The 72,089-nt window shown below is 39.6% G+C and overlaps 1 protein-coding gene across 3 annotated transcripts; it reads right to left on the bottom strand.

Annotated features, from left to right (window-relative positions):
• Positions 1-13,943: 13,943 nt before the first annotated feature.
• Positions 13,944-46,416, bottom strand: PCDH10 (protocadherin 10). Of its 3 annotated transcripts, XM_065633631.1 has the most exons (7): positions 43,799-46,416; positions 42,103-42,161; positions 41,431-41,537; positions 32,248-32,553; positions 18,971-19,066; positions 16,923-16,997; positions 14,517-14,537 (listed from the first exon to the last, which is right to left on the bottom strand). In XM_065633631.1, the coding sequence occupies exons 1-6, from the start codon at positions 46,397-46,399 to the stop codon at positions 16,963-16,965; spliced, it is 3,204 nt and encodes a 1,067-aa protein (XP_065489703.1). In that variant the 5' UTR covers positions 46,400-46,416; the 3' UTR covers positions 14,517-14,537; positions 16,923-16,962. The 3 variants fall into 3 exon arrangements, with proteins under 3 accessions (XP_065489706.1, XP_065489703.1, XP_065489704.1); XM_065633632.1 differs by lacking the exon at positions 18,971-19,066; XM_065633634.1 differs by lacking the exons at positions 16,923-16,997; positions 18,971-19,066 and having other exon boundaries at positions 13,944-14,537.
• Positions 46,417-72,089: the final 25,673 nt, after the last annotated feature.

The raw sequence follows: 72,089 nt of genomic DNA, 5'->3' as shown, positions 1-72,089 counted from the left end.
CATTTTTTACAATGTCAGACGGCAACAGTTCAGAGCTTCAAAAATACTGGAACAACTTAGGAAAATCAGTAACCAAAAAAATCCCAGGAAATGTACAGCTAACATTTCTGTATTTATAGCCTCTTATTCATAAAATGCACGTCTGTTAATGTTTACCAGCTTCTTTGAAAAAGATATTGCATTGATTTCCAAATTGTAAGAAAGATCTTTCAATATGGGTTCAGCTCTGATTAAATTTTCTAGGCCAAACTATAGTAGTGAAATTAACAACAATGATTATTTACTTTTAAACGAACTTTAAAACATCCCTTTGATTATAGGCAGTTCCAGTGAGAGACTGTATTGGTAAACATGTATTACAAAAAATAAAATGCTGGCAAAAAGATTGCAAGTAGAAATAGAGGATTTCTCAGAAGCTCACGAGAGGCAGCATTCAGTCTTGATTAAAAGTGTTTTCTTGCTTGTTATTTGGAAAGGACGCAATTTGCCTTTATTTTAAAATTCTGTGTATTTTAGAAAATGGATAACTTCGGGCTTTTAGCATAGAGGCATTGAAGCATATGGTAATCCCAGTCCCAAACACTAAAATGTGCCTGTCTGTGCCAACTCTTAATTACCAGCTCATTAACACTCAGGTGTCAATTGCTGGTGGCAAAGGCAATACTCAGTTGGCCTGGTTTCTGTCATGCACAGTGTAATTAAATTGACCTCTGCAAAAGGAGCCCAGTAGTTGCCTGATACCACTTGGACACCGATTGCTGCACTAATCACAATCGTGTAATTTAGTGAATCACACAGTGTAATGAGGGAAAGACTCTGGAGAGTACCAAATTGTACTTGCATATGTAATAATGACTTTAAGGACAATTAGGGGAAATAATCGCTGCTCTGTTTTCTTCCAAGCTAATAATGAACTGCAGTAACTATTTGAGTTTCTATTGTTGATTTAAAACTTTAGCTGCTATCTACTATTTTAAAAATAATGCTTATCAGCAATTAAAATGTTAAAAAAATAATAATAATACTAGTAAGAAAGCTCCATCTTCATTGTTAATAGCTCGACAACAGATTATCATTCCAAGTACTACTGGCTGCCTAGTTAGTATTAGAGAGACCTATATCAGATGGTGTGTCACAGGAGAAAAAGGTGATTAGATGTACTTCATTGATCCCTAAGACGGGCCAAAGTGCAGTGACCCTCACCTCACCTGCCCCAGGCACATGACAGTGACGTGAAGGAAACCAGCCAGGGCTGGGGATGGGGGGAGACCGTGGGCACGCCACTTCCCAGGTAAGGAATCTAACTTTGGCACCAACATCTGAACAATCTGTACAGACACAATTGCTCAGTTTAGCCAAGATTTTTAAAATGCAGCTTTACCTGATCAATGTAGAGCTTCTGAAAAGAACTCCTTGCCTTGGGACTTAAGAAATGAGGCTCCTAAGACTGAGTTTATTGTATGGAAGTTTTGGCACATAAATGAAGTGTAAAAATTTGGAGCATAGTTAATCTTTAGCTCCCTCTTGGCCCAGTAAGCAGCACCAGCAGTCATTTCAGTGCTGTTTCAATTTCCACTTCCCTTGACGGCCTTTTCTCTTTCCCTGTATTATTCAGCACCTTACTGCTACATCCTAATGAGGTCACCTAATGTCGATTTCTAAACTTGGATGGGATGCATCTGGGCTATGACATGCAACCACAACTCAGACTTGTGAGCTTCCAAAAGGTCGGCCACACCTAAACTTCAGCATTTTGCCTTCATTAGTTCTGAAGGCTCTGAGTCTTCAGACATATCTCTGGTGTTACACAAGTACCAAAAATCTGGGCTTAATATTTCTGTGGAGAAAAGCTCTCATCTTCAGCTTCTTTCATGTCTGCTCATCATCTGCCATGCATCTTTCCTGTGCATCTTCTATGCAGTACCACTGAATTTCAGTGCTTTATAGATTAGGTTCCCACTTCTCATTGTTGGGTATTTTCCCTTGCGGTCGTCTGTTTGTTTGCCTAAATCCTCCTGTTGACTTTAATAATTAAACTGTAAGATCAGTATGGTGAGGGCATCTTTTATTGGCATGTTTGTACATTCACTAGTAGAAGCACCTCTGCCTATGAGTGGGTCTCCTATATGCTATTGTTTTACCAATACTGATAAATAAAAATCTGATGTCTACGCCCAAGTATGAGTGAAAAAAGGTCTTTGTCTTTGTATTGATACACTGCATGCATTTCATTAATCAGCGAATGTCATGCTTACAATATGAAGCAGAATTTTTATGATACGTGCAAAAAACTTTTCAATGTATAATACAGAATGTCAAGCATATTTGCATGGGGACATTGGATGGTGTCAATTTGTAACATATGTGAAAACTAAAACTTAAAAATTCAAGACTCTGCTGTAGGTATTTTACATATAATAAAACTCCAGATCTTAGATTTTTCTTTTACACTGATACCAGTGGGATATCTGAGCCCAGGGCTTGTGTACAATCAATTCAATTGTCATGGTGAGCAGTAAAAAAAACTGCCAAAGAGTGCAAGCCATCTGATGAATAGTGACTGAGCTGGGAGAAGAACAAAGATTTTTTCAAAAGTGAAAACTTTAGTTCCCTGAAAGTGCAGTAAACAGATTTGCTGACAAGTTTATGCAAAACACGTAGAAGGAGCACAATAATTTCTAGAGATGTTACAAAATCTAAAGAATAGATGAAAGCATTTTGTCGATGATGTGTTTATTAAAGATTGTGAATTCTGGAGAAGTGATCCATCTAACAAAGAAAAAGCAATGCTGTGCAGAGATTAGGAACAAAAGGGAAGGATCTTTCTTGAAGAGTGACAGGCCATCAAGGAAAGACACTTTCCAGTGAAGTGCTAACAGATGTAGCAGCTGAGATTCGATCAGTTGAAAGGTACCCAATCTACAAACAAGAGGAATTCAACACTGTTTCATGCATAAGTTCCTACCTGAAAAACAGTGCTCAGCATGGATTGCATAAATATGCAGCTCAGGAAGGAAATAAAATTCACAGTACCTTCCCAGCAGACATTTGTAAATCTATCCTCTGTTTGTTGAATAAAGAAAGTTTAACATAGAAATAAAGATGATGGAGATATTGCATCCATAATTGTGGGAGAAAGAGAGTCAGACTCTTTTTTAATGTACTAACTTATTTTTGAAAAACATTGAATATACTTGGCACCCTTCAACTTAAACAGGAGATCTGGCTGTTCAGAAATTTTTAAAATCAGTCTTTGGAGACATGAAGTATTTTCAGATTAAAAATACATTCAACACCTAACTTCTTTTCAGTTATAAGTTGTGAAAGAACCACTCTTCAGCCTGAGTAAGGACCAAGTAACGATTCCATAGGAATGTCCTGCTCCCCAGTTCATTCAAAGAAAGGTAACCAAAAAGTGGCTCCACTGTGAAGTCCAAGTGAGCTCACCACGCTAAGAAGCAGATGATGTAATCCCTCAGATAGGAGAGTTAGGTGCAACCTTCTGAAACTCTGAACTTTTGCTTATTGTAGTAACTATCATACAACATAAGCACACATAAACCATCCTAATAAAAACGCCTGACATCTAAAAACATTTTCCATTCACTTTTTGAGAGGCAATACACACTACAAATTCAGATAGGAGTACTGACATATGTAAATGATGCTTACAAAGCACTTACCCCGCATTCCTTTTACAACATTGTGACTTATTCATTCACCATCTGTATTGTCTATACCACTCCATTTCTATTTAGTTTTGCTTTCTTCCCCTACGGAGTCAAGCCTTCATTTTTGTGTGTGTATGTTTATCCCCTCTAATACTGACTACCACTCTTTCTGATTGTGACATCTGCTAGTGATTTAATGTACAAAAGGCAGCTGGAAATCATCAGGCCATGGAGTGTCATTTGTTATGCCATTTTGTCTTTGACTCTGCACACTCTAAGGGCAATAAAGAGAAGGACAGTACTGATATAATTCAAGGTGATGAACAGATTCTTCTAACTTGAATGGGCTTCTTGTGATCTTCCATATTATTTAAGGATTCAAAGCCTTCTGAGATTTTGATCTTTTAAGCAAGCCATTTTCTCCCAATTTAGTTTCTGTATGTCGAGTAGAAGTGCAGGGGAATACAACAGGGTTTTAAAATAGAAGATAATCCAGAAAGGTATCTAACCAGCAGCAAGACAGAACAGTCTCTGTTGCCCTCTTCTTTCTTCTTTGAAAGCCCTAGGGGAACACAAATCCTGGGAATAGGATGGGGACAGGAAGAGATCTTGACTTTTAGCAATATAGTCCGGAAGCAATATAGTCTGGATAGCTGCTGAAAAAATGACAAACTTCTGGTATAATCAGCTTATATCAGGAGTACAGAGTGGTGAATTCAGATACCCTTTTATATTGTCTCATTTCTTCTCATCTAAGTTGTGAGTCCTGTGCTGTGATTTTGAGAGGGACAACCCCATATCTCACTTTTTTGATTCAGTTTGCATTCATTGATTATTTATGTATATTCACTCAAATATAAAATTGTAGTTCTATATAGATGCTCGGTATTTTGATTAATGGGTCAGTTTACCTTCTTTACAATGGACCTGGCAGGGCAAGGTGTTCACCTATACTAGAATAGAATTACACATATAGACACTAGGCTAAGACCCTATCTTTATTCTGCTTGGCTTATATAGACTACACTGGAATTGAAATAGAATTTTACCTGCACATCAACAAGTGTACAAAATTCTTCTAATTAACTTGTTTTCATGTCTCCTACAGCTTCTCTCATAATGTTACTTGTTCAAGATACTGCCAGGCCAATTTAAGTGTCTTGGAGTGAGAGAAGATTGGGGAAAGAGGGAGAGACAAAACTGTTATAGGTGCAAGGTTTTTGTTTGTAAGAGCAAACCAATACCAAGAAGAAAAAACAAGGACCTTGTCACATTAGTGATAACATATGCACAGGAAATGTTCTTGTTTGATTTATTTGAAACAGCTATTATTCTGCGATCTAGATACTCTAGTATTTTACAGTAACATAACAGCAAGGAAATAAAAATATCTAAACAAAACTCCATCTGAAAATGAAATATTATTTTTTCCATCCTCTTTGGAATCTCTCTTTTACAACAGAGGCATGTTGTGCCTGGCATTAGTACAGCCTGTAAGAACAGGTTAGATAAACATGTATTGGTAATGGCATTCAAAGTGCTGATCCAGCAGCAAGGCAGAAGAATTGGGAATGATGACCTCCCAGTGTCAGGGCTTGCAGGGCCTTGGGGCTCCCGTGGGACTGGGCACTCCCAGCCAGGAGCAAGGTAGCCAGAGAGCAGCCATAGATGGCCCCAGCCCTGGGCATGGATCACCAGGGAAACAGCAAAGCAGTATTGTTTCCCACCTTAGCTGGTGCAGTAATTCTGTTGTTGTCAATAGGATGACTTCAGAAAGACTTACCTACTGGAAATGTATCCAATTGTCCAGAATCTCTGAACTTTTCAACATCTTCCAGGTACATACTGGGTAAATCCTTCCCTGTAATGCATTATATTAGTGTATATCTGAGTATTTTCTAATAATACATTCATTTATATGACTAACATGTCAGGTGTGGTTTGCTCTCTTGATCTCTCCCTTTGGCAAGAGACCAGGCTCTCTAATGGTTCTGTAATATGCCCGGTGTCACTCCATGTGCCATTAAAAGAAAAAAAAAACTCACTGAGCAAAATATTTTATACAATAGTACTCACTGGAGAGCAAGCAAATGAATCTGTAATCAGTGATTAGCCATAGAAGGTGGCACAAGTACCTAGTTCCTGCACCAAGAGATGTTTAAGTGCTGTTGTAGATTGGAACACCAAAATAGGAGATAATCCTCCAACTTGCTATTTAGAAACTCCTCTAAGCTGGATATGGATGCAGAGACTATCTGAATACACATTTCTCATATCCTGAAAAAATACTCCAGAAGTCATACCATCTGCTCTGGAAATCTTAGATACATACTCTTTAACATCTTAACAAAATAGTATCCTATTTTCAGGTGTTTTGAGAAGACAAGTATTGAAAAGAAAACTACCAGAAAAAGAAGTGCTGACAGAAGCGCTTATTCATACCATACTGATCATAGTACTTGTCCATGATGTTGGCCCCTGAGGACAAATGCTTCTTTTGTATCATGGGATCTAGACCCAGTTTTATTTTCCCAACCCTCCCTAATCATCAAATCCAAAAGGATTTAGGCTCTGAGTGGAAAGATGAAGAGCTCTTGATTCTTCTCTTTGAAGCTGCCCCATTTTGCAAAGAATAATTATATATTCTTTCGACAGAGAGACCAAGGGCACCAAATTACATATTGTTCTCTAGACTACTAGTTAGCTCATTAACCTGCATGTGGGAAGTTCTCAGTATTGTAGCACCCATGTGGTTTTACATTATTTTATGTTATAATCACTGTTGTGGTTGCATTTTTCTTATTATTTTGATTTAGGAACTAGGCTCTATTCCCACCTCTGCAATAAACTGTATTATGAAATTTCTCAGTTATGCCTCAGTAAGATAAGGACAGTGATACAGGCATCTGTTGTAACACTGGAATGTATTTTGCTTACTAATAAAGGATATAAAGCACACAGAACAGCAGTCAATAGAAACCTAACTTTGAAATATACAGTTTTTCAATTTCCAGCTATGCATAGATCTTCCAGTGCTCAAGGTTATTTTTTGGATGAGAACAGTAAGACAGATTTTTGGTTTGGTTTTTCCTGAAGCTTTAAATTTGTGAATAACAACAATGTGTTCAGTGAAGCTGTGGATTTTACTCTGCAAATGAAGAATTAAACACCTAAGAAGGTTGCATGCAAATGGTGGTTTCCAGTTTACTCCAGACAGAATGGAAACAGGAAAGAAATTTCCCCCGTCCAGTAAAACACCATGCAGACTTAATATTTTCTGTTACTGCATTTCATGTCCTTATCCCTGAACGGTGGAGGTCTGGAAATGATTTCTATAAAAAAGAAAAACAGTAAACTACCTACTTTTGCCTGGAATTTTTTTCTGGATGAGTGGTACTTCTTGGATCAGATTTACTAAAGAAAATGAAATTTTATTTCTTTAATAATAAAAAGAAATTAATTCCTGTGATGTCACAAAGGAAATGACAACAGGAATTAAAGTAGCAAAATGGAACCCAGAAACCTTAATATAAGTTTCTATATGATAAGGGCTAATTTAATTCCGCCTGTATTTATAAAGGTATAATTTAAAAGTTAGGCTGATAGGTCTATTGCTCAATTATACATAAAGCTGAGAACCCCAAAAAAACTTTTGACAAATCATGAAAAGCACAATGAAGTAACATCTGTTAAAATGCAGTGTTTAAAGCAGAATATAATAATATATTTAAGAAGGAAGTTTGTAAATTGCTAAGTTTCACAATAAGGCCAGAAACCCTCCTGGGGGGTTGATTTTGGGGGCTCAGGGCTGGCTCAGCACCAGTGCACCCAAGGGTGGTCCCATCCTACTGGGGGCTGTGGGGAGAGGCTCCCTGCCATGCTGGTGGGTGGCCATGACCCAGGGCAGTGCCTGGTTCCCTGCACTGGGCCTGATCCTGACCCCCACCCGTGGGACCACAGCCCATCTCAGCCCCAGGCAACCCCTGTCCCCAGGGAGGTGCTGGATGTCGGGGCTGTCCCTTGCTATCCTGTGGAAATAGGTGTAAGAAAGAATACGATGTTTCACACACGCTACTATTTTTCAACTCAGCTGTGACTGGTCTGATTCAAATGTGTACTTGGAGAGTCAAGGAGCAGATTTATTTCTTATTTTGTGGGTTTTGTTTGTTTGCTTAATTTTTAACAGATCTTTTCCAGAAGCTCAGTGGGGTTTAATGATACCATTACAAGGTATATTGCCTTTTCTCCCTAGATTATATTAATTAACTCTCTTTTACTTCCAGCACTCTGTCTCTCTGTTGACAGTCAGAATATAAATCAAACCAAGCCTCTTACAAAAATGGAACGGCCGTGAGCTCCAATGGCATCATTTAGCCTCATCTTCAGGGGCTGGAGCAGGAGAAGGTTTGCTTGCCTTCATCATTTTTTCTGCAGCTAGCAGAAGCCACAACAAATATATTGCTCTCATGGTGAAATCTTTCTCTTTCATGATATTTATGTCCCTGAACAAAGCACTATTTAAGTACCAATTAATGTCATCTGTGAGACTAGGAAAAGCAGAGAACGTTTTATCTCTTTCTCTCTTTTTCTTCTTCACAGTGGAACAGTGCCACACCACTGCTCTTCTGTCAGCATCCCATAAAGTTTCTGCCCTAAATTATTCTGATAACTTGTCTACAAAAGCTGTAGTGATGGGGATAGAATTACTAGGCAATTTTGACATCAGACTTTTTTCAGGTCTTTTTTTCTGTTTTATCCTCATCAAATAGGAGTACACCCCCACACACACTGAGGTGAACAGGCAAACCCTTCAGAGGACTGCTTTTGTACACCAAGTAAAAGTTAGATCAGAAAAGATAATAGGAAACATCTTTCAGTTTAGCTCTGAAAGGAGATAATGTGTTTAGGATCTGATTGTTACCTTCCAAAGCAAAACTTGCTGAAACATTCATTGCTGAGGTTAGTACTTTCTTTCTTTGCTTTGCTCACATTTTCAACCATCAGCTATGGCAGGGTAAGAATACTCCACTCCAATGAATTTTTGATTCTCTGCCCTTCTGCATAGTGAAAACATGAACGTATATTTTCAGGACTGTATTTCTGTCTTTTTCTTCTTAGGAAATCTGAACAGTGATATCATTTAAGGTGTTGTGTTATTTTGCTTTGAGATAAAATTATTAGAAACACATCTATTTTAAACTGACACATAGCCATGTCTGAATTTCCAAACTTGATTGCACAGCTTGTTAAAACAGAAGTTTCCCTTTAGTTGGTGTCAAAAAATGTATTGCAGGATGCTCTTGCTCAAAAATGCATGCGCATAAAGAAAGAAGTGAAAACTTCCTTTTGCTCTCCTTCAAACCACTTTGGCTTGTGCCATTGCCTTTAATGGAATCAGGCTCTGATACGTATAAAATATAGATCAGTTTGAAACCTGAATGTTTGAATCCAAGACTTCTAAAACTTAAGGTTGGCTTGGTTACATTCCCTTTATCATGTTGTCATAAGGCTTTGTTATACAATACATTACTCTTCACTGTTAGTGCAGCTCGAAGAGGAGTTATCCAAAATACGCTTTTAAGTTGAGCATCAGATGAACTTTAATCTTTGAAGTGCATGTTTTTGGAAGCAGAGTTTCCTTGTTTGGCTTAAGTTAATTTTCCTTATTGTATAATATACATAAATGCTTTAGGATGTATACATCTGTCTATCTTCAGCTCTCTTCAGTAAGAATGGTAAAGGCTATCTGAATCCTCTTTGCCATTTTTGACAACTTCTGATTGACTGAAGCAGTTACCATCCAGAGGACACTTTAATCAGTGCTGACATGGTGAGCAGGGAAGTTTTACCACAGTATGTTTCACCTTGACTCAGCAAGATTCCCAGCACTCATCTGACAGGATGCTTCCAAAATGAAGCATTTGCCTTCTGGAGAACTACACCCACATAGATTTCATTTTTTCCTGATGTCTGTCAATATCACGAACTTTATTAACAAATTCAAATTCGAAACCAATTTCAATTCAAGAAAGCTGTCCAAATTAGTTCTTGCTTATTTCGTACATATGAGGATATCTACAAAAACACAGATGCTCAACAATGGATTTTAATGAATGTGTGTATTTGTTTATATATATGTATCCATTTCATATTGAGACAAATTAGCAGATTAGAGACAAAATAAAATGATGAGGTTCTTTAAGAAGAGTTTGAGTTCTGACTGTACGGATCAGTGCAATGGATTTAACTCACAGTTTCAGAATTTCTCATAGCATAATATAATAAAGTCTTACTGGCTGTCTTTTACATTACTTCAAATAGAATAAACAACTTTCTGTTCTTAAAGGGATCTGATGCCAATGTTTTGCAATTAAACTGCAATAACTAAATGTATATTGAAGGTGCTTATTTTGGCCCCTACACCTTTGTATAAATTTTAATTCAAAACTCCCAATGCCATAAAACTCGAGACATGAACATGGAACAATGGCAGGATATGATCAGCTTTCTCCGTATAAGACATACAAATAATTTAGCAGCCTTTCAAAACTGCAATGGCAATTTAACAGCCTAGGAAGACTATCTATTTATCCACCCTTTACCCTGAGGAATGATAGTAGTTAAAAAAAAGAAAAAAAGTGTCCTACTATGAGCTGATAAAATTTTGAAACTCAAATACTGAAAGGTGTGTTTGGTTGTGGGTATAACACATCAAGAAGGGGCTGAATTCAAATCTTGAATGCAAAACTCCATTTTACTCTAAGGAACAAGTCTAACTTCATAGTATCATAAATATGTTTCTACCCTGCTGTTTGCATTTACTGGTAGGAGCGTACTCCTGTATGAAAAAATCCAGTGGCAACTTACCAGATTTTGAACTATAATTATATACACAGACACATACCTCCCCACACATGTACATAGTGACTATAATGCAGGAAGCATAATCTTTACAAATTGTACTTATCTGTGCATTGTCATTCCACTTAATTTTGCAACAGTACTGATGAAAAATTACTACACCTTGTTCAAACCAGCTGAGAATATATCGACAGGAATATATATATTTTTTTTTTCTCTCAGTAGACAGCTTAGTAAAAACTTGCATTAAATCATTGAAATCTTATTTCAAGTAATGAAATGGTTTAGTATTTCTAAGTTTTGGAAGAATCCATCTGGAAGAAACTAAAGTCTAGTTTTGAATAAATTGAATAGGTAAGCTGCTTAAAAATCCATTGCTACATATCTAAACAAGGAATTTAGAAAAAAAAATTACAGATCTGGTTCCATTTTGTTATCCTTTATAAGACCCTGTCTTCTGTGCTGGAACTCTAATTTACTCCAAAGACAGTTCTTAACACAGACAGCTTGTTCTATTACGCTCATAAATTGTAAATTTAAACATTGAATATTGCTTCTGCTACCTAATTGAAGGATAGAACATTCTTATCTTTACAGCTGTGTACAGATCACATACTTCAAAGCTTAATGTGCTCTACTAGGAACATCATAGAACAACAGGACTGAGAGGCTAGTCCATGCTTTTTCACTGAGGCAAGTTTAAGTACACTTATGTTATCCCTGACAGGTATTTTTTTAAATATTTTTTAAAACCTTTAATGAAGGAGATTTCAGAACCTTCCTTATCCCAGCTTATGGGTATAGAGATTTCCCCTTAATATCCAATCTAAACATTTTCTGACTACTTCAGCTTACTTTTGTGTTCAATATGCAAATCAGAGTCCTTAGACATTTGCATCACACATGCTTAAAGGAAGAGGCAAATAGAAGAGCTCATGTTTAAAGGCATTTACATACCTATCAGTGCAGATAGGCACCTAGGAGCATGATGACCTATATGGTAGATGCTGAACAACTCAATTGCAATGGGAGCTGGCTGGATGCAATAGGATTCTTCCCCACTACAACAAAGAAATGGGAGAAATTTAACCTCTGTATTGCCAAATACTCTTCTCAGCACTTCTCTTGGGACACAGCAGCCATGTACTCATTTTTAGTATGTCCTAAATGTCATCAAATGTTATCATACTGAAATGCACAGTGAGCTAGGGAAACCAGGAAAAGCTAAGTCTTTAAATATCTTGGGAGCCCAGGCTGCAGTACTTAAATCTTCCTTTTCCCCAGCAGCTCTGTGTCCTATCATGATTCTGTCTGGGACTCTCCCAATGAACTCAGAAAGGTTTCTGTGCATACCTGGACCAGTGGCTACATTATTTAACATTAAAAAAAAAAAAAAAAAGGTGTGTATATCACATACACAGTTCGTGGAAAGAGTTCAGTTATGGAAATAAATGACACAGTATGATATGGTCAAGTTTTCCAGGAAAAATGGTATGCAAAATGTGAAAGCAGTTCCATTAAATAAAAACACTTCAATTGTCCATGAAATGGAAAGGAAAAATATTTCCTTTTCCTCTCAAAGACTGAAAACAACCTAAATTTACAATATATGTCTAATATGAAAGACACACTTGGAAAGAAAGAAAAAACATTTCTAAGAAGTGCAAGGACTTTCTTGCCTTAAAAGCAGAAACAAAAATTTAACAAACTCCTTTAAATGAAATCTTTGTCAAAAACTTCATTTTTTTCCATAAAATAAGCAAAGCATGTAGGTGACTAAAAGTCCTGTTACCTACAGGTAGAGAAATATTTCACTGTTGTGTTTATTCAAATCAATATCTACTGTTGGTGCTTTTTTTCTGATTGTTTTGTATACTATATACATTTTTAAAAGGATCCCACAAAATATTTTGTACTTATACAAATGTGCTAGAAGTACACATTAAAAGTGTTTAATAAGGGTAAATTTTTGTCTGGAGTAACAAAATTAACAACTTCAGGGCTCTGTCCGGTAGCTGTTTGTACAAAGTGTTCTCACAAATTGGTCGGGAGTCTTGTTTGGATCCATAGCAGGATGGTTTCCATATATATACTTCCATCTAATAGAAACTCTCATTATAAACAAAAAAAATAAGAAGAAAAGGAAGAAAAACAATTTCTGTTACAACATAGCAGTGGCTACATTCAGCTTCTCACACATTCCTCCTGTGGCAGCACTGATGGGGATATCAGAATTCCTATATAACTGGAATCAATGAGAGGTTTTCTCTTGTCTTAATATTGAATCATTACTAGGAATTTGTTCAAATTTGGCTAGACATTGCATGATAACAAAGTGTTCTCATTTGTTGTTAATATTTGACATTAAGATACAGTGGGGAAAAAAACACAATACAAAAAGAAAAAAAAGAAAAAACCAGTTTACTAGATTTTTACATTTAGTAAATGGTACTTAAACTCCATGGACATGAAAGTAATTTTAAACTTTACCTTTGAAAGTTTACCTTTTTCGATATTTAATAGAAAAGAAATGCTCTAAGATACCATTTCAGACCACAGAATTGTTACAGAACATAAAGACTATACGCAAGGGCTTAACCCTTTTCCCAACGAAGATGGAAGCGAACCCCTTTACAACTCCAGTGGGAGAAGGGTCAGCTGAGAATCTGCCATGTTCCTAATTTCAAATTTCCTTTGTGATAAAAGAGTCAATAGTTTGGCATAAACTTTGCCTTCATAATTTGAATTCTAGCAACAACTATTCCTTGCCACAAGAGAAATATTTTAGGCAATATATTTGTATAGTTTCACAAAACTATGTCAGAGAGATGTGTGTGTTTGTGTGTGTGTGCGTATGTATGTATGTACGTATGCATACTAATGAGCTTGGGATGATTTTCTTAAAATACTCAACTTCACTTACATTATATCTTACATTGCAAAATGTACAGACACCCAGTGTTCTTTTTAACAACATATACAGGTGAGTTTATAGAGCCTTATAAAAGATCTTGTGATTCCAAATTAAAAACCATAGAAATATAATCAAAATAATGGAGAGTGATTTATACCTCTGATAGTACATAGCGCTCATTCTTGTAATATTGACAGCTGCATCTTTGGCATTGAAAATTCATTACAACTTTTAGACAAAATGTTGTTGCTTACAGCTTTTTTTTGTTTAAACAAGAAAACAGGATTGACCAAAATACAAATATTGGGGAAGTACTATTAAAGGTTTCTTTTACTTTCATTTTTAGCAAGGATAGCTTAGGAACCCTGAATTACCTTCTCACTTTAGTGTATGGTGTAGACTGTATGAATCCATTTAAAAATCAACTAAGTTGTACCACGTTTTTCGGAAAATTATATATAATATAATATATATATATTTTATATTTATTTAGAAGCTTTGAAATAGTACAGTAAACACTTTGCAACACGGTGTATAAACTACAGAATGTCTTTGATAATTTTTGTGGGTCTTCAGATTAACAACCTTTTTATGACCCACAGGTGAAAAGAACATGATCACAATCTCTCTTGTAAAGTTGGAATAATTTGGGGAACACTTGATCACACAAAAATAATATAAAACAGTCAAGTTTAAAACAGTGATATTGCATTTATAATGCACATTTCTTGTATCTGTACGATTGGCTTCTTGTGGTGAATATAAACATCTAAAGGGCTCAGTGACATTTTGGAGAGAGAAAGATATATAGTGCTGTAAACAGGCACACACTGATCAGAGAGGCAAGATCAGTTGCCTCTGAAGTTTCTACAGTTTTACACATTTCAACTCATTTCTCAGGCCTGCTGAGAGCAATTAGGTCCTATTGTTGGCCATGATGTCTCCAACAGCACACAAATCCTTCAGTTATACAGAACTGGATGGCCAAGATAATGAAGTTGAAAGTTGATGCTTTTTGTTGGTCGGCTTTTGTGCAAATCATGCTGCTTCAGGTAAGTCCTGTAGAAGTGACTAGCATATCCTTTTCCGTGCTGCAGGAAAGAAATAAAGACACTTCTGAGAACAGAAAAAACAAAACAAAACAAAACCAAACCACAACCAAAACAAAAACCAAACCCAAAACCCACCAAACAGTCTCCAACATTTCTTAGGTTTAGTATTTCTTAAGCGTGTAGAGAAACAACCAAAACTCATCACAAACTTTGCTTAAAATTCCCATTGCAGCAAACAGTCTAATGTTGCTTCACTTTTCAGAGGAAAATCTGTTTGAGACTTGATAGTCTGAAAACCCAACTTCATGTGCTGTTTTATTATTCTGTCTAACATGTCATGGCAAGTATTCCAATGTGTTCATACAGAATCAGTATAAGAACAAAACAAATAGTCAGACTTGCAGGTTCAATATTACTTGAATTTCCAAGCCTATTCTAAGCAAGATCTAGAATCCCCTAAAGATTCAGAAGCTGGTTTTCCTTCTCTTTCGAAGAGAACCATTATCCTCATCACCAAATGACCCTTTAGTCTGGTTTGACAGAGATGAAAAAGTGGTGCATTAGTGCTACAATTCAAATTTCAGCATTTACTGTCAGGCTGGAAATTAACTCATGTTACACAGATAAGAAGGTCAATGCATTAGCAAACCCATATCCTAATCCATCAGCTGTGGTAGCTATATAACCTCAAGACACTAGCTATTCTGGCTGTAATCAAGAGCAAAGCTAATACAAATTATTTGTATTAGCGTTCAGAAAGACCCTGGGTTAGATTCCGATCTCAGACACACATGAAGTTGAGACAAGGAACTAACTCGCTGTATTATTATTATCATCATCATCATTTAGTAAAAATTGTAATGATAAAATCAGATTTTACCTTAGCTCCAAATCAACTAAATCCTTACCTGAAATTCAGTATATTTCTGTGCATGGAGTATTACAACTAAACCATGGAATCTTAATTTTAGAATGAATCTTTGAATCAAGCCATCCATATATATATGCTGATGCTTGCATGCTGACACAAACACATCCAGTCTCCGTTCCATTTAACACAAATATATACATTAGCCATACCTATTCACTATTTATATTCACTAGTAAACATATTAGATGTATCTACTGTATCATAGGGAAGTTAGATTACTTACAGGAAAATGTTAACATGGGTGCTGTATGTTCATCTAATCTAGCCTGCCTATGCCATAGGATGCACACAGAAAAATGTGACAAACATTTATTCATAAGCTATCTGTTGAACATACAGACAATTGCCAGATGTATTATTAATATTACAATTAAAGCATCTAATATGTTTTGGATGTCTCAATTCTGTAGCAAATTAGTAAGCAGAATTAGAAACAAATTTTAAAAGCTTCTGCGGTATATTTTTTTAACATTGTAGTAAAGATTAATGCGATCAGAATTTTTGTGAAGTTTAGATGCAGTATGTGATCAGACCAATCAAGTTCTCTACATCTTTAAAAATATATTTTAAAATATAACAAAAAAAAGCATTGCAATAATAGTAATAAAAATAACAAGGCCTATATTGGGTCTTCAAATTTTTTTCCAAAAGTTCACTAATAATTTCAGTTCTCTTATAAATATGTAAACAGAGTAGTCTACATTGCTGTCTGCCATTGAAGATCTTATGCTGCAGTACAGACACAGCAGGAATTTCATGGGATAAAACTATACAGATCTGCAGCTGGGGCAATTGCTGTTTCCATGCAGCACCAGTTTCCTTCTGCTCCTGTCTGAAACAGTGCATTGGTGTTGATGTGGCACTTGAGGTACACAGCAAAATCTGTTTAGGATACGTTTTCAGGTAGTACAGAGATTGAGTTACTGGCTGTGTCTAGTTCATTGCAATGTAAATTAATTAAACTTAATTTTTAAACTTCCATTATTATGTTTATATTACAAAACAATCGGGCCATTTTTTAGCAATAACTAAGTATTACATATCAGGGTACAGAACACCTGCAACTCTCACCTACAAAAATCCTTGTCCTAAGTCCTAAAATATCCTCTGCCAACACAAAACATGCATTGGATTTCAAAGGCAACTTTTGTCCTCCATGTTTGGTATGTGGGTTTTTTTCATTTGGTTGGTTGGTTTTTTGTTTGTTTGTTTGTTTTGTGGTTTTTTTCATATTTGCACAGAAATTTATGTGCAAGCAAATCTCTCCATGTCTATACCAGTTCCCGTCTTTTTACAGATGGGGAATATAAATCAGAGAGGTTAAATGGAAAGGAGGATGGATTTAGCTTAAAACAGAGGGCAATGAAAGTTCTGACATCTGTTCCTAGCTCTGTGTGTGTGCATGCGTGTTCATAAATAAACTTTAATAAGAAACACCAAGCCTCTCTGTATCACAATTTCTCCATCTGTAAAATGGGAATAATATTGCTTACCTATCTCCTAGAGGTGCAGGAAGGTTTAAATCACTATTCTTTATAATCCACTTTGAGATCCAGAGATGGCAAGTGCTACAGAAATGGAAGTATCAGAGTCAGTGTAAGAGCTGGCACAAGAACACCATAATTTCTGGTGCCTATTATCTCCTCAGAGATCACAGCTCTCTCTTTCATCCCTATTTCATCTCCTGTTCTGAACTCTCGAACTAGTGCATAAGGAACCTTGAAGTCTGTGTGAGTATGGGTATTAGTTAGAAAAAGGGTTTTAATAATGAACGGTTAACAATTCTGTTAATGTAATTATACTATTTGTACACATATTCTAATAGTGTTTGAGGTGAACAAGGTGATTAAATAATCACAAGTATTCCAATTAAAATTCTTAGGGTACACAATTTGTACTGTACTGACTATTGCACTTTCCCCAGAGACCTTAACAAAGGTTTTGAGTGTTATAGTAAGAGCACTTAACGCATAAAATTTATATGGAATTGCAATAAAAACTGGAAATAAACCCCAGCAAAAATACATTTAGATTCATTTGTTCCTCGGTACACATTAGTAAGCCTCCCATTCACAGTGAGCCAGTTCTGCGTAGACTGACAAGACATGTAAAGACATCAGTGGCGGGTGAACAGAAAAAGAAATGAAAAGCAGTAACATAAGAAACAGAAAAAAGAAAATAAAGTATGCAGTGATTATTGCTACCTTATGAATCAGAAATGAACAGAAAATACTGTCAAGCCCTCATCTCTTTCATAAATCTTCCTTTCACCCTGTTGTGAATCTTCCTACTGCATCCAAACTTGATGTCAGACTAGTACTTTACAGCCATGAATAGAGTCATATGCATTTCCTCTTTTGGCAAACCCTAGAAGGGATTGTCTGTACTTGAGAGACCTTCAAATTCTCTGAATAAAATTTTTCTCCTGTATAGTATTGCTGGCTAATCTGACAAGGACAGAGAGAAGGCCCACTGCTTCCCTCCACAGCTGGCAACCAAAGCAGCAGCAGAAGACACATCCTCTACCTTTTATAATAGTCTCTATTCAGTCTATACTATATTTGAGAGCTCCATAAACTCCCACAGCATTATAACTGCTATAACTGAATGACTGCAGAGTTCCCCCAAGTGACAGCAGTCTAATGATCCAAATGAACCCCTAGATACTAAAATTTCCAAAGAATACCAAATACCAAGCATGCTGCTGCTGTTACAGAAATATTGCTGTTCTTCACATAGGAGAAAGAATGCACTTGAACTTAAAAACTCTCTTTTATATCAAAGCCAGCTATGCAACAGGAGAACGGGGGAAAGCCAGTATATAAACTGTCATCTTGCTGTTTCAGATCCAAATTCTCTAAGTTAGCACAACATCCAAGTATCATTTGTCTTCACATGGGCTTTTGTGCAAGCTTTTATTTTTTATGGGCTTCTATGCAAGCACTCAATGCATTACATTTTTTTCCTTTGGGTCCCCTGTAAAAAAAAAGTGCCTCACAATGCCATGTTTGCACAGACCAGGTGGTCCCCATGCGGTTCTGCAATTGATACAGAGATTATGAGAAACTGTCATCTCCTGCATTCCACTCAGCTCGTTAGGTTTTACAGTGAATGCCTTTCACTTGTAGGGAACAATTATTTAAAAAAGAGTTGATTACCTCATATACATTATGGCAATGTTGGTTTTCAATTTGCATTATTGATTTTTAACTCTCTTTATATTTTTATTGTTTGCTTTACAGTCTATATGTTAACTGTAGCAGATGAAATATTGCCCTTCAGTAAGTCCCGTCAGCTTTGACAGAACGAGGAATGGATAATTCTAGTGACAACCAACAGACTGCAAATTCAGCATTCTTGTTTTGACTCAGCCCAATTGAAGAGAGACCAGGATTTAAGTAGTGGTAGAAGGTATTCTCTACGAAATAACCTGGCTATTTCAGTTACCCTGGAGCTCTAGTTCAGTTATCAGCAACTATATTTTTGGAAAAAGGTCAACAAGTGCATGGGAATGCAGAGTAAACTACCATAGCTCCCTCACCCTTTGTAGTGGTGTATCCAGGTAAAGGGTGAGACACACGGCTGGGGCTGGGGCTGGGGGATGTAGGATGGGGATTACTCTGCTGCCACCCATGTTCTGTGGATAAAAAAGTATTCCAGTCATTGCAGGTGTCAATTCAGTATCTTTTGCAATCCATAAAGTCTTTTTTTCTTTTTAAATGAACAATTACTTAAACAAGTTTTTTAAAGCATTGCTAATAATATTTTATGAAAACTCCATTATTGGTGTTATAAAAAGAGATTGCGTTTATCCAGTCCAATAAACTTCGGTACACAAATATGAAAATAATATTTTTCTCATATATCTTTTCCTAATGAATTAGTTTAAGGGGAACTTTTTTTTTCCTTTTCATTCAAGGATTTAGTTAAGAGATTTTGTGCTTCAAACCTATGTATGCTGTAGAGCACATTTGGACAAAATAGCTTGTGTTCCAGGTGCCAATGCTACGTTTTACACAATTAATGTGGTTTTGTTAATTCTGTATTATATCAAGTAATTGAAAAAAGGAAGATGGAACATACTTACATTTGTACTTGGCTGTTTTTTGGTTGGTTGGTTGTGGGTTTTTGTTGTTTTGGTGGGGTTTTTTTTTGTTTTGTTTTTTGTTTTTTGTTTTTTGTTGTTGTTTTTTCAAAAAAAAAGCCCCAAAACAGCCAACTCTCCCCTAATGTCAGTGAGCCATTCTTTATGTGCTTTTGCATATGTTTGAAGACTCTTGAAAGCCACTCAGGGAGTTAGGTAAGAATGAGACCACACTCTGTCTGGCTATTTCTGGCATCTGACAAGAGAGGGAAGGCAGGAGAAGCTCCCACATGTAAACATACAAGTTGCACCAAGGCAAAATTTGTCCCTAATAAAGACATGGAATTCAGTATGACTGAAATGTTCTTTCTGGGATTTGCAAAACCAAAAATATAAATACTGTTTCTAAAATAAATTGACAGCATTTGGACTGATGGGTGCAATTACCCAGATTTCATGTAAAACAACCAAAAAAATTGTGAGCATTAGATCTTCAGGCTGTGAATAAATAAAGTAGGCTGAAATGCGAAAGTTTGTAATTGTTGCACTGACTCTTTTCTGGAAACAGACTTGCTTTTAGCTAAATAAACAAACCTCATAGACCATTAAAATTTTTCCTTCCTTTGAGAATACATCTTCTGGAACAAGATGATTATGCCAAAAAGCTGTATTTTGTATAAAATAGATAATGTAACCACATATATTATCCTTTCATTTTGTCTTAATCATTAAGAGCATATGTTTCCATGTATATATTTATTTAAATCAGTTCAAGAAACACTGATTCCCAGGCAAGCCAAAATTTGGCAGTGGTGGACAGTACACTGCCCATAATGCAGTGAACATGACAAATAGTGTTATTCACTCTATGAAAATGGGGCAAGAGCTTTGTCCTTTGCACTTAAGTAGAGAAGTGCCGCTTTTCAAATGCGAACATAGTGTTGAATTCTATATCAACAACTTAAGCTGATTATCATGCTTTTTTGAAAAATATATATTGACCAAATTTCTGATACGTATTGCCACTTTTATTACCTTTGTTTCAAAATCAGAAAAATACATACTTAATAGATATTTTTGATGTTTGGAACATGTCTTGGTAAATATTTTCATGTGGCAAATGGGCTACCTGATACAAATGTTGACACATCATGACAGTCACTTAAATAATATTTGTCTGGTGCTATTGAGTGCTCTGAGACTTATAATCTACCTGGACGTAGCTGATCCTCTGGGGAAAAAAAAAAAAAAAAAGCAGTTCTGTTCTTAAGTATCTAAGTCTCACTTCATATAAGGACCAGATAAAATTTCTCTCTGTTTAGGACTATCCTCAAGCATAGGCTTAAGTTTAAGCACTGACCTTAATCAACATGTGCTGTACATTAAACATGCAATTAAGAAGGATTTTCTTTTGAATTACGTCCTGGATTTTGTCGTCAATGTTCTGTGGCACATAAGATACTTTTATGTGTATTTGATTCTGCTGTAAATGGTGACAATTTTTTTTCACTGCCAGCAATAGCCCAGTGGCACAGTACATGTCAGATTTGATTTATCTCTGGTTGCCATCATTTACCACAGAAACAATGCTTTTTAGTTACTACAATTCAGCACAGAAAGTGCTAATCTATATCCTATAATGTGCCAGAAGAATACCAAAGACAGTTTTCCCACAGGATATAGTAAGCAGAAGAAAGTATTTTTGTCTTTCTATATTACTACCACCTCATTATCTACCTGAAAACACTAAAGATAATACATGACATTGTCATTATATTCAGAGAATCATGGAATATTTAATTTTGCAAGAGTTCATATAATTATGTATTATATTAAGACCAATTAAATAACTCCTAAATTATTCCTGATTTTTGTCAAACTTAGCACAGAGCATATTCCCTAAGAATATTTCCTGATTCTCCATCAACAACTTATTCTAGTTGCATTCACGATCTATTAGAAAATTCACATTCTTCCCAATTCACTGTAAGCTAATAATTTTGGTACTATCCTTAGTAGTAAAAGTATTTGATTCCTTTTAAAAAAAAAAAAAAAAATGGCTGAGGTATTTGTATTTAACAATATTTTTTTTTCTCAGTCCTCTTTGCTTCTTCCTCTGTTTGGTTTTGGGTTTTGTTTGTTTTGGTTTGTTTGTTTTTCAAAATTCACCATTTTATTACACTCTGCTGAAATCTACAATATACATCTCTTTATGCTTACAAGCCTGAAAATGAACATGTCAGTTTGAGAGTTAACCAATGCAGAATACACTAAAGGCGGGCCACAGTATGACTTCAAATTTTCAGTGCCCTAGGAAGAATAGGAGGGATATGAAACTAAATTGCTCCTAAGTGCCTAACTTCTACGTAGATACAAGGGAGAAGCAGATATCTTTAAGTCACCATTTTGTGGCTTTCAGAGGTGCCTGAATTAATCATGCTGGATTTGCCCTGAAATAATTAAATTTACTTGTTCTTACACAAGGTAACATGTATTACAGTATTACATCAGCATCACACTGTATATTCCTATTCAATTTATCTTTGCTATGATGTTTTTTCCACCAGCCCTCTCTCCTAGCAGGGATTAGGTGGCATGATGATCAGGCAGGTATGTCCCCTCCCTTTTTGTGAATGTTTTATTTTCCATTTCTAAAGCACAGTACTTAACATTGTTTTTCATGAGCAGCAAACACTCAGATTTCAGAGAGTCCTTCCCGGTTTACCAAGATAACATACTTAAGTGTATGTTAAGTGTAACTAAATTTCTCACAATCCTTTATTAACTTCTTTTACTCAAAAAGTCTAACTGGCTCAGTTTCTATCCATGAATGAGATGTGCCCATGACCATTCTGTGTCACTTAAGACTACCAGAATGGAATTACTTATGCCTACATTATTAAAATTTCTTAGCGACATCGAGCAATATATGGGGACCATGTACTGTGATGATATTCAATCTGCTGACAGGAATGGTCCCTGGCCCATGTTCTGACACCCACACCATGCGCAGGACTTGTTAGGGAAGAAAGTTAGTTGACACAGGCTAAAGGTGTGCCGGAGAGTAGGAGTACAGACCATAACATTCCAGTGCTGGGAAGAATCCTATTTAGTTAATTAGAAGCAGTGTATCCATATCAAACATAAAGAGTATTGCAAGTACAAAGTACTTCTCTCAAGTAGAGCAGGAAAAAGTTATATATATACAACAGCTGTGTGCAGCTACAGTCAATTGTCATCTAAATTGCAATTTTAGAATAGATGGGTATCAAATTAAAACACAAAGAGGTGGCTAAAAAAGTCACAAAAGGACAGAATTTTACTCTGACATAAGACGAATCCACAATATCAGCATCTTTAAAAATTCCTTATGGATAGAGAAAAGTTGCATTCGAGCAGTCTCATAATGAATCCTTTTCCAGTGCTGAATGTGGTCATGATGCTGGAGATGAAAAGATAAAGTCAGAGGACTCAGATCACTTGCTAAAACAGAAGTCTGTCTTCCTCGTAAGTTCTTTTGTGAATCTACTCTGCATCCATTTATTTTTTTTTCTAATCCACGTTATTCCTGATAACCTGTGAAAACGTCATGTAAAACAACATCATTTACACATATAAACTAGATCGCATGTATGCAAGAAATGCAGATTTACTCTTGCAACTCTTACATGCACATAATTTTCAGGCAGAATTTAGGAAGCAAGTTCTGAACATTTGCTTCACCATGTCCACAATATTTTCTTCAATCGAGAAGACCATTAGCCTATCGAAGAAACAAATTAAATTACCTTAGGAAAGTCTGGATTTTCAGTGAATCCGCATTGATTACTACAATAATGTTTAGTTCTTCAAACAATTTATTAGGTATTGAAGTTAAAAATTGTAATTGTCTGTATCTCCTACTTCCTGTCTTACAAGAAGGTACCAAATACATTATTTTTCACTCTTCTGACTTCACCATACTATGTTTCTAAAACAAATGAAATATATTGACAGCTACCTCCCAGCAGCAGTCATCCTACTGCTAGCATGAAACTGTGCATTCTCAGTGGCCAGTGTGCAAATAGAGCTGTTTACAGGCTTGCCAGATAAATAGCAACATTGATCCCTATAGTGTACTTGTCCAAACACAGCAAATAGATGCAGTTCCTTCTTTTACTGGCTCTCTGTTGCATTCTTTAAAAGGTTTTCCCTATTTACCCTCCTTTGGTCAAGGAAAAAAAAAAAAAGAGAAAGGGAAGCTCTCAAAAATTAAAGCACTGGAAATGACAGTAGAAAATCAGAGTTATTGTGTGCAGCAAAAGAGCCAGAAGCAAGAATAATTTCCTCTGCTGTGCAGGCCAAGGAGTTCCTAAGATAGAGGCAAGCAGAGAGGAAAAGACTTTGCTGTGCGTAGACCCAAGTTTAGACACACATTCAATTCTCCAGTTCCTGACTGTCACAGTAAGAAGTTTTGTATATTTAAGAATAACATTTATTCATAATGAATAGGATTTGCCTATCAAAAATAAATAACTTTAGTGCCTTTGAAAATTTTAACTGCAAACATCTCGTTGCTTTCCAAAGATACTCGTGTCTATAAGTGGCCAAATTACTTTTGTCAGAGGATTAAAATTTATAGCAAAAGAGGCATTTTGGAATTTTGAACGAGCATAACACAGTAATCTCAAAAATTACTCCTAAATTTTCAAGCAATCTTTCTGCTGGTTTCTTTCATGTTCCACTGGTATGAATCCAGAAAATGGCATTTCATTATTTAAAAAAAAAAAAAAAGAAATCTCACAGATGGTATAGTCATGGCAGACATAAGCACTCTCAAAATTGACATAATTGAATAAATATAGCACCAGTCTGAGATAGCTAGATATACAAGACTTCTCGGTGTTCCAGTCAGAACTGGCAAACACAGACTTTTACAGCTATTAGAGGAACATAAATAGTTGAAATGATATATTTTTAAGACAAACTAAAAATATAAATTTTTTTTAACCTTTTCAATTATTTTCCTTCACTGTACTTGGTAAGAGCTCTAGAGTTGTCCAAGATAAAAGATGCTATGTAATCTTAATAACAGATATATTTTTATCAGTATTTTGTACAATACAAGGTACTGTTAAATCTGTCCAAGATCAGTTACATAAAGAGATTCAAACAAATAGTATTTAAATATAACAGCTAACATCTGTGCTTTAAAATTAAAAGAACACTTTTTTCTTTATTTTCATGAAAATAATGTCATCTCTAGGTTTTATTGGGCTATAGTCAAGTTATCTTTGCATATTTATATATTTCTTTTTAATTTTTCTTTCTGAATTATCCGTTTCCTTTCTATTATTTCAGTAGTGCTCTGTAAGTGTTCTGCCCTTTGAGCAATAGCTGCAAGAGGAAATATTCAGATGAAGAAGGCAAAGCGGTCATGGATGTGAGATAAAAATACCTGTCAGAAGTTATGCAATAATCATTGAACAGGGAATCATCATAAGTGGCTTATTCAACTTCACAAAGTACCTAAAATAATAAGTAAAAATCCATCATAGTCTTGCTCTCTCCTTGTTATATTTTAATTAGTGTTACCTGTTTATTTCAGGTTTAGGGGGTTTTTTTGTAAGCTTTACTTACCTAATAGAGATAACGAATCTGAACTGGCAAACTAGAAGTATATGTGGATAAAACTGAGCAGTTCAGATACAGTTGTTTGCAAAAATGGGAATGCTCTATGAGATTGTTTAGAAATGGACAGGTGTTCAGTTAGGTTTCTTAGCATTATTGGATATCGGCTTTTCAACTCAGCCTCCATTTTTGCTGAGGGATTTTGCATGTACAAAGTCATTCTCATTTGTGCAGAAATGAGAGCTGTATCCTGTCACGGAGATAAATTCCTTACTATAAGTTAAGAATTCCACTGTCTGTGACAGGATATGCAGTATACTCGGCTATGCAGATCAGATTCAAAGTTGAAAGATACAATTTTAACATTCTTTTTCAGCACAAAACTGTACTATTCACAAAGGAACCACTCTTTTACTATGCACATATAATTTGTTTATTCATACCAATAAAATTGCATTTCAATGCCATTTTTTTTCAGTTGAGCATTAGAATGTTTCCTTTCTTCCTACCCCAAGAACTGTCAGACATGCATGCAACTTATTGTTGCTAATTTGTGTGCTTTTACTTCTGTGCATTTTTACTTCACATATGTGTGAAAATCATAAATTGAGTTAAAAATGATTAATGAAGGGACCAGACAGCTCACAATTTTACCCGATTTGTATTAGAAATCAAGTAGGTTAATTTTAAAAGCAAAAAGGCCTCATTTTAAAAAGTCAATCAAGTGTCCCGTTCAAAATAGCTGTTATTTATGCTTATGCAAATATAATGCTATAATGTCTATCACAGCTGTGATAAAACTACACAAATAGTTTCCAGAAACAAGAAGTAACTAAGTAACTAAAAAAAACCAAAATTCTTCTTTCATCTTATTAAATATACAAAATTGTAATTTCCTTTTTTTTTTTGGGGGGGGGGGGGGGACATTTTTCCAAAACAGTAAAGACTTCTTGCTTAAAACATCTTTTCCTGTATTTCTGTTAAACATCAGCAGAAAATGCTGTGTTGCATACCCTACCATACAGAAATAGGCCTTTATGAACATAATTAGATCAAAATACCCCAAAAATATTTACGTGCACTTTTTTTAATCCTTTGAAAAATAATCAAAGGATTGTGAGGCACTTCTTGTCCTGGTATAAAGACATGAACATTTTTCTCTTCCAGGTCATTTGTTCTAATCTGTTTTGGGGAGATGGATAATGTTTGTAAGTTAAACCATTCTTTGTGCTAGCTCTGTGGTAGATTATTTGAAATAAATTGATGGTTCGATTCCTAAACATTCAACTGTGTAAAGACTTCTAAAAGCTTTTTAATTTTATTTGTAAACCAACCTGACATGGATAGGTCAAGTTGAGCAGTTGCCAAATACATCATGGAATGAGAAACTCAGACTACATCTATAGTCTCACATGAACACAGGGACTTGTGCTCAGACCCGAGCCTGATCCCTGTGGTCGCATACAGCCCTTCGTTGTACCTCTGGCTGCAGAATCAGTCGATGGCTATCCAGGCTACGAAACAGAGGTACAGAATGAGGACAAGCTTACTTTTAAATTTTTTGGATGATACAAACAAGACTCATGCAAATCGTTTGATTCTGCAAGCCTAGACCTATGTCAGGCAGTGTTGGGATTTCATATCCGTGCCATATAAATCAAAACAGCCAAGAAAAGGGATTTTTTTCCTTCCAATTCACCTTGCTCAGCCCACCAGCTCCTTAGGGTAGAGACCAACTTTTTTATTCTCTTTCTATGTGTATGTCATACCTAACATGATAAAATCCTAATTCATACATAAAATATGTTGGTGGTGGTGGCAATAATTACTATGATAATGATATATTTTCATCAGTGAAGATGAAAATGCTTCTGTGTGTGTAGAAGATATTGCAGAGTTAATTAGGGCGCTACTTTAGAACACAATTATTATTCCAGAATGTCTCTGTGCATAAACACTGTTATTCTGTGTAGTAAATCATGACTTTCTGTAGTTTGTTTTAAACCTGCTTCCAAAGTAGTTTAAGCTATGCTGAAGTAATTTTTAAAAGCAAACTAAGTATTTCTACATAGAAAGTTAAGGTATTATGACAATATTTGGCTGTTTTCATATTTAAAAAATCCTAACCTCTTACTAGGAAGAAAAGAATATTCTATCACTGATGTCAGTATGTAATTTTAGGAGAACTCTGAAGTATTATAAAAGAAATGTACATCTAGAATGATCCACAATTACAGAAAAAAAAAATAAAACAAATGAAAGCTACTTCTTATGATCAATTATCGACCAAAGCACTACTGAGCTGAATGTTATAGTGCTATTCCCACTGTTACCATGTCAAAACCTGGCCAAAAATATTAGAAATAGATCAGAATCAGACTGATCAGGTATTCATTGTGAAGATGGTCTCTGTTAGATATCCTACAGAATGTGATACAAGAGAGTTTGAATCTTGGATTAGTGGTTTTGGTCACTACAGTAAAAACACTTATAAAAAAAATGGCTAATATAATGACCCCAGAGTGAAAAATTAGATAGAAATAGTTAGAATCTATTTTAAAAATAAAGGCATTTCAAAAGCTACATTTTACTTTTTTCACCAGTGTTATTTCACTTATTCAAGTTCAGGATCTCTTTCACATTTTATGAACATTCAAGTCATTATGAGAATTTCTTAACTGTTTACAGAAAGGCGGTGTTCAAATCACATGGGTGAATAAGAGGAAATAAGCGTAAATTATGCAGTAAGAGAAATATGCAAGTTAGAAGAAGCCTGGAGTCACTCTATGAAAAAACTGTTTTCAAAAACCCTACAATGTATTGATCCCATCACAATTTTATAACTTGTATTCATTCTAAATACTTAAAACTTATGTAAAAAATTTATTATTCAAAATATAGTATTTGAGTAAAGATCTACTTTTGGCGTATTCTGCTCAGAATAATAAACAGAATATGTATGTGGAAATTGTCGTCTGAATATGTCCAATGGCTTAGATCAGCAAGGTGAAAATTTGACAATGGGACATAAAGAAACCCTTTCAAATATGAGGATTTGTATTTTTTTGTACATTAAAATTTGTAATATAGCTGCTGCTGTGTTCATTTATCCATGCAATGACCTAAACCTCAAACAACAAAGAAGAAAACCTCTAAGTCCCCACTATGAAGCCCTTGGTTTCAATCACACACCATAATCATAAGTTCAACAGATTACTGTATTATTTGTGTCAAATGTATATCATTTTATCGAATGTGTATGATCTTATCAGTTCATGACCTGGTTGCCCTTCAATTGTTTTGTCTCCTTGCTGTTCTCTTGTTATTGAAAATGGCAAATGGAAGTGCCCAGCTTACCTTCTCCGTTTTCATGCACTCTCCTGTTTACTCCATGTCCCTATCACATCTTGTCTACATTAACTAGTACTAAGCTTTTCATATGACTTTGAATATAAATATTTTCAGTATTTTTGCTGTTATGCTATTTATTTCTATGGAATGAAGAGACTGGCTAGAGCAACATAGTGATACGTTTTGTGTAAGGGTTGTATAACACTTTTCAGTGTATTTTCAATTCAATACCTTTTTACAGCCTGGCATTTTATTTCGTTCTTGCTGGCTTTGAACATTGGGAGACACTTTTCAGGGAATTATTCCCTGGTCTTTTTTTCCCAAGAAGAGTTCAGATTTCTCATGATACAATGCCTTCTACATTTACCTTTTCTAAGGTTCTGCATGGAATGTACCCATTGGAACACCATGCAGGGATCATCAGGCAGACACAACTTGAGCAGAGACACTCATATGGCACAGTTGAAAGCTCCACATAGAGCTACCAGTTTACATTCATTGCTATTGCACTAATGGCACAGCTTAAGCAAGTAAGTTCTCTCTGCTGTTCCACCATGCTGATATTGCTCTGCAGCCTTCAATTCCAGAGTGAGCTAGGTCAGAAATAGACTGAATTTTCTGGACCATGCTTCACTGCACAATGTAGGCATACATAGTCTATCAGAGACTTGATTGACCTAAACCATTTTATATCATCTGCAAATACCGCCCCCTTTTTCTCATTTCCATTTCTAGATAATCAATTTTTTAAACTCCATGGATCTCTGTATAGACACATGGGGAACTCTGCTTCTACTAAAATGTTCCGTTTATCCTTATGACTTTTTTTCTCTCAGGCACAGAGACTCTGATAATGCTTTACTAGCTTACTCCACTACACAGAAGCTATGCTAAAGGCTTTTTTGTCAGTTCAAATGCGCTAGATTGATTAATTCTTGCCCACTCTATCAAAATTCTAATAGATTGACAATCTTTCTGTTTAATTTTCCTGGACAGATGTCAGCAACCTTCTTCCTAAAACCCCATAGTCACAATTTCATGTACTATGCCACAGTTTCTCACTGGTGTCTGATTTAGAAGGTTCTCTAAGCATCTTTTTTTAAATGATAAACACAACTTCAAACATTCTTTGGCTAGTAGCTTTTGTTAGAAAACGAAAGAAACATAATCTACTGGCTTCTTCCTATTTCTTTTAGTCACACTTGCAACAACATCCTCTTTCATGACTCAGTCTTGCACACTCCTTTGAAATGGTTACCTGAGATAGGTAGCTGCCTCAATATGCCTGTCTTTCATTCTCCGTCCCTCCTCTGGTGAAGACAAATGCAAAGAAACAGTTTAGAATCTTTGCAATGTCCTTGTCCCGGCCAACTGCAGCTCAAGAGGCACATTAATTCTCTTCTAGCTTGCTACATTTGACATGTGAAAAATTGGCTATATTTATTTGAATGCCTTAGGCTATTTGCTCTAAGAAGTTCCACTTATCTCCACTAATTTCCATCCTGAAGTTTACCTGCTAGAACTTATGCTTTCTTCTATTCATTTTACTTAAGAATCTCTTTTTTACAGACATCTTTATTTCAAATAGTTTTTGTATTCTGCAATATACTTTTTCTTCTTTGCTAATGTTTTTTTAATACAGCTGTTTCCATACGTGCTGCAGCTTCTTATACAGTATTTTTGCCGAATATGAGGATTCTGTTTCATACATTTTAATAACTTCTTTTAAAAAAATCATTCTACTGACAAACTGGTTTTTATATTATGTTCTTTAAGAAGCTGAATTTAATTTTATTATGGTTGCAATTACACTGTAGCTCAACTAAAGTTCCTTCTTGAATCAACTTCCTCCTATATATTCCTCTCGCCTTATTCATTGAACACATTATTAATAATGAATTATTTACCCATTGCTACAAACGTTGTGCTAATTTTCTTTTCTTTGCTCCTGTTCTTTACTATACAATTATAACCTAGAATTTAACTAAAGAACATATTAAATAAAGTAAAATAAAACAGAAAAATATTACCCTTGGTTTTGCAGCAGTTTTAGCTTTGAGATTCAGAGAAAAAAAAAGTATAACTAAATCTGGATTCTCAAGTGTATTATGTAATACTACTCATTTATGTTGTTTACTTTCAACATTTTACCTCTAATTTTTTAGACCCTCATACCAGAAAAGTGTAAAATGTAGACCAATGTCTATCTGTAAACAAATTGCTCAACAATATTATGTTAGTTGAACAAAATTCAACCCTAAGCTATCAATAAAATAAATACTTCATTGTTATTTGAAACAAAAGTTCCAGGCCTAGAGCAAAACAGAACAGTGTGGTGCCACCAGATATAATCATCATTGTAATGCACACACTGCATCAGAACTCTGTTGTGATTAGACAATCAGTGCTACAAAACTCAAGTTTTTAAATGGTAATGAAAGAGATGAAATTTGTACTGATAGATTACAGTTTAGTACTAAAGAATGTTTCTTAGAGGTAAATGATGGAAGACTAGTTAGGAAAAGAAAGAGTCATAAGTTGTTAGGTCATAGCTAAGTGAAATTTCACATTGGTCTTTAAAGTATGAACAGATGATTGACACCTGACATTTTAGCCTACACAAAATAAGCTGATTGTCTCAGGACAGGTTTTTTTAGGAATGGCTGTCACATCTCAGAACTGGTATCCAAATTTAGAAGCTTTCAGTAAAGCAAATCTAAAGACTGAGGTGGTAAAAAGACCTCTCTGAAGGACTGATAAATAACGAGGGAAAACTGAGCTGTCTGTGCTGAGAATGATCTGTAGCAAAGATCTTCACAGGCTAGGACTGCCAGTACAGCACCTTTCAGAACAACTAAGTGCTTTATAAAAATAAATAAATTAATACCATTCAGGAAGATTTGCTTTCCCCTGATTTGCTGTCCTAAAAGACTTGTTGCTTTATAAAAGGGTTGATATCGCAATGTTAATGTATTGGGCTTATTTGGACGAGATAAACATCATAAACTCTTGAAGTTAAGGAGATTACAGTCCCTAATAAAATACAGAAAGGTGCTAAATAGAATAAAAAGACACATTAGATGAAAGTCTTACTCAAGGGTTCTACAACTGGCTCAGCCTCCAAAAGGAATTCTGAAGGTATTTTTGAAATCTATCACACTCTTTCCTGACACCCAACCATAGTCAAAAGGCAACCAAAGAAAGAGGTAAGGTTTTGGAACAAGACAGAAGGCATGGAGGAGCACTGACAAAAGTCAATACTATGTAGGCTAGAAGATGATCAGATGGAAGGCAAAAAGTTTTGTCTTCTTCTTCCCAAACCGTTAAACTATGTAAATAGTTACTTCAAAATAGTACATATACTGTTTATTCACAAGATACTGCTCAATCATAAAAAGAAGATCCTAGGACAGTTCTCTTGACTTAATTTTATTCTTAAAAATGTTAGCCTGGCAATGGCAATGTTTAAACCATCTAGCCAAGAACACCTGGAAAATAATCCATCATCAGAAAATAAAATTCAGCAACTGCCTCAGTAGTATCAGATGATACTTTTGTTGTTGATGATCATGTCGTCCTAAAAACAAAGTTTTGGGTTTTTTTAAAAGCATTGAACAATGCCTTCTTCAGTGGTGCCTGAATCCAAGAGCAGCCATTTTTACCCACTGCTCCTAAAATTGTGTCTATATTATTCCTACTATGAATAGCAAAAAGAGCTAATTTTTATTCCCGCAAAGGGAACACTTTCATACAGCTTTTTGAATAGTACTTACTCAAATATGGTGGTTTGTAAGGCGCTCGTGTATTAGACAGCAGTCCATCCAACTCCTTCCTCTCCAGAGTGTTGTGAAGGGCCTTCTCTTTGCCGAAGGTGGAGAAGGACCTTTCTGCCCCCGGCTGGGCTTCTGGTGTTTCAAACACTTCAGTGTCTGGAACGGAGTCCATGCCAGGTACATGCAGATTGCTGCGGTAATCTGCAGCTTGGCGTCCATCAGACGGAACAAAGGAAGGCATCCAGCACCGATCTGAGTGGCCCAGTGCTTTACATTCCTCTGTGCAATTGGAGAAGAGATCCATGCCTGCAAGCATGAGAGAAAAAGAAACTACAGATATAAGCTTCAGCATCATGAACAGCTGCTGACAGATAAGAAAGATTATGCTGAGCAAAGAGAGGAGTGGAAAAAAAATGTCGTAGAACTTCTTCCACTACCTTCATCGCCTCAACAAAAAAATAAAGGAAGAAAATCTGACTGTCCAGTCTTCAGAAGTCAAAGACACCATTTAGCAAGCATAAATAAATGCCAAAATGTCACACACACACACAAATATCACAAGAAGAAGGGTACTGATGGTTCTATCTCACAAATAGCTTTCAGATCTCACTGTTAGAACCCATTCAAATAAGGCTCAAGTCCACTTGTAGGTTGATGTCTGCAGTTCGTCAGTTGAAAATACTTGTTAAGAACATGAAGGAATTGTTTCTACATAAAATATATCTCTGACCAAAGAAACGAAATGTCCTGATTGAGGAACCACAGATTTCATTTACAAAAATGAAATACTAATGAGTCCTATAAAGGAACTATCTGTGCACACATCTGTATACACATAGAGCCTATTGATATTAAAAGCAGATCTTACAAAGTAGGAATCCAGCTTTCAAGTGATCAGGATGGCTTATTTAATCAATTTTTACATCATTCTTTCAGAGATATTTTTCACTGCTGTCGCAGCAATCCTTACTATCATCAAGTCATCCAAGTAATGGGACAGAATCCTATAATAAATTACTGTAATTAGTGGTACAAAAGTAGCTGTAGTCCGATGTGACATGGCTGTGGATACTATTGACAAAATTGTTAATGCTTCCCCTATATAAGCAAACACTTGTCCCTGCCAAAGTGTAACTCTTTTCTTACAAATCCTTTAATGGTATTAAGATTTCAAATGACAAGCCATGCTTCTATTGACTACCTTCAGATCGGCCTTCCAAAATAATATTTTGAGACTGTGAGTTAATAAATTGTTGGATTATACTTGTTTTGAGAGAAATGGCATATGAAGTCATAGGCATAGAGGAAAATAAATACTAGCGTCTCCAAGTTGATAGTCAATATTTTACGGAAAAGCAGAACAATAAAGAAATATCTTATTCTTGTATTTATAAAAAGAACTGAGTGTCTTAGCATAGGTGTATGTCAAAACTGAACTAAATCTGTTGTAAACATTGCATTTACAAGCATTGCATTAGAATTATAAAAAATGACACTACTTGCAAAAGAAATAGGAAAAAATTTTGAACAGCTGTAATAAGATTCATGTAATGTAGCTTATTCACCAGCCAAGATTGTAAAGAACCGGATTAGCTTGATCTCTAATGTGAGGATTAGTATTAAGAATTCTACCACTGTTTTGCACCATAATTTGATTTATATTAGTAATAGTTGTGCGATATCTCACACTACAAAAAACAATCTCTTCAGCAAGCAAGAATCTTTCTGAATGATCGAGTGCTTGAGTACTAAAGGCAGTCACTTAGGCAGAGAGGAAAATAATGAAGGAAAAATAAGCTTTGTATCTCAGATTATTCTCGCTTTATAATGACTTTTTAATTTTAAATTGAGTAACATACAATACTAGGTCCACTTTCGATTAGAACCTTGCATTGATAATTGGCATGCAGAAGTCTGAAAATAAACTACTGATCAGTGAACTGTTGAAGAATGCAGACGTGAACTGCAGATATGATTAAGGAGTCAGATGAATATCATCAGGCAAGGCGTAAAAATTGTATAGTTCTAAATTCTGTAGCGGTAGTAGCTATCAAAGACTGAAAAGAAAGATTTAGATGCAGGCTTTCTAGAAAGAAATTGATATATAGCAATGTCTATAAAACTGTGTGTGTATCTCATATATTGAAATATCTGCACAAAAATACGTCAGGCAAGAAAATATGTATTTTATGAATCTAACTTTTTGCCATTCAGAAGACTTACGTGACAATTAAGACAAACGGTTATTGCATTTTTCAGGTTACATGCAAACAACAAATAACCCTAGTTTTAATAGAAAAATGATGACAGTTAATTTTGCTAACAGTGTATCAATGAACATAATCAACGTTTCCTGAAAAACAGCAGGAGAAAAGGTTATGAATGAATATTAAATGATATTCTTTTGTATATGGGGAGGGAGATGCTATAATACTATTTTTTAATATATACAGTCACAGACAGACCCTTTTTTGCCCTTCATAGATTTTAATTTCTCCTGGAAAATTATCCTCCATTTTACTATTTTGTTTTCACATCAGCTGCTAAACTGCAAAATGTCTCTGTTGAAATATTGGGTTTTAGTTCCCTTTTGAATACTGCTTGTCTACTGCAATACACTGAATAGTATTATACAACCGTTTATTATAAAAGATATTTTATAGCCACTATAAATCAGGATTTTGAATAAACAAAGTAATGAATGTAGGGGATATAGTATAGTAGGCTTGTCTGACAAACTGTTCCCCCCTTGAAGATATGAATTTTTAAAATTCAAAAAAAGAACATAAACATTGGAATTTTAATATACACTACTGGAACATACAGCTATAACGTAAATGCTTGTTTAGGATGGAAACAAAATGTTCAGAGGGGCCTGGTGTGTGTACTGTTCCTACTTGAATCAGTCACGACATTCCCTGAGAGTTTAATGGACACAGAACCAAGTCTTTGGCTTTAGTATTTTGACAGAAAATAAATTCAACCTAGCACTCTGATTTTGAAATCCCTGGGCACCTGTGTATATTTATGCTGACTACGATATAAATGCTGGCTATTCTTCCTCCACCTTTTTCCTGTGGGTCATGGTATAGAATTCTGCATTTCTAATAGAAAAACATTAAAAACAGAGGAGGCAAAGGCTATTTGCTGTTTTCCAAGAAGGAAGGATATATCATAGCAAACAAAGTAAGACATTCAGCACAGAACACCTTCATATACCAAGAAGAATGTTCTTGATTTATAACAGAAAGAAATGTTCAGCAGTAGAACACTTTCGTCTCATCTCCCTCATGAATCTGGTTATGTCTATAATCCTTCAGAACTGAACTATCCATCATAATTGCAAATCCAAATTAAAGTAAAATGCTTTATATTTTTCATTTAGTTATCATATTAGACCTTGCATGCAGATAAGCTGAGTTTTTAAAGGTGACTCTGAATTCTGAATTTCAAATATCTTTCGCAGATGCAAACAGATAGTTTAATGCACTGAAATGCTGAGAAATGATAAGCATTGCACTGTTTCGAATACAGACTTCATATAAAAGCTCATGGCAAGGGCCATTAGTTCATTCCTGTTTGCTCAAGTCTTATTACTAGATATGCCAGTGGGCAATTTGAGCTTTCACAGAACCTTAACTTTGCAGATTTTGAAGCAAAACAAGCCCATATCCCTCCCTTGAAAGGAAAACAAAAACTAGTAGAGGAGTTCAATATTAAGTTTGATATCTGCATCTGAATTTCCTGCACTCAGGTGCTTTGAATCAGATACTTGGTAGTGTTGCATTTCTGAAGCATATTCCAAATTTGCTTCCTTTTTTATATTCCAAAAGGAGAAAAATCAAAATTTCTATGTGGATGAATTCTAATTGGTTTGAAAGGCAGTTTAGATCAAAGCAAAATTTAGGCCTAAAACCATTTTTAAATAATGTATTCTTTCTTAATTTAATTAAGGGAGAAGATCCACACACCAAGCAAATGAGTGAACAAATTCACATGTATCACTGAGTAAATGTTGTAAAAAAGTGCAAAAATAAAATTAAATGTTGACTAAGTAATTTAATAGCATTGTTATTGAGAGAGGTTCTTTTTCTCAACACGTGCCATTTTTTCATAACTTTGGATTTTATTTGGAATTCAATGGCATTTTTCATTTCTTCTGTGGCAGCTTTTCTTAAAAAAGCCAGTTAGATAGGAGATAGGCATGATGTAGGGAACCAGGACTCCTTTCAGAGCTCCATTACCAGAACCATCATCCTTTTGGTTAGATTATCCTTGAGCAAGTTACTCATTTCCCTATGATTCATGTTTTGTGTCAGTAAATATGGATAATGATGTTAACCTCTTTGTAGAAGACTATCTACTGAAGAACTGGACTTTATGAAAAAGAATTATCATCATTCTTTCTTGCTAAGTAATTGGTATGCTGCCTGGGATAAAACTGACTTCATCTGCATGAGAACATGAATAAAGACTCAAACATCTTCGATATTCAACTCTTCCAGATCTCAACTTCAGAACTTCAAAGCCCTATCTGGACCATTGAGATGTGAACACTATTAAGCACACAGTCCAAGAAAAAAAAAAAAAAAAGGCAAAAAAAAAAAAGCCAAAACCAAGAAAGGAAAAAGAAACCACCCTCAGCTTGAGTCAAAGCACTTTTCTAAGCCATTTTCATGTTCACTCTCACTTTATCCGAGATAGACTCTTAGCCCAAGTTATCTTAGCTGTCACTTTGCATTGCCTCAGAAGGAATACTGGTTTTGTCTGTCCCTTTATCACTGAAATTCTTCCCTTGACTTCTCAAATTGTACTCCTTCTGAACACTGAAATATCATAGCTCTTCTGCAATAATGCATACTAACCCTTCTGGGGTTTACCTAACCGGTATGGAAAAGGTGTGAGGTAACGTTTCAGCCTGTGCCTTTGTATTAGACCCTTGTCAATTCCCTTCATAAAGTCCACTAGTGGAACCCTAATTTTAGATCTCAGCTGGTCACCAGTGCATACTGTCCAGTACTGCACAAAAGAGATTATCAAAAGAGCTGACGCATTTTGCAGTATATACATTACAGTACATTTACGTAGCTTCACATCTTGGATATTCCTTCCTGAAGTGCATCTGAGAGATCGTGCCAATTCAGTGAAAAAGGTTTAACAAAGGTAATATTGTCAAGAACCCTGCATGTTCAGCTTGAGAAAGCTGAGTAGCTAGTGAACAACCATACGAAATAAGTTGATGGCATGAGTCCAAATCTTACAGGACAGGTGTCTAATCATACAATTTAGACATACACACATGCAGGGTATTAATTGGCACCCAAGTCGGCAATTTCACAATGGAGGCCAAGAATTTAATCAACCATGTGAAATAAACTAACCTCACACTTAGAAATTATTCCTACAGAACATGATTGAAGTACAGTGTGTTGTTAATAATAGGCAGTAGTGTTGTATTAGTTGCATTTGTTCTACAACAAGTAGCAGCTTCTGTCTCAACAATTTTCAGACAAAGAAGAGCACAAGTAATTAGAACACGTGCTTGGTGTTTGAGAAATCCTTCCTATGTTTGCCAAAAACTTCTTGTGCTTCTTCAGCTTTGGAAAACCATTTTCCAAAAAGCTTGGATTCCTATCCCAATTAGTGAAATGACTACTCAATGTACAAAAATTAGGCTCTTGAACACTTGAGTACCCCACTACTTGCCATTCCCTGATACATGTAGGTGACAGTACTTTTGTAGTTCATGGATATTAAGGTAGATAAGAATGTAAATAATTACAAGGCATTCAGGTGGTACTTTAATGAGAACAATATGAATCCCTTACATACCAGCACATTTGAAACCAGGATTAAATCACTATCAGGAAAATATATTTTGTTAAAAGGTGAACTAGAATCTTATTTCAAAAGATAAGAAAACATTTTGGGGTTGTTCAGCCTGGAGAAGAGAAGGCTCTGGGAAGACCTTATTGCTGAAAGTCCCTTTCAGTACTTAAAGGGAGCTTGTAAGAAAGATAGGGACAAACTTTATAGCAGGGCCTGTAGTGATATGACAAGGAATAATGGTTTTAAACTAAAAGAAGGGGCATTCAGACTAGGAAGGCTAAGGAAGAAATTTTTTATTATGAGAGTGGTGAAACACTGGAACAAGTTGCGCAGAGAGGTGGTAGATGCCCCATCCCTGGAAACATTCAAGGTCAGGCTGGACAGGGTTCTGAGCAACCTGATCTGGTTGAAGATGTCCCTGATCATTGCAGGGGGGTTGGACTAGATGACCTTTAAAGGTCACTTACAACTCAAACTATTCTGTCATTGTATGATACACAGAACAGCTTAGTTCAAAATTTTCAGTAAATAATTGTGCAGTGTAAGTCTATGACACAGCGATAGATTTTAATCCTGCAAGTTTTCCTTCCCAAATAATAACTGACCATGGATTTTGACAGTCAGCTTGGCTAGCAGTAGACTGCTATAGAATATCTACTTGTGTGCCACATGGCTGTTCACTGGTGACAGTAACAGAAGTCTTGTGCAGAACAGTAAAAATGTGTTTCGCAAGCAGAACATACTCCTAATTAAAACTGGTAGGGAGTTTTACTTTTCAGTGTGAATTATCTAGTAAATATTTTTGGATGCAAATACAATGCTTTTGAAAACAAATATGATGCTGCATAGTATCAGGTAACATCTTGAAAAAAACAGTCCAAACTTCTGCCATGTTATCAACCAGTGTGTTTTCCTTCAACAATTTAAAAAGAGTTGATTATAGAGCACCAGAATGACTAGAAAACAGAGAAGGCATTCCTCCAGATATTTCCTCCAGCCATTCAAGATCAAACAGAATTTATGCTCTTTTTTTTCCATTAAATTCATCACCAAAAGCTAATAGGAAGAGTGAAGTTTTTATATCAATATATCTTGTCTTCACTGAGGTCAAAGGGCATGTTCTTTGCATCATGACAGCAGGATCCAGCCCAAAACTTACAGAAAAACTATTATCTTATGTTTGTAGAAAAACACAGCAGTTTATAAAGAGATTTAGAATTAGCTATTTATAAATAGGTATTTAAATATCTATTTGGAACTAGCATTTTAAAAATTGTGCATGAAAATTATTCTCAAATCACGGCACCAATATATTAAATTGGAAGTTCTGTGAATTTTAGGTTTCACTTCTAACAGTCAGTTCTGAGTGGACCAAACCTGTCAGCTTTCATTGCTTCATATGTAATCACCATTGAAAACACAGAAGTTCATAAAACATGTCAGGTTCTTAAATTATTTGAAATCATTTTGAAAGTATAGAATAGATTTTTTCCCCTAGTTTCATAAAATGGAGATGATGAAAATGAAGAATTTAGCCAGCTAAGAACTAATGCCAAGTTTGACGGTAGTTCCAGTGTTCATATCTGAAATAGACTACTTTTAAAATGCAGAGAAAGAATAAAGAGCAGAGGCACAACAATAACAGCACGGAATGCATCTAAAAGAAAATAGCTTTCAGTTGATGTGCAACTATATGATTATATTCCCACCATCAGTCAAAACCAGCCCCTTCTGCAGATGTTTATTCTTTTCTCTCCTGTTTGGTTATTATGGTTCATTATGTTGAGGAACTAAGCTGATTGAAATGTTCATTGAGATGACTGCTGCAGTAAAATGTGTAAAAGAAAAAAAAATAGAACACAAGGAGGGCAGGAGGAGAGGGAGCTTTTTATAACTCAGTAGCACTGATCGCTGCACCAGAAACAGTGTGAAAGAGAGGGTGGGGGGAGGCAAAATACATGGCTTTTTAAAACAACAATAAATCATACGCCATATATAGGCCAAAAATGAAAGAGGCTCTGTGTTCAGATGCAAACTTCTGGCAAGACCTGGTTTGTTGTCAGGTTCCCAGACACAAAATAGACACTGTGTTCACTTAGCATGAAGCCCTGCAAGAAGCAGGGAACTCCGGAGACTCTTGGCTCTTCTCAAGTCTCATTAGGTCTGCATATTAATGACTTGCAGCAATATAAAGGGGCCCTGTAGCAGCCTCTTCTTCCCCTGATGCCTGGGTTTCCCATCGTTATGGGGACAGTGACTATAATGGCAAGAAAAAGAGGACCTTAACAGAGCACGTGGGTGAGGCAGCACTGCCGTGACAGTACTGAGACCCTTGCTCTGGTGTCTTTTAAGAGGGGGGGTCTGGGGAAAAAAAATGGATGACTGAAGGGACTCTGGCAGTATTTTGTATGACACACTTGTAGCAAATCCTTATTCATGATAGAGCACAGAGGAAACAAGGGGAAAGAAATCACTGTTTGAATTAAGACATACCAGACCTTTTAGAGACTGTGGTAGGGAAGAAAGCACAAGCATTTGTGGCTAAAATGCAACACAATGGTGAGAATTAATTATAATGCATAGACTCTAAACAAATGTCCATCCCTTTCAGAAAAAAACTGACAGTGTGAGAGCAAAACCAGCAAATTCTGTGCATAGGAATAACACTGCAATGTATGTATTTTCTAGGTGATTCAAATCATAGTCTTTTAAAGCATTTATTTCCTTTGTCAGCACTGAAATAAATGTACTTAAGAATACTTCAGCCTTATTAACATGGAGCTCACTTATAGTATTATGGTCGCTTAATTTGAATTCAAAAACAACTCTCAAAAAATGCTAAGGTATTACACATTCAGAGCACCCAATGTGTCTCCACTGATCACCAGTGAAAATCCTCACAGTCTGGCTGTCATTCAACCACTGGGTTCATTCTTTCCCTTGGGAACTCCCCCTGCACTTCACACTGCCATGCCAGCTGAAGTGCTTACTAAACAAAAATGCCTAATGCTTTGAAATTCTGCAAATCTGCTGTTGAAAAAAATGCACTATAAAAATGTACCAAGAACTTTGTTTTAATGTGCAGGAAGTTCTTGTACAGCAAATGATGCAGACTAACATACCAAACCCCACCCCAGATCAAAAGAATAAAATAAATTCTGCCCCGAGAATGAAAACGGTTCAAAATTGTCTCCTTGCCCAGGTTACTGTAGTGGCAAGCTGACCTAAACCCAGCCTCCCATACAATATGCTCACATGATTTATGTCACTCTTGTATTACATTCCTGCAAGCAACTGCTCTTTCTAGTCTCCCTGCTTAAAGATCTACTACTTCCATTCTCTTATCGGACTTACCAGAGGATTGACCTCGATTAGTGGCATCATGATCACTGTCTCCTTGCTCACTGTCTCCATGACCACTGTCCTTAGAGCTTACTATGTCTGCTTCCTGGAATGCAGAACTAGACACAGAAACATCTTTACATTAGAATAAACAAGAAAAAGGAACTCATAAAACATTCTTCTGCCATCACATGGCCAAATACGGTGCTGCATTCACCCACTCCTGCCTGCTGCACTGCTTCTGCAGAGGTGCTCTGTCCACCATGAACAGAACTGGCATTTTCAGACCTCGGTAGTCTAGCTGAAATGGGCAGTAGGCATTATCACTCTGCCTGTTTGTCATGTAATTGGTGCAAATTATTTGGTAGCATTTACTTAAGATGGATAGCTAAATTTTAATTGAGAGAGACCAATGCTGTCTGGAAGACCTTACAGAAGCATTCATAAGTATTTAAAGCACGTTTCAGACTAATGCAAGATTTGTTCTCTTCTTGGTTGGTTTTGAAACCCATTCGGAAAAAAGCATAGTTCAAACTCATTCAGTCAAGAGTGTTTTATTTAGTGTATCTATACACATTCAATTTCCCGTTGCTTTACTACTATTTTACATTTGCATTAAACACATTTCAACATCCCATTCAGATTTGCTAAAGCATGCATTATGAAATAAAGGCTAACTTGTACCTGTTTACCCGTCGGGGTCTGTCAACTAGGTAACTGAGCTCAGCACGCTGATGTTTTGTCTAGGAAAGAGAAGATATTGGAAATATTTTAAATCTTAATGAGAAATTATACACAAGCAGCTCACCGTATTCACTATAACTGTTAATGTTTAGCTGCAAGTAGGCCTACATAGTCTGTTTCTAGGATATAAGGGAAAAAACCCAGCTCTTATTTGCACATATGGGAAGGCATGAGGGATTTTTTCCCAAGTTCTTTGGGATGAGATTCTGACACATTTTCTCACAGTGCATGCTGTCAAGCATCACAAGGACTCCCACAAAAATCAACAGAACTATTTCTAGAATTGCGCACTACTTAGTTTGAGAGAAAACTTATTGTAATCTAGTTTTCAGCCTGGTTTTGATTTCAGTGTATAAAAATAGGAGTAGACAGTACAGTTATTGCACCCTAAGGAAGAAAATACATCGAGAGACCTTCGAGTCCTTACAAAAGGCAACAGAAGACAGTTTTATAGACATTTTGAGGGAAGTTCAACCTCACAAGCCAATATTAGACATTTTAGTGCAAAACTTAATGCTTTAGGAAATATCATTCAAACCACTTCAGCCAGACTGGACAGCATTCAGGTTTCAGTATTCATGCCAAGAGGGAACAAACGCCTTGTTTTCATTAGTGCACAAGCAGAGAGGTACAGAGTGCATGTATGAGCTAACCCAGCAGAAAATTACTAACAGGGGAGCACTATGGCATGGTATATGCTTTGATAGAAATTCTCTACACATAAGATAATATGGGCATCATATCTAACAGGAGAGGATTTTAAGTCTCTGCATATAATTTCATGGAAACTCCCGATACTTTCCTTTGTGAACTCAGCTTTGGGTTATAAAGAGCTGTTCAGATAAAGAAAAGTCAATTGATAAACCCTAATTCACAAATTAATTAAAGTTCCTGCTAGCTGCAGAGATTTTCGCAGTCCCGGAGTGGGGTTCACCCAAAGCTTTACTTGCACATGCAAAAATTTCAGGAGGAAAAAACCGTGGTTTTAAAATGTTGCTTCAGAAAACCCTGTGATCCCACTTCACATCATTTCACTACTGTTGGCTGCAGCGACTCTGCGAAAAGCAGTAACACACACAAACCCGCTTTCCCGCAAACCCCAGGCGAGTCGCCTGCAGCGAAAGACTCGCGAGTCTCTCTGCGCCCCGATGCTCCCGGGCGGGCCCAGCTTCGTTCAGAGCCACGGCGGGGGCGGTGGGGCTGGGGGATGGGAGAAGTGGGGGGGAGGGGGAAGAAGCCCTTGGCTGCAACAGTTTCTGAGCCGCTCCTGGGCGGCCGCCCGGGTGAGAGGGAGCCAGCGGTTCGGCGAGGCGGGGGGCGGGCTGCCCACACTCACCTCTGCCTCCCCTGCCGCTGAAGCGTCCCAAATATCGGAGGCCAACGAGGACTGAGGCGGCGGACAAATGAATTAAAGGGGAAAGAGGGAGGAAGGGAGGCGAAGTGCCTTCCCCTCCGGGAGAAGAGGGGAGGGAGCTTCGGGAGACTACGGGAAAACGAAGTGGGGCTTAGGGAGAGCCCGCGGTGCAGCGGCAGGGCACGGCCGGCCCGCAACGGCCGCCCAACGGTCCCTAACGGCCCCTAAAGGCACGGCGCGCGGGGCGGGGCGGGGCAGGGGGGCCAGGCGCGCGGGCCTTACCTCGCTGGACAAAATGCTGCCGTTGGAGATGATGTCTGGCTGCTGGTCGGCGTAGCCGGTCACGATGGCCCCGCAGGGGTTGTGCTCCGCGTCGGTGCTGCGGGAAGGGCTGCAGGGCTTGAGGAACATCAGGTCGGTCTTGGCGGACTCGGGGGTGAGGCAGACCTGGTAGCAGTAGTTCTGGTTGTGGTGGTGGGAGCCGAAGCTGCCCGACTCCTCCACCGGCACCTGGGCCGGGTTGCTGGGCACGTTGGAGCTCTGCACCAGCATGATGTCCGACTTGCTGAGCTTCTTCTTGCGGGCCCGCGCCTGGCGGCTGCAGCAGGGGCAACAGCAGCAGCAGCCCAGGCAGCAGTCGCTGGCCAGGCAGGTGTAGATGTTGAGCTTCTTCTCCTTCTGGCAGCGCACGGCCAGCACGATCATGGCCAGCAGGAAGATGAAGGAGACGGAGCCCAGAGCGATGATGAGGATGAGAGTGAGGTCGAGGGAGGTGTCCCCCCCGGAGCGGCTGGGGCGATGTTCACCGGAGCCGCTGCCACCGCCGCCCCCCGCGCCCGCCCCCGCGCCCAGGCCACCGCCGCCGCCGGGCCGCTCGGCCGCGCCGTCCACCAGCACCACCTGGATGGCGGCGGTTGAGGAGAGCGGCGGCTGCCCGTGGTCCCGCACCTCGATGACCAGCTCGTAGGGGCGCTGGGGGTCGCGCTTGGCCGGCACCCTGCGCGCCGTCCGCAGCTCCCCTGTGCGCCAGTCCATGCGGAAGAGGCTGGCCTCGTTGCCCCGCACGATGCTGTAGGTGAGGCGGGCGTTCTCCCCGTCGTCGGCGTCCACCGCCGCCACCCGGCTCACCAGGTAGCCCGGCTCGGCGCCGCGGGGCAGCGCCTCCCGCGCCGGGGTGCCGTTGCGGCCGGGCAGGGGGCTGACGATGGCGGGGGCGTTGTCGTTCTGGTCCACCACGATGATGTTGACGGTGGCATTGCTGGCCAGCGGCTGCGGCTCCTCGCCGGCGTCGCGGGCCTCCACCTGGAAGCTGAACTCTTTGAGCTGCTCATAGTCGAAGGAGCGGAGGGCGTAGAGGAAGCCGTTCTCGGAGTTGATGGAGACGTAGGTGAAGACGGACATGCCCTGGATCTGGCTCTCCAGGATGGAGTAGGCGAGCTGGGCGTTGGCGCCCTGGTCCCGGTCGGTGGCGCTGACGGCGTAGATGTAGGCTCCGGGCACGTTGTTCTCGCTCACGTAGACCTGGTAGACGGGCTGGCTGAAGCGCGGCGCGTTGTCGTTCACGTCGCTCACCCGCACCTGGATGGACTTGCTGGTGCTCAGCGGCGGCTCGCCGCGGTCCCGGGCCACCACGGTGAGGGTGTAGGCGTCGCCGCCTGCCTGCTCGCGGTCCAGCGGCCCCTCGGTGACGATGGTGTAGTAGTTCTTGAAGGAGCTCTTGAGGCGGAAAGGCACGTCACCCTGCAGCAGCTCGCACTGCACCTGCCCGTTCTCCTCTGAGTCACGGTCCGAGACGCTGAAGAGGGCGACCACGGTACCCGGCGCCGCCGCCTCGCTCACCGCCTCCTTGACGGTGGAGAAGCTGATCTCGGGCGCGTTGTCGTTGGCGTCCAGTACCCGCACCAGCACCTTGCAGTGCGCTGGCACGGCGTTGGGTCCCAGGTCCTTGGCTTGCACGTACACTTGGTACACGCTACTTTCCTCGTAGTCCAGCTCGCCGCTCACCTCCAGCCGCCCAGTGCGCGGCGCGATGCCGAAGAGCTCCCGGGCGCGGGCCGAGATGTGGCTGCTGAAGGAGTAGATCACCTCGCCGTTTTGGCCCTCATCGGGGTCGGTGGCGTTGAGCTGCAGCACCAGGGTTCCCGGCGGCGAGTTCTCCGGCAGGGACACAGTGTAGACGGGCTGCTCGAAGGCGGGGACGTTGTCATTGGAGTCCAGCACCCTGATGGTGAGCAGGGCGGTACCGGTGCGCTGCTGGGGCTGCCCGCCGTCCACTGCGGTCAGCACGTAGCGGTGCACCGCTTGCTGCTCCCGGTCCAGGGGCTTGTCCAGCACCAGCTCGGCGAAGCGGTTGCCGTCCCCCTGCGTCTGCACGTCGAGAGAGAAGTAGCTGTTGGGGGTGATCTCGTAGGTGCGCAGCGAGTTGGTGCCCACGTCGGGGTCGAACGCGCTCTCCAGGGGGAAGCGGGTGCCCGGCGTGGCGCTCTCCGAGATCTCCACGGTGAGGTCGGGCTCCGGGAAGGAGGGCGGATTGTCGTTGATGTCCAGCACCTCGATCTCCACTCGGAACAGCTCGAGGGGGTTCTCTAGGAAGACCTCCAGGTGCAGCAGGCAGGAGGGGCTCTGCTTGCAGATCTGCTCCCGGTCGATCTTCTCATTCACGTAGAGCACCCCGGTCTCCAGGTTGAGTTCCAGGTAAGGGCTGCGGGAGTTGGGCGCCGTCTGGAAGCGGCGAGCCGAAAGTTTTGTAATGTCCAAGCCCAGGTCCTCGGCGATATTCCCCACGAACGTGCCATGCTCCTGCTCTTCTTGCACCGTGTAATGGAGCTGGCAAAGGGCCCCCTCCACCATCCAGAGCAAGGCAAAGAGGAATAGCACAATCATCTCCAAATGGGGAAGTAGATTCCCCCCCCCCGCCAACACCACCTCTTCCTCCTCTTCCAAAAGCCTCTACCACTACCACCTCCTCCGAAAATACACAGTACAGTGTGTGTGCCTCTGCGTGTCTGTCTCTGTGTGTGTGTATGTCTCTGTGTGTGCGCGCGTGTGTGTGTCCGCCCCTGCGAGCGTGTGGAGAGAGAGGGATCGGGGGAGGGGGAAGGAAAGAGAAGGAGGTTGATTTACGGGGGTGCTAGATATTATTTCTTCTGATTCATGGTAGGATTTTTTTCTCCCCCATCTCCTTCCTTTTTTTTTTTTTTACGAGTATTATTGTTTCACACGCTGACCAAATGAAGAAGACAGGCGTCCCCACTTCATCTGTGATCTTCGAAATAAATGGCCAACTAATAATAGCTATTAGCTGGATGCATCTAGAGATACACAGTAGCCCGCTTTTATTTATTCCGAGAGTCTTGGCACTGCACCGCGGCAGCAGCAGTGGCGGCGGAGGCAGCAGCAGCAGCAAATCCCAGGGAGGAAATTTTTATATTTCAAGACTGTCCTCGGTTTGTCTTCCTGGTGGGAGCTGGAGGGGTAGATGCCGCTGGAGGAGCCGGTGGACATGCCCTCTTTAGATGCAAGAAAACGGCAGAAAACCGCGAAATTAAAAAAAAATATATAAACCGCAGAAAGATTTCATATCAAAAAAGGCAGCGAACAGCTTTGCTACCCAAAACTTTCATTCCTTGATTTTTCTGGGATTTCCTCTTTTTATTTAAAGGTTTTAGATTTTTGTCTCTTCTAGTGATAGTCTTTGATTTTCTTCTGTTATTGCTATTATTATGTTCATCATCATCATCACTGCTTTTTATGGATGTGCTGATCGGTTTTTTTCCTCTCTTGCTGCTTTTGCATCTAGCCCCTCTTTTTCTCTCTCTGTGTCTGTCTCTGCTTGCTGCTGCTGCTGCTGCTGCTGCTGCTGCCGCCGCCGCCGCCGCCGCTCGCCTCCCGTCCCAGCTCCGGTCCTGGCTCCGGCTCCTCTGATCTCTGCCGGCAGTTTCTGAGCCGGCAGCGCTCGGCTTTTCTGTTTTTGCGCAGCGCTCAGCTCCTGCCAACCAATCAGCTGGCAGCAACACCCCCGGGGGCGGCACTCTATTGGCCGTGGCGTACGTCAACTAGGCTGCATCATAGATGGGAGAACGCGCAGGCAGGCAGAGGGAGCTTGGGTCGCACAGCGCAGGCAAAGCCAGGCAGCTCCCGAGGCGCTGCTGGGGAATGCCTGCCTGCTTCGCTGCCTAACTCTCTGCTTGCTTGCCTCCCTGCCTGCTGCCCTGCTTGCCTGCCTCCCTCCCTGCCTCCCTTCCTCCCTGCCTGCCTCCGAGAGTGGTTATTCCCCCGCCGCAGTCGCTGGGTAGGGAAACCACCTCTTACCAGCGCGCACACGGGTAATCATAAACAAGCGTCTCCTTGGAGAGGGAGTTTCCACCAGCTACTAACTTTCCTATCCTAGACCGGGAGCAGTTGCATTTTTAGAAAAAGTATAAACAAGGGAAACTTGAGATTATTCTCCCCACCCTCCCTCATGGGCTACCTTAGCTAATTAGTTTGTTTGACAGTGGAGAAAATGTAACTTTCCATCATACGTCTGTACAGTGTTTCCAGCTCCAGCCAATTTAAAGTATCATAAGCCTGCACCAATTTTTCCCAATTTACACTTTTGAATTTCCACTAATGTAACAGGAGACTTCGGGTACAAGGGAAAGCGGTCAAATATTCCGTCACTAGCTACTTCGGGTGGCGGAAGGGGGCAGGGAAGTGCATCACTGGGTGGGGGGGAGGGAGGGGAACGATTAGGCAGGAAGAGTCGGCAGAGGCTCACAGCCACTGATTTGTTTATTTTCAAGTGAAATACTCCAATACTGAGTGTCGGTGCTCGCTGCAACTTCCAAGCTCGCGCACTTCAGTAAGCGAGACCGAGTATCCGTATGTCTCACACAGCAGCAGGACATTTTCCTTCCGCTTTTCCCTCAGCGAGAAGACAGCCCTGTGCTAAATAAAGTCGGTTCTACCAATAGTGTCTATAGCACGTCAAGTGCTCCACTAACATGTTTTTGATGAATGCATTTCTGTGAAACGAGCGGTAAATTTCGAGACAGGTGTTCGCAGATGTAACCCGTAGTAATGTTAGTGTCCCATGCCGTTGGCTTTTTACAACTGGAGATACATGTCCGTAACTTTAGAAAGTGAATAAGGTAAAAGCAAAAAGGATTAAATACTCGTAACTCTTGCTTTTTTTTTTTTCTCCTCCCCAAAACGTCATTTTATTGTTTCTAGAGAACATCACAAAGCAGGTAGGTGGGAGCAGCTTCTGCTTTGAAGACCAGCGACTCGTGACCCCATCTTTAATCAGCTGATAAGTGGTGGCTCCTTCCATACATTTCAATAAACTACATGCTCGGATGCATTTCCTGTTGAAGAAACACAGGACTTCACATTCCGAAACTTGTACGTGTACCAAAACCATATTCGCCTTCGTGCGCGCTCGTACCCGCCTGGCAGTGTCGCTGCTCACCGCCGCCTGCCCTCGCCCTCCCCGGGGAGCGGATCCCGGGACTGCCGGCCGCGGTGACCTGAAGCGGGGGCATAGCCAAGCTCACGCCGCCGCGACCAAACCGATCTCGGCGTCACGCCGGGGTCCGGTGCCGGGACGGCAGCTTGTGAAAGGGCCCCCCCGCGGGGGACCCGTGCGAAGCAAGTTACGGCGCACCCGCTTGCGGCCAACGCTGCCAGATCGATGAGCGGCACCAGCCCCCCCGCCCCGCCCCTCCCGAGCTCCCGCGGGGCACAGCCGTGGTGCCTCGTGCTGCGCTTCGGGCCGCCGGCGGCGACGCCTCAGGGCGTCGGATTCGGCGTCCAGCGTGGCGGCGGTGGCCTCTCCGCGCCCGGCGCTGCCCTCTCCGCGCCCGGCGCTGCCAGCCCCCGCGCAGGCGGCAGCGTGCCCGGGAGGCCCCGGCCACCGGCGGCCCCGCTCGCCCCCCCCGCCAGCGGCCGCCCGGCCGCAATCGCGGGCGGCGAGCGCCTCCTAGCGGCGGCAGCGGCGCACTGCGCTCGGGCGGCGGCACCGCCTCCGGTCCGCGGGGACCGGGGCTTTCGTACCCGCTATCGCAGCCCCTGCGCTCCCGCCTCCCGGCCCTGAGCCCACTAATCCTGCCTCCATTCACCCGCACACTCCCTTCCGCCCCCGCGGGACGAGTGCGCGCCCGTGCGCGCTTCCCGCGGGCGCGGGGGTCTGCGCCGGCCGCAGCTCTCTCGTTGCCACGGTCACGTCCGCAAGCGACTGTGCGGCTGCGGCGACGGCGGCTTTAAAGTCCGGTCTAGCGGCACACGGTGCTGCCTCGCCGCGGGAGGGGGAGAGGCAGAAAAGCAACAACCGTGCGATTGTGCGGGGGAAGCCACCGGTATTGCCCGCCGGCGCGGAAGGCAGGGAAATGCCACCCCAAATAACATCTTTTCCTTCTCAGCCCCCCCGCCCACCCTTCAGCGCTTATAGCAGAGCTAAGTAGAGTCGGCGGGTCGATTTCGGTGGGTGTTTTCCAATAAAATGGATTTCATCAGAAAAACCCTTGCTGCTGCTTTCTGTTGGATGCGGATGGGAGCTCGCTGTGTTGCCTTTGCATGCAGAAGCGCAACCATTTGTTCATCTTTCTGTGCGCTGCCACCAACTTAAAACACAGATAACAGAGTTCGCGTCTTTCTTGCAATCCGGTGCAAGGGCCCGGGGTGTTAACCTGCCTTTAGAAAAACGGCCCGTTCCTGTGATTTAACGTGACCCCAGGCGGCCCGTCTCTAAACCTTCCCCACCGCAGGAGCCCCGGGAATGGCTGTTTCTCTTGCCTTCGAGAAACACGGGCAGCCCGGGCGCGACAGGCGAAACCCGTGGGACCTCGGAAGCGGAGGGACGTCTGCCCGGGGCCGTGACCGAAACCGTCCCCGGCGGCCGGAGGTAAGGGGAGTAGGCGGGGATCCGGGCTGCCGGCGCGGCACATCTCCGCCTCACCGCGAAGGCGGTGTCGGGGCGCTCCCCACGCGCGCTCGAGGCGCGACACCCACGCGACGCTTTTGTAACACGGGGCAATAACCACGCGGGAATATATGTGTATATTCATACACATGTATAAGCTCAGGGAGAGCTGCCTCCCCCCTTCCCTCCGGCCGGCCGGGCGCTGGCTGCGGGCGCAGCTCCGGGACGGCCCGATCCCCACTCGCCCCCCCCCGGCGCGTTTCACAGCGCACCCGGGTGTCTGTTTTGTGTAAAGCGGCCACAAGCAGCGCTTGGCTCCTCCGCAGGCTCCGCCGACACCCGCCGTGCCGGCGGTGTGTTAAACCCTGAGCAGTGAATTAAAAGCGCCGATGATCTGAGGCAGCCCTCTAATGCAGAATGACAAATTGCACTTAGGCAATACATGAACGAGAAAATGATTTATGGATTTTCACGACGGTCTGAGCAAATGAAGGTGACATGAATTATACATCCTAATGTGCAGTATATCATTTTCTAATAACACTGGTTTAGTTCTAATGCCGTATGCTGCTGCTCTCTTCGATAGGGGGTATTGATTAAATAAAAAGTCCGAGGGCTGTCTTCAAACTGGACGCATATCTTCTGCGGGCACCAGCTGAGGTTTATGTACTTACCTCTTGCTAAAGCAGAGGGCTATCATTGCACCCCTGACACCGTGGCTTTTAGTTTTTCCATCTGTCATCATTTAATTTGGCAGTTACTTCGCCAAATGAAGACTAATCTTTCATATCGCTGCATTTCGCTCCATGCTGTGATTTAGAGATGTAAATACATGACATCAGGTTTGTAAATCCACCATGCTGACGGAGATAGCACCTGGGTAAGTCAAACCTTTCCTCCTTGCCAAAATCCTCACGTGCCTCTTTGGCACCCCAAGTACAGAGAGGCATTTTCTAGCAAGGAGAACATATGATAAATAGTACTCCTGCTCAACCAGAACTACCCTAGCATCTCCATCTAACTAATCTCACAGATTTTCTTAAAGATTAAGAACTTTGTATTTAACTGACACATGCTGGGAGAATAAATTAATACACAAAACTGAGTGTGTGTGCAAAAGGGGAGGAAGAGCTCTCAAACGGGGGAGATTCTTAGCCCTAGATTCAGCCTGCATTAGTGCCCCAAGGCCAGGGCTTCCCCTCCCACGACCAAGTTCCTTTGGTCATCATCACAGAGTAGCAATGCAGTCATAGTGACATAATCTATGAATATTCTATATTTTTTCGATGGTTCCCAAACTAAAATATCACTTGACATTAAGAAGGACAAGCAAGACCTGCCCTTTCGTGAAACTGTGTAGAACAGAGCTGGGGAAGATGGAGCTAGAGGATTAATGCATTCATTTGGGGACACCTTAAATCAATGGTTACTGGGGAAGAGCTGAGGAAATGCTTCATTTCTCATTACACAAGTGACATATTTCCATTGTTCTGACACAAAAGGAGTTACACAAGTAAGAAAATGCCTAAATGCTGTGTTTTGGATTGAACAATCACTTTCATAATGTGGACAATCTTAGTTTTGGGTATAGAAAGCTAATCTGCATTGTTTAGTTGGATCACTAGAAATGATCTTCTGGTTCTATTTTAAGTATCAGTCGCAGTTTTAGTCTGGGAAACATAATGGCCTCCTTGCTATCTAGATGTTAAATCACATTGAGAATAGCACATCCACCTCCCCTCACCCCCCTTTTCTCTCTACAGTCCCTTCCCCCCATCTCCCAACTTGTCATTACTTGGTTTAATTTTAATTATCTGGGTTTAAAAAAAAAAAAAAGCCGCAACCCCAACAATATGCACCCAGATTCTCCTTCGAGAAAATTAACAAGAGCTCTTAGTGCAGGAAAGATTACTGGAATCAACGATGTGATTAGGATTGTAAATAAGAAGTAAAAGATGTCACCATTAGAAAAAGCCTGCTTTGCTAACAGGAAGATGTGTGTATTTTACTGATAGGGCCATAGAATGAAAATCCTGCTTCAAACAGAGGTCGATATAGAACAATTTCAGAAATTAACTAAGAGGCCTGATTAAGGTTATTTGTGTCAGAGAGAAAGGTTCACTGCCACCACTCCCTCAATGGATTTCTTCCTTAATTGCCAATGAGGAGACAAAACAGGAAGGCTAGACCATTTGGCTAATCAATAAAAAAAAAAAAAGTCTGCCTTCATGTTTGCCTGAGGAGCACTCCTTGGGTCAGATCGATGTAGCAGCCACCAAAGTTCTTGCAGAGGTCACTAGTGAGCAAGACATTTTCTGATGGCTTTTAAACAGCCCTGGAGCCAAGCATCTGTTGTGAGGTTGCAAATGTAAGCAGAACTGTAGATACGATGTTAATCATCATCCTCACACTTACGGGAGGACTCCTGGTGATAAAAACAATTCATTGTGTTTATGACCTTAGACAGCTGGTTTAATGAATGAAGATAAAGTATTACTTCATTACAAGCTCTGTACTGCATTAGTGATCAGATATGATGGACCCTTTCCAGAAGGTGCCAGGAGTCTTTCTGAATAAGTATTGCAGTGGATGTACCACAGTTTGCAACAGAATGATAGCAGATGCATATCCTATAGGGGTTTCTTAAGACCAGCTTCTGCCTCCTTTTCTTTACCCCTGAACATTCACACAGATTTTAGAGAGACCACTCAAGCAGCAAGAGGCTGCTCAGTCTGGAACAGTAGATTGGTGCAATCCATTGCTATTATCCCACCTTCTTCAGCCTTCAGGCTGAGCCTAGCATCGTGTTTATTGCAAAAACAAACATCCCAGCCTGTTTTAATGCATTGTGGGTTTAGCTGATTCAGGTCAGCATTGAGATAACTATAAGAAATCCCATTGTAAAGCTATCAAAATTTTCTAGCAACCAGGCCTCTTTACAGTGTCCAGATCGGAGCAACTAAAGTCCTAGTCACTTCTAAACAGTCTCACTTCTGTATATGAGGCTTACACTAACCAACATACATTTGGCCCAATTCCTTGCCTCAAGTCTCATTATTTATAACCTGTTAATTAGTGGCAGATCTCACAATCCTGAAGTTACATTTATTGTAGCACTGCAGATACAGTATAAACCAATGGAAATGACTTTACGTAAGGTAATCAGTCAAAAATATGTGTTCCTTTTCATTCACTTATTTACTTGCAGAAGAGAGATGACATGCCTGTATCTAGCTTACCTTGTCGAAGGTATTCCTTTACAAAATACTTCTTAACAAGGCAAATTACTTGTCATTTAACTAGAATTTTCAGAAAGATAGTTTACTTCATAAATAAAAACATGGTATTGCATCAGCTGAGAAGGAAAATATTATTACATTTATCAAGACAGGCATCATCAAGCCATTATATTCTGTATACATTTTTTTAATGATATGATGCAATCAGCTACACCTATTTCTTTGAACTTTATCGAAATACAGTTGACCTGTATCTGAATGTAACAAATACTGCTAAGCTTGAATGATTACTAGAGCAAATGAGGATAAAACTGCAGTGGAAAACTCCAGTTGCCCGAGACTCTGTTAAGCTTCTTATTATACACTCGAAGTCATAGGTAGATATAGTTACTCATGACAAAGAAAATTGCTCTGTTGATTTTCTTTTCAACAGCAAGTTCAAGCCTTGAACTAAAGCATAGCTTGTTTTGAGGTTCAGCTTGAAAGCAGTAGTTAAAACGTACAACTTTTATTCTTATAATACGGTACATGTAGTGCTTGGCAGAATAAATACCTGCCTCTGGCTGTACCCCACCCCCCCCAAGTTGTTTGCCCAGAATAATTTGCATTCTTGGGCCTCAGTGTTCCATATATATGTAATCTCCAGCATAATTCTGTCATTTGAGTCATCATAGCAGCTACACAGCAGATAACAATAGCACCAACTAGGAAAGGAGAAGGTGGGAAAAACAATGTTATAATTATGTAGTCACTTAGGAAGAGAGTGCATATCTGTACTTTTGTAGCTATTCTAGGTGGAGCTACTTTCGCTATCAATAGTTAGGACTACATCTTTCTAGTTGAATCTTCACATAAGACCTTACATGCTGGTGCTTGCTTTTTCTCCTTCAATTGCAGCTGGTCCAGGGCAACTTTTCCATCGTGTTACCCACCTCAATTTGAGTATTGAGGAAGTTCCAACTAGAAAGCAGTTTAGTCATTTATGAGGCAGCAATCAAAGAAAACACGTTATTTTGTCTATGCCAAAAATATTACAATATCCAACTCAGAAATTTTACCACCTCCACATGTTGGAAGAATAACTTTGGCAGACAGAGGCCTCAAGAGTGCTTTTTGCCATTCTCAGGAAGATGCACCAAAGTGGCAAGTCCTTGAAAAGCCTCAGCTTATACACTCCTAGAAATTTATAAGTTGGTTCTTGAAACATCTGTACGAGGCATCTCCTCTCAGCACTCCTCCTTTGTAACTGGACCACACAACAGAACCTGTGCAAGTTCATACATTCAACACAATTGCTGTGAAAAATAAACACATTTTTTCTCAGAAATAATTATTTCCAGAGTTTTGCAGGCTCCTCTGTAGAGCTGGATATAGATTCAAGGCATACATACACTTATCATCCATATACTCACTACTCCTACTGGTTGTAGGGAAGCAGGAGAATAAAAAGAAAGGCATACATATAGAACAACACAAAGAATGGCAGAAAAAAAGGAGGTCACAAGTACTAAAGTAGACAGAAATGATCAAAAGTGTAAATGCAGTGAAACAAATGGTAACAGAAAAAAAAAAGTAATAAAAAAATTTATCCTTAAGAGCAGAAGCAATCAGCCTATAACCACATAAGTAACTATCAGACTTTTCAGCAGCTTCCTAAGTTTCTGTAGCCTAACAACAACAAAAAGCTGTTAAACTTCTCATTCCCCTTTTATCAGCAGGCTTTACATATGCATATGGCAAAGCTCACAACTGTTAGCTGTTACTTAATTAGGTGAAGCAGGAGTGGTCTGTGCTATGGATCTCAATGGTCCACACTCTATTCATTATGCAAGTTGGGGCCTGGTGTTGCTACAATTAAAGTTTTTCAATTAAGAAATAAAAACAAAAGATCGTCTCTCAACAGAAGCCTGTGCTGAAGTCGGGATCTCTTGGGGCTGGGCCAGCCCAGCAGGCACTGTCTCACCCAGCTGCAAGGTTGCTCTGATCAGCAGGATCTTGCAGCTATGGGGGAGAGAGATGATATGCCTCGCTCAGCAGAACTTTGCAAATATTATCAACAAAGTATGCAAGTTGCATAATCAGACTTAAGAAATGTTTGATTTGAAACTTCCTCATGTTCTTGCTTTTAATGAGCCTATAGGTTGTGGCGATCTGTTAGAGATCCCTCTCCGTTGCCCATCAGCCCTGCGATTTGGAACAAGGGACCCAAATGATACCAGACTTATTCTGGGTCAAGATCCTTTCCAAGAAAGCTTTTGTGGTTTGACCAGTGTACACTATGAACAGCACTGCTGATGTTGAATCAGAGCTGGTTAGCACCTGCAGGATTGCAGCCTCTGTTGCAGTGTACAATGCATGAGGACGGAAAAGAAAGATCTTATAGTCAAATGTGTTGAATGCCATATGCTATTGTGTGTTAACATATATAAAGTCTGCCTCCATTCCTTTGTTTTAAGAGGGGCTATAACAGTATTGAAAAATGTATTTTGACATGAATAGATGAATAGTTGCGAAGCACTTGGATATAATGAGAAAAGCTCAGGAGGTGATTACAATTTTATAGGAAGTGGAAGGTTGGCATGATATGCACTAAAGAAGTCTGCAGTCACACATGACTGTCCCCTAACATGCCCACAACAAGCTGCTGAATCACATCTGCTTCCTTGGTACTGGTGTTTTCTCATTTTGCAGGCTTTAATATGCAAATCTTTTTGAAGTAATGCATGCATATGCAAACATATACATACGCTTATGTATAATTACATGAACCCTGATGTTGAGCTTCAAAAGACATGACAGTACTGCAAGATGTGTGTGTGTGGCGAGAGGGGAATGCAGCTACAATTGAGGTCAGCAGGAGCAACGGTCAATACAAACCCGATCCTGTCTCTAGTGAGAGGTAATGTCTTCTAATTCAATGCACTTCCAGGCTCTTGGGAGAGGCTGATCAACTCCGTCGGTCAAGAAAGCAAAATGTTACCTCCATGACTGCAGGGTTACCCCACTGTGGTGGAGCTCAGCACGGTAGCTGGATGGCCTCGGTGGCTGCTCCTCCTGGCTGCCGAGTCCCATGGGGTGGGGGAGCATCGTTTCCCTAGCAGCAGCAGCCTTTCTGCATCCTTGCTGTGCTTGGTGCTCAGAGAGCTGTGAGCTGCAGAACTGCAGCTTCAAAGGGATTGTCCAGCAAATCCTGCAGCTGGGGGAGGCAGCAGCTGCACTGCAAAAAAAGCAATGCAATGCCCACGCAAAAAGATGAGCTATGCTTATGACAGATAAAAGTTGCAATGCAGCGTACTGTTGCATGGTAATCTGCACTGCTGTGCAGTCAGGAAAGGAGTGTCTGTCTTCAGAAGGCAGAGAGCTGACTTAAAGAAGTAATCAATTTAATGGAGAAAAATATAACACAGGCATTCTGATAACTCTACATGAGGCAAGCATGAAAGTGAAGAGATTTGCAGGCAAAGGAGGGAAAAGGAAGACAAGACAGGAAGGACTCAAGTTGTGGGAAGTGTAAAGTGGAAGAATGAGTCATGTAAATGTGATTTAGGGTAGAGTGGGAAGATGATAGAAATGTTGTAGGAAGGCTTGGATTTTCTTAGCCTTGAAAAGCATTTGCAAGTTTTCTGGCTTTTAGTGATTCTCATAGATTTCCCTGTAATTGGGGGAAACTTGGTGAGAGGGAATTGTTGCTTCCTGTAAAAGGATGAGTTAGGAGCAGAGTGGGAATATTTTGGAACAATTTATTGTTATTACTGGTTGTTGCCTACTGTTTGCTTTAATTGGGAAAACCTCTTCCAGAATAATGTGTTAGAAAGTTGTCTGCAGCTCTCCCACAGTGCTGTAATGTTGGGCAGTAAGGATCTGGGGATCACTTGTGTCCCCCAGTTTCCACCACTCTTGAAGTTTCTAAGAATCTGGAGCTGACCAGGAAACTACTTTATACTATTCGATTTGCTGGAAAGAAAGGATATGTACTTTTGACCCTTTGCCATACTTTGCTCAGCACAGAAAGGAACAAAAGCACAATTAGGAAGGAAGAAATAGCTTTTACGGCATTACCAAAGTGCCAATAAATAGCTTCAGAAATGTAGTTCTTATTGCAGGCAAAGAGAGAAAAGCCAAATAATAGTTGTATACATTGATTTTGCATTGTAACTATTGGCTTACAGGGTGGTATCAAAGAATATTAACTGAAAATCCTTGACCAGAATTCAGAAAATTATAGCATCATCAGAAGTCTATTTCTACAGAGCTGTATATATAAAACTGTAAGTTTTAATGCCCCCTTTTTTAGAATTTTCAATAGGTAATAAATAACCACCTTGTGTTGTGATCTCTGTGGGAAAAGGAGAGATAATGTCTGTTTGGTATACTAATCTGAGAAATCACAAAAAATGGGGCTAGAAAAAATTTACGTATCTAATGATTTTTTTTCCCCCCACCAAAATGACCTTTCTGGGTAATAATTTGGCTCTGAAAATTTCTAGAGATGATTGCTGTGATAAAAGAGTTTCCAGAACTTCTGTGGTCTTAGGGAAAGGCAAAAGTTGCCATTTGATGTAGTACCAAAGTTAAAAGACTGAGGATTGTGTTCTTTCTTTGCTAGTGGTGGCGATTTGGAAGAACTGCTTTACTTTTCCATGCCTCAGTATTTATATATGTATAATGGGCATAATATGATTTCTCCCCTGTGAAAAAAGTTAATTAGACCCATGAGTAAGAAGGTCCTATACAGGAATTGAATTTCATTACTGTGTATGAGTCTAATCTGAGAAAAGCTTTCTGTAATGAAATGAGGCAGAAGTAGAAATGTCTAGTTTGGACATTCTAACAGCAGGAGTTTGGGAACCTTTTGTAGGCACTTGGTGTGGTTTGGCAGTATGAAAAATGCAGTGTTAGAGCTTCCAGTGCTGCATCAAAAATTCTGTAGCTGTGGCCAAAATACAGCCTAATGTAAACATGTTTGGCTTATTCAAATGTGTTCAAAACATACAGATAAGTTAATTTTGAAGTGGCAAGGTTTACTGTTTGCCCACTGTATGCTGGATCATAGGGAGCATCTGCCTTTACTTGGAAGAAGTCAGTAGATGTCCCATGTTGTTTGATCTGTCTAATTTACTAGGGTTATGATTGTCTGATTAACTTGAAACTCATCCAGCTTGTTGTTGCTGGACAATAAGATAGCGTATATATGATCTATCTACTTGTGTACAGAAGATGCTAATCATATATTAGTAATCTAAAAAGTCTAGGATAAATTTATTAAAATAGCTGTAAAATTAAAATAGAGGTTTCCTCAGTATGATCTGGTTGCCAAATGTGACATTACGCAATAATAGCTTTCAGTTTCTGAGGGTGGTAGAAAAAAATTTACAAAATGGCTTAACCTTTCTGTCTATAAGAGCAACATAACTTTGGCATCTGTTCTAGTCCCAGTTAAATTACTGGAGTTTTTGACACAGAGTTATTTACTTGGGGTAAGATGAGATCCTGCCTGTAGACATGGCTTCATCTGTTCTACAAATCTGTGTGTTTCTGTCAGCCAGTGGACAACCATTCTTTGATCATGATTTTTGTTTTATTTTTTTTCCGTCTTACAGGAACAATAGAAACTTCTTCTGACACTCATTGCAAAGAGTAGCAGCTTTGCCTGGAATTAAGAATGGTCAGTATCCAACCAGCATACATTTTATTTAAAATGTTTTGGAATCACGGTCCTTGTTTTTATCATTTGATGCTATATTCATTTTTTAGCCTTGCTCTATAATGTGTATATATACACACAGATGCATACATACAAGTGGGAGTAAAACTGTCAGTTACAGAAATCTGTCCTTGCATTAAACGATCATGTGAAATCGTGAGGAAAAGCCCATAGGTAGCTGGGACATAGAAGAAATACAGAACCAGGATCGTGGAATAAGCAACATGGAGAACATTTTTAGAAAGAAAAAGTACATCCCACTGTCCCCTCAATTTTTGATAAGTAATTTTTGTTTCAGAATCAATCTGAGGGATAAAAATGCAGTTATTTTCACTGTGAATAATGACACATCTTAGAATAGGGAACCAAACTTCAATGTCTTGTTGTATTTTCCTTTCGTTTCCTCAGACCAAATGTATTTTATTATATTGTGCAGAAAAATCCTGGAACTTTCCATTTTAAAAATTATGGAAAGTAAAGAAAATAGAAAGAAAGCATGTGTTCCTTTTTATTGTATTTTATGGAGGTTATAACCAGAGTTGTTTTCTTAGAGCTTTAAGCTGAGTTGTTACGAGCAGTTGTTCTTATGGAGTGAGTATGGACCAGATCCAAAGTTGTTCAGGCAAATAGCAAGATTTCCAGCAATTTCAGTGTTCTTTTGATCCAGTCCTTAATCTTCTAGAAAATGGTGAGCTTAATAGGAATATTGTGTATGTGGTGCTGATGGTGTATGGAGTTTGCTTTTGTGCCCAAAGAAGATGGAGATTTACTAACTGATTGTAAGTATTGTTTTACTTCATTGTCATTCTATTCCCTTTCCAGCTGTTTTTGTATATAAAAAGTTCAAGTAAATCCCGTTTAAAAGGTCTCCTTTTGTGTTAAGGTACTTAAAGTTTAGTGGCTTTGTATCAAAGAGCTTTTATGAATGAAGATTTGTCCAGACATATCCTGTAATAAACATCTGGCAACTGCAGGGGTTGGCTAATGGTGGCCATATAGCAAGACTACAGTTTAACTAGCTGGATTTACACCAGGATTAAATCCCCCCGCCCTCCCCCCTTTTTTTTTTAAAAAAAATCTTATATTTTTTGCCTCTCAATTCACTTATTTATTTTGTAATCGGAATATTTATGTCCTATTGTGGTTAAATGCTCTTAAATAGTCTTCTGGTTTGTAGGTAGTACAAAATACTTCATGCTAGATTGATGCAAGAATGGCTGTATGAAAGCAGATTACATCTCTGTGTGTTATTCACTGATTAAGTGTTTGAAGAGCAAAGTTGTTCATCTTTAAAGACAACTTCCTTTAGTACAAAATATATAGGAAAATGAGTATTTCTAGATTAATCAAAAGCAAAATCTGCCACAGAGGTAATAGGCAACATTTGTATGTGGGCCAGAAGTTTAATTAGGGTTAAGCAAAACAGAAAACTAGAGCTTTAGCCTATCTGATATAAGACAGAAGTGAAAGCCCTTAAACAATTTGGCATGGGGAGGGAATTTAACATTTTTACAAAGTGGAAAGCGAAAGACAGTGAATAGTTTCAGTAGTAGTAATGGAGACAAGGAGGAATTGCAGAAAATATCATAAAAGTATAAGGAAGTTTATGTTTGCAAAGATCCCAGAGGGAAAATTAGATAAGGAAAGTTCTAGCAAGTAAGAAGTAGAATATGAAGAGGTAACACCTCCACTACATTTATAGTCCTGTGAATGAACAAGCAAAATCATAAACCTTACTTTGGATGTCATGATGGTCTGTAATGACAGAGTCACTGTCCAAGTTCTCGAATGACAATAGGAGATTTTAGAAAACAATTTTAAGTGTATGACTTAATCGGTAATTCTTGGAGAATTATTATCACTGACAGTCCAGGAACAGATTAATTGAGTGGACGTGAAGAAATAAAATTATCCTCTCCCAAATTTAGCTGCACTTACCTAAAGTACAGCTTGACTCTTACAGACGAAATGGGGCTGGGTCAGTCAGGGTGGAAGTCAGTCGAGTGAGTCAGCCCTTGGGCAGAGGCGCAAACCTCTGTTCTGAGACGTGGAAACAGCATTTTCATGTGCCACCACTGCCTGCTGGGGCAATGCCAAGGAAGCTTTGCCAGGTCTGCTACACAGTGGAGGTGATGCTGACTGAGGACCCAGAGGAAGCTGGTCCCCCTCAGAACCTCATCATCTCTCAGAGTCACTCCCCTGCAATGAGTCCCCACAGGCCTTCCAGCAAAAGGAAGATTTTTAATTACTTTGAGGGAGAAGGAGAAAAATAAAGATGTAAATGAGAAATGCGTGTGGCGACAGATGCTTGCAGGTGTTCGCTGTCAATCCCTTTGTTTGTTCAAAAAGTCCTCAGCCCCATTTGATTCTGAAGGAGGAAAAAATTTGCTTCTGAGATATTTAAAACTAATTTTCTTCTCATTTATGTGGGAAGATAAATTGTGGTACTTATGAAACTATTTCATTTTAATAGTGTATTTCAAAAGATGTTTAGTATTCAAAGATGATCTAAATTTAGTCCTGGAAAGTTTATCTTACTGCTCCATGTATTTCACCTATGGATCCAATCTCTGAAAAGGCAGATTACAAAGCTGCAAGCAAATCCTCAATGTATTTCTCTGCTGTGTTGCCTCATTTTTTTTTCTGAAGAGACTTGCCTTAAGAGGCCACATTTTCTAAGCCCATAGACTGCCTTGTATCTCAAACTGCTAATAAATGCCAACTAGTATTAATGACAGTGTTGGTGTGTGGTTCACATTAAGAACAGCAGGATTACTTTTAAAACTGGAGTGGCTGCAGGTTCCTGCAGGTTACTCCAAGTGGGGTTCAGCCATAAATAAGCTTTCTCAGACCAGAACTGTGCAGGCCTGTGCATTTTGAGGTTAATTAGCACTCATGTGGTGCTTCTCCTTCCACCGTCATGCTTTAACAGAGAAGAGTGCAGGGCAGAGCCGTGCATAGACATCATCTAACTTTGGGTCGTGTCTACCTTATGCGACCTGTGGGTACATGTGTCCATAGTGGGAGAAGACTGTAGGAGACGCTAGCTCTGCCCTTCTCCCTTTCACCCAGCGTAATTCAGATGGGATTATCAAGGTACTCGGATGATGTTGTTGCCCTGAGCATGTGGGGAGCTGGGATCGCTTGTGTGTCCTTTTCCCCTTTCTGTTTTATTTCCATTTACTTGGCTCCCCCTTAATGAAAGAGACATTTTATCTTTTCCTTTCCTTCCCCCAAAATGTCATTCTGCCATCACTTCATCTTGTGTGGAAGTGACTTCAGACTTAAGTGGTTTGGATTTGTCTCTCTTTGCTGGCTTGGCAGGTTGTATGGAGCCAACTTGTCCACCCAACCACTTAAACTAAGTGCCCGAGGTTAGCCAGGCAGGAATAAGCCTTGAACCCTCTACCACAGACTTCTATATGCTAGGCCAGACATAACACATGCCTCAGATTTGACAACTGTAATTATTTCAACTACATGAATGCATGTTGCTAAGGGAGGAATGTAGTAAAATTTAATTTTACTGTTATAGCGTATAGTATGAATTAAGGTTTGAAGTTAAAGTGGTCATACATAGGGTCCAATTCTTCAGGGAATTCCATATTTAAAATCAATGGGTTCAGACATTTTTTAATTAATGAAAAAAAACTAAGTTACATGTTTGAAACTGGCTGAAACAAATTTTACTTGTGTTTTTTACAGTTCCTGCAATTACATGAAATAGTAGAGTTCAGTTTAATTGACTGCGCACAATGTGTTTGCATGTTGCCAATTTTAAAATTCAAGGCTTAATATTAAAGTTAGAATTTGAACAAGATAAGTAGACAAATACAAATTTTTATATACACTGAGCTTTTCACTCGCTATGAAGCTGATGGTTAGATACTCTGTTTAATGATAGTTTATACAGTGATACTGATTTTGTCCCTGCTGTGTTCATTATTAACCCTAGAAGGTAATGCAAATCTTATTAGACTCAGTACTGGATATTAGTACTGTGCCTGACTACGGTATGAAAAAAATGAAGGAAGAGCCTGCAAACATTTGTAAGTTAATTGCCTGACTTGGAAACCACTAATGTATGTGAGTAACATTTACTCACGCAGATTGTCCCAGTGAATTAAAAATCCCTCCGATGGCTGGTTGCAGAATAAGGCCATAAATCACACCTTCATGGAAAGTCTAAGAATGTTAATAGGAAGGCACCCACAATGTGCTATAGAAACCTAGTAAGTTTTCATGAACAGTATTTTAAATGCATATACAATGAAATAAAGGTACTCGTCAATGTTTAAAAATAAAGAACTGGAAGTTGAGCTTAATTTGCCTATATATATTAAAAAAAAAAAAGGGGGGCAGCCATCAGCTCACAGTAGCTACTTCTATTCTGTGTGACAACCATATACCCCGTGTCCGTCTTCCTTCACGCCAGATACACCAAGCTCTGTGGCTGAGTTACACATGCCCCCGCATAGGTTTTTCATTTATTTTTGTGGCTGGTCAGTGCTGTATTAGCATCAGTGGTTGGGTAGGCACCTGGGCCACAGAGGAGCCTGGCACCCTGCTTTCACATGGGAAGCAGAGTCAGGACAAGCACCGATGGAGCCCATTTTATGGCCAAGTGAAAATGCAGTGGTGACCCACCAGAGTTTCAGCTGTGTTGCATGTACATGAACAGTATAGTAATACCCAATGGGCACAATGACAGGCTAAGTGCCAAACACAATTCCTTTCTCAGACAAGGTGACTTTTTTTTTTTTTTGCCACCGGACTGCAAGTAAGTGGTTAGCACTCCCCTTCTGGGCTAATTTATTCAGGTGCCTGTAGCCAGATGAAAAAATGCTCTGCAAGTGGGGTATACACAGCTTGAATGTATAAAGCAATTATTTATTGATCAACACACATGGAATTATCTAGGATTTAATGAGCTGGTAGAGTGCCACCCCTGATAAGGCAGCTGGAGAGGCTTTGTTGTCCAGGTAGACACCAGCTGGAGGGGAGGGCTAGGCCTCTGTGACTTTCTGAAGCAGGTCCTTGATGTTGCTGAATTGTCCATCTTTGACCAGCACCTTCAGTGTTGGCTGCCTCATCTGGTGAGTCCTGCTGGCTTGGCTAGATTTTCTGGCATGTTTGGTTTGTGTGTGATTTTGTTGTTGGTTTGGATTTTTTTTTTTTTAGGACTCTATGTTTTTCCCTATTGGTTTGTGGGGTTTTTTTGGTGTGTGTGTGTTTGTTTCTTTTTGTTTTATTTGTTTGTTGGTTTAGTTTGGTTGTTTTTTGTCTGGTTAGCTGGCTGGGAGGCAAGGGCAGCCTGGGGAGACAGGGGCTAATGACATCCCAGACAGAGTTGTAGTGAGACCTGGTGCAGGTGGCTGTGCCCATCCCCACCAGCTAGCAGCCTGCTGCTTGCCAGTGTCTTGTCCTGCCTGTGTGTGGCCTGGGCCACGTGTCAGTTGGACAATTACCAGCCCCTGTTAGATGTACAGGCTCTCTGAGCTTGACCCCAGTAACTGGCTCAGAGGTTGCTTGCTGCCAGCCAAAAGAGTTCTCGCTGCTGGCCATGTGAGTTGAGCAGAAGGTGGAGGAGGAGAAGAAAATAGGCCTTTCTAAGGGTCAGCCCCAGGGCTGACTTCAGATGCTTGCTAAACCTACAGAGCTATTGTGCAAAAACGTAAATTTTGTTTTATTGAATTTTCTTGTGTGTTTCCTTCTCTCTGCCCTGGCTATGTCTTCTGCAGGCTGGGGTAAGGTGAGGTCTCTCCTTGGTGTGGGTCACTTGTCTACCTACCTGCCTCGTGCTGGTAGCTTCCCTGGCAACACAGGGACCTGGTGGCCACAAGCAGGAGCTCAGCAGGCAACAGCCACTGCAACAGACCCTGCTCTCTGCAAGTTTGGGGCCATGGGGCGTAGGAAGGCACGCTACATTAATCAGGATGTAATTAATGTTGGTTTGCAATGAGCCCAAATAAGAGTATACTGAGATGGTTAACAAAAACAGTATGCGAGTACTTTGTAGCACTGATGGCATAGCTAGATACAACATGTAAGCAATGTGACCAACAAAGATGAGTGTATTTACACATAGGAAACATCCAAATAACAAAGTTGCAAGATAAATGTGCAGTGTCCTACAAATGCACACAGAGGTGACTGCCAAGACCAAGATAAGCATTATTGGAAGCAGATGAGCCCTCCTTTGGAGAGGGGGAGGAAGGGGGAAGCAAGTAGTATAGAAACCTCAAGGAGGATGAAAGGCAGAGAAAAGAAGGTAAGCCTGTCTTAGCTCCAGCTTTCCTAGTTGAAGAGCTTCATGTCAGGCCTGATCACCTTCACCTCTGCAATGAAGAGCTGCTATCAGCTCTGTGCCACTTGCAGCTGGTTTACGATGGAGCTGTGAAAGACTGACAGTTCTGCATGCAGCAAAAATTATTAACAAGGTGTAAGGGCTAACCATATCTATGTTGCTGCCAATGAGTTAGCTTAGCATAGTTTTGGTTTGAAGTTTAAAGCTGGCATGATTTGTTGGTCTTCTAAATCTTTCCAGCATAGGGCACGCTAAATACCTAACAGACAAAACCAGGACAGTGATATATTGAGATAATGCATATTAATTTGCGGTATAGAGCTGTTTTATTTCTTGATGAAGTTGCAGCCAGAAGGAGTGGAAGAAAGTGTGTTTAGAGGAAAGGAGGTGGTTGTGATCTTGTACACTTTGAGGAAGAAATATATGACAAGAAGACTATGATGGCTGGCTTTGAAGACAGCTGTAGGTGGGGGAGAGATCTGAGGACTGACTGTCCCATTATGGGACAGGTGCTTCAGTGTTGTGATTTAAAACTCACACCTTATGCTGCTCACACAACTGACGCAGGGCTTTAAAATGGACTGTATGTGTTCAGCCAGAGGTCAAGGAAGAGCTGATTGACAACAAAGAAAGTGAACTACTTGGGAGAGGTGCCATCTGCATAGCTCATAATGAACATTACGGTCCATCATTCACATTGGTGGAAGTTAGTGGCATAACCTGCTGGTGCAACTGGTTTTGCTTTGCTTAGCTTTTTGCTTGTGATCAGCTCCTTACTAGAGAGCAGAGATTCTCAGACCTTGGCCTATAAAATGTTGGATTAGCCTTCAGAAAGGTGGTTATTCACAGATTGTTCTGCTTTCAAACAGTTAATATATTAACTGGGATGCTTACATTAATGGCTGTTATCTTTTCATGTCAAGTGTCTGAATTATTGCCTGGGAATGTTACATGCTCACACAGAAGGAAGATTTGTGCAATGAAAATGCAGGCATCCTTTATCTCCTTTAAAGATGTGATCACATTTTTTAAAAAAATCTGTTACAAATAGAATATGGAGCAGTAACCCTTGCTACTAGATGTAGGCAGTAATCTAATTTGAGCTGTAGAAGCTGACTTCTTGAGCATTTGGTGAAACTTCTAATCCTTCTGGAGAAATAATTGTGTGTTAATTAAGAGCCAGAATTCCATGAGGCTTATTAGCTGTCTAGCTGGATCTGAGAAGCAGAAGGTTGAACAGAGTTTAACTAAAATTTAGAACTGTTAATTAGTTTCCTTTCTTCCCAGTCTCCTTTCTATTTTCTTGTTTTTGGTTTGTGTAGCACACTTTGAATGACCCGTGAGAAACAACTGTGCTTCTGACATGATAGGTCCCAGTTGTAAATGCTGTACTTTAGTAGCTGTGAAAGAATAAAGCTTTAAAAGAGCTTGGCTTCCCTTAGCTACAAGCTAGCTTGTTATGGAAGAAGAAATGACAAAAAGTGGAAAAAGCAGGCTGGCTAATCTTGTTAAATTGGCTGAATAATGTTGCATTCAAGACATGTGAACTCCATTCTGGAATGCACAGATGCTTTAATAAACTTTAGATGACCTGACTTAGTTTAGCACTTTTTACAGGGTTCAGAAAATGTTTGATAGGAGTATGGAAACCTAAAGATGAAACAGTCTTCCTTGCTCTCCATTTTGATAGCTATGAATATGGGAATTTGTGAATGCGTGGAGGCTGTACTTCAGTGATGTGTGCCTGCGCAAGATCGGGGAGCGGAAAGTAGACCTTGAAACTTGTTTTAGTATCTTCATAAGTTTGTTAAACAGCTCACGTAGAGATGCGAACTGTTTCCTGAGTTTTTTTTGCTTGAATATCGTGGTGAAGTTTACTTTTTGGAGGGGGATCCAGGGGGATGCTAGCATGCAATACAAAACTCCCTGGGACTCTGGTATGATGCGAGGCGAGCTGAGCAAAACAGCTGCTATTTCAGCTCAATAGCCCCTGTACCCCCCAGTGAAATCGTTTTGAGCCTGCTGAGTAGGAACGGTTTAAGAGTCTATTGTAAAAGACACAAGGATTCTATTCATTAATTAGACTTGTCAGAGTCTGCTTTGTATTTGCAACAATGAATACCACTTCATTCCAGGGGTGTAGTTAAGCCCTTAAGCTAATTTGACTTCCGGCTCTCGGTCCTCTTATTTAATGCTTCACCTTTAGATGTTTTGTTGTTCTAATCACTGAAATGTTTATATTTTCCTTTCAGTTTATAGTATGTCCCAACCAAGTCCTTTACATTAACATAAATGCATTTGCCTAATACAGATGCACTGCAAAACAGAATATGCATCAGAATGACTAATCCTACTACTTTAACTGGTTTCACACCAGTATGGTGTATTTGTATTTTAGTTCACAATTTTGGCAAAGCAAAGGGAGTGGGCCAAGGTGGAAAGGGAAGTGGATTAAGTGTTGTGTAGACAGCCCTTGAATTACAAGCAGAAAAACTACTTAGATGTGTAAAAATGTCCTAATAACACTGATTAGAGCAGTTGAGTACCTTGACTATCATACTTCTACAGTCTTATTGTTCTGAGCATTTAGAGCTGATAGATTTTTTTTTTTCTTCCTTATTTTTAGTTATTTTTCCACTCTTTTAAGGTACAGATTTAGTTTTTGTTAAAGGCAGCCTAAGTATAGCTCTTAAAGCTCAAATCGAGGCACACATGGAACAATAGGGTCTTAATTGTGAGAGTCTAAGTATGCATGAGTAAGAATCCCAAACGCGTGTACTTATTACAGCATGTACTTATTGTGTGATTCTTTTGGCAGTGTTTGAATTATTCCAGTACTAAATCTTAGGTTGGTTTCTCATTACTACATTAGCTTTTCTGTCAAGTATACTGTACAGCATTCTGATCTGACAGCCACTTGGCAAGAGTTGCTTGTTTGGAACTATAATAAATACTTCTAATTTCATTTTAAGTTTAAAGGATTGTTTTATGAAGGGTTGTTCTTGGTTGTACACAGGTAAGGCTCTAAACTGTGTGGTTTTGGCCAACTAAATCTTCTTGACTTTGGTAGAGGAGGAAAACTACCTTTTAAAAATATTAGTGGGTTTATAATTCCAGTCATCTTTAAGTGATTGTGATATGGAGAGTACAGTATCTGAATTGGAAGAGCTTGGATCTTGAAGCAGCTTATCTAACCTGTTTGCCTGAGGAACAGCTCTGCATGTATGCCCTGTTGCTTACTTTGTAGGATCTTTTTAACCAACTTTCTATTGTGATTTACCCTCTGAGACACTGACCTCACTGACACTTGATACCTTTTGATCTCTAGACTCTCTCTGTGTTGTTGAAATGTCCTGAATATAATTTATTCCCATTTCTTAGTTACAGACTCCTTTATTCATAGTGTAACTGCAAGCAAAGGTACTACACTGTCCTCACTGCACCAGTTCAAGACAATGTATGTGTAGCGTTTACATTTACTGACAAAAGTAGTTTTAATATTATAGCAGTGGCAACAAATAAAGGGGCATGAAATTTTAGTCTTTTGAAGAAATACCTTTATAGCGGTAACCAGTTGAAGGGTAAACTAGATCCTGTAAGGAAGCAGCTGGTTACTTTAAAAGATTAGAAAAAAAAAAGATGTTTTTAACATAATTTTAACACTGAAGGGTGGAGAAAAATTAATCTTTTTGAGAAATATACTAATAACATGAATATAGGGTGTTCTAGAGCACCATTTAGAATACTTACAGTTACCTACCAGAACACAACAGAAAATATATGCCTGCCCACTCAGAGATGCACAAATACAGACCTAAATTACATGGAACTATATTGTAAAATCTCTGGGATAATCTAGAGAAAGACAAACTAGATACGTCTTCCTTTGTTCTTCTGTTATTTTATGGTCCCCTGTGTTGCAGAATAAGCTTGACAACAGTCCTTGGTGACAGCTGGTGGACTTAGTGGAGAGCAGTAGAAAACCATAGACATCTACAGAGATGGAGATACTGTTTCTATAATCAACTCGGTATCCCAGGTTCAGATTCCTTCAGTGGTCTGGAAGGAAATACATGAAACAAATGCTATATAACCAAACTCTTTCCACTTGTTTAACTTAAGTGCGTAGAGGAACATGAGGCTTGCTCTCCATACCTGGCATATCCCCTTTTTCTACCACAGTTAATTAAAAGCGTGCCTTCAAAGGAGGTATTAACACAAGAATCTAGACCAACTGTGAGTGTCCTAGTCAAAACCATGCCAAAGACGCTGTGACCTTATTTCTTCTAGTCTTGGTGTGTTATTAATTTGCTTGGGGTTGTACCCTGTAATTCTCTGTGCTGAAGCAAGCTGAATTTCTGAATGTTTTCTGGCAAATCAAAGGTGCCCTTTTAGGATGTAAGGTAAGGACTGAAACTGCTTTTGAGGCAGAAGAGAGGAATACTTGAAGTTTTATGAGGGGTTTTTTGAGTTTGAATTGCAGTAGTACCAAATAAGAAACACACATACATCTCAAGTGATGGCTTCAGCTTTCTCCTTGTGGGACAAAACCATGGTGGGGCCCTTTCTGTCATCCAGGGAGTATCTTAGAGGTGAAATCTCTGTGCCAAAAGAGGGAGATTAGCACATGGAAGGATACCTTTGTGTATAGCCTTGTGGGGTATAATCCAAATTGTAAATCCTCCTTCTGAAGAGAAAGCAGACAAATCATTACAGGTTTGTAGTATTCAGAATAAATGAACCAGTATGACCTAACTTTTTTTTTAACTCTTGCGAGCCTAAGTCAAATAAATTACAAAAAGCAGAAATCCTGTTAAGATCTTTGCTTTCTGATGTTTATGGTTTAAATGCTTCAAAAATCAGGAATTTGTTAAGTGTAAGTCACTAGAGTTTTATACTGTAGTTGAAAAATGCTATATCTGCATCTCGGTTCAGATCTGACAGATATGTTTAGCCTTTATGCCTTAATGCTACTGCATGGGTATGTGTATATAATATTCAAAATATGTATTCAATGGAAATTGAATTTTGGTTAATATCTGCATTAAAATCAGGGATTCATGAGTGATAAATTGTTCACCTTTCTTTCCTGACCTAGGAGATGAACAGGACAAAGCCAGTGATGATATGTTGTCAAGGTAAAATGACATTGTTTAGAAAACAAGAATATTTGGAGTTCCTGTTTCAATGAATAACATCACTGAAATGTTCACCCCATCAGGCAGCTCTGGAAAACAAGCTTTCAGAAGGTCACCAGCTCGAGCTTGTAACCTTGCTGCCATTTGTCTGGTAGGATCTCTCTTCATCGTAAGCCTGAATGCACTTATTAGGATTGCAATGAAGAGAGAGTCTGAAGAGAATATTAAAATAGTTGCTGTTGAGCCAGGAATAAAATGTTTGTTTCTGCAAGTAGTGAGGCCCGTAGAGCTGTTGAAATAAAAGGTCATTGTGAGAGTGTGGAACTAAACAGGATGTTCTTGTGAAAGAGAAGAGGTGAGATGTGAAATGGGGGAAAACCAAATATTGTTTCTGTTATTCCCGCGAAGTATCAAAACAAAATGTTTAGATGTTCACATTTTAAAATATGTAAATAAATATATATATAATGACGATGTGCTATGTTCAAATGGTCTGTTAGGCAGACACAGGTTTTTGGGTTTTTTTTAAATGCAATGAGGCTGGAGAAAGAGGCAGAATAAATGTGAATACTTTTGTTTTATCTGTCAAGTTGATATGGAGTTCACTGAGGCTATTTTTGACTGTGAGGGACTTTTTGAATTGGGGAAGATAAGACACCCCACTTGCACTCTGCTTTAGGACTGGAACTTAAAATTGCAGCAGAGGAAACAGATGTAACTGTTAGTTAATAGAACTGTGAAGTTGCAGAAGTCTGGTCTTACACTTACACTGTCAGTGGCAGGGAAAGAGTCTCAAAGACATTCTTTTGAAACTATTAAGTTGACAAGTAGGAAATAAAGGTTGTGGTGTTCTTTCTGTTATCTGTTCATATCTATTTATATATTATTTCTAAGTGTGCAAGAAAATAAGTTCTCCAGATAAGAATTGTATATTATAAATTGATACCTTTAGAGTAAAAGGAGAGGAGAGAAAAGAGTGCCCTCCTTTCTTTATCCCCATATAGAGGTATGGTGGTGCATTATCTGACAGAAGCAACCATGACTCTAAAAAGAACATCTCACACATTTATTCTCCTAGAAAACCTTTGAGACCTAATTTCATATGATCTACTTTTAAGCAGAGAGCAAGGGAGAAAGCTGCCAGGAAGCCAAACCAAACAATTTTTTTTTTTCTCAAATGTGCACTAAACTGAATCCCAACTTATAGTTCAACAAAAAGAGGATGACTAAATCGTGTTCTTGTATGTGTCACTCCTTTTTCTTCAGAAAAATACAGTTTGAACT

This window comes from Caloenas nicobarica, chromosome 4 (genome assembly GCF_036013445.1).
Source record: "Caloenas nicobarica isolate bCalNic1 chromosome 4, bCalNic1.hap1, whole genome shotgun sequence".
Classification (NCBI taxonomy): Eukaryota; Metazoa; Chordata; class Aves; order Columbiformes; family Columbidae; genus Caloenas; species Caloenas nicobarica.
Note: the sequence above shows the minus strand (reverse complement) of the source record. Positions and strands in the feature narration are given on the sequence as shown.

Bases quoted from the DNA above. Each gene is read 5' to 3' on its own strand.
- PCDH10 (XM_065633631.1), bottom strand. From the start codon at position 46,399: ATGATTGTGCTATTCCTCTTTGCCTTGCTCTGGATGGTGGAGGGGGCC. The intron at 32,554-41,430 runs GTAAGTCCGATA...TCATGCTTGCAG, and splicing joins TAATCGAGGTCAATCCTCTG to GCATGGATCTCTTCTCCAAT. The intron at 16,998-18,970 runs GTGAGGGAGCTA...CCATTTCTGTAG, and splicing joins TGGATACACCACTACAAAGG to CACTTGCCATCTCTGGATCT.